General features: G+C 38.4%; 5 protein-coding genes and 1 long non-coding RNA gene across 7 annotated transcripts; 3 read left to right on the top strand and 3 right to left on the bottom strand.

Moving 5' to 3' along the window:
- The first annotated feature begins 8,801 nt into the window (after window positions 1-8,801).
- Window positions 8,802-14,148, top strand: LOC120438923 (protein starmaker-like). 2 transcript variants are annotated; one of them, XM_039609527.1, is made up of 7 exons: window positions 8,802-9,074; window positions 9,800-9,875; window positions 11,035-11,351; window positions 11,571-11,665; window positions 11,754-11,888; window positions 12,072-12,963; window positions 13,772-14,148. In XM_039609527.1, exons 3-7 carry the CDS (start codon window positions 11,060-11,062, stop codon window positions 13,837-13,839), a joined length of 1,482 nt encoding a protein of 493 aa, XP_039465461.1. In that variant the 5' UTR covers window positions 8,802-9,074; window positions 9,800-9,875; window positions 11,035-11,059; the 3' UTR covers window positions 13,840-14,148. The 2 variants fall into 2 exon arrangements, with proteins under 2 accessions (XP_039465461.1, XP_039465460.1); XM_039609526.1 differs by lacking the exon at window positions 8,802-9,074 and having other exon boundaries at window positions 9,713-9,875.
- A 1,744-nt stretch (window positions 14,149-15,892) lies between these two features.
- fgb (fibrinogen beta chain) lies at window positions 15,893-22,054 on the top strand. Its single transcript, XM_031747943.1, has 12 exons — window positions 15,893-16,049; window positions 17,213-17,331; window positions 17,610-17,712; window positions 18,774-18,842; window positions 19,059-19,173; window positions 19,525-19,631; window positions 19,793-19,907; window positions 20,026-20,145; window positions 20,235-20,357; window positions 20,462-20,556; window positions 20,910-21,100; window positions 21,492-22,054. The coding sequence occupies exons 1-12, from the start codon at window positions 15,900-15,902 to the stop codon at window positions 21,721-21,723; spliced, it is 1,539 nt and encodes a 512-aa protein (XP_031603803.1). The 5' UTR covers window positions 15,893-15,899; the 3' UTR covers window positions 21,724-22,054.
- Window positions 21,885-25,931, bottom strand: LOC116326606 (fibrinogen alpha chain). Its single transcript, XM_031747955.2, has 4 exons — window positions 25,384-25,931; window positions 24,069-24,252; window positions 23,820-23,965; window positions 21,885-23,524 (listed from the first exon to the last, which is right to left on the bottom strand). The coding sequence occupies exons 1-4, from the start codon at window positions 25,444-25,446 to the stop codon at window positions 23,174-23,176; spliced, it is 744 nt and encodes a 247-aa protein (XP_031603815.1). The 5' UTR covers window positions 25,447-25,931; the 3' UTR covers window positions 21,885-23,173.
- Window positions 25,932-27,615: 1,684 nt separating this feature from the next.
- fga (fibrinogen alpha chain) lies at window positions 27,616-36,225 on the bottom strand. Its single transcript, XM_031747933.2, has 8 exons — window positions 36,071-36,225; window positions 34,303-34,404; window positions 33,603-33,786; window positions 33,070-33,215; window positions 32,199-32,297; window positions 30,012-30,173; window positions 28,991-29,627; window positions 27,616-28,542 (listed from the first exon to the last, which is right to left on the bottom strand). Exons 1-8 carry the CDS (start codon window positions 36,119-36,121, stop codon window positions 27,842-27,844), a joined length of 2,082 nt encoding a protein of 693 aa, XP_031603793.1. The 5' UTR covers window positions 36,122-36,225; the 3' UTR covers window positions 27,616-27,841.
- A 4,584-nt stretch (window positions 36,226-40,809) lies between these two features.
- LOC120435505 lies at window positions 40,810-50,234 on the top strand. Its single transcript, XR_005609780.1, has 3 exons — window positions 40,810-40,859; window positions 42,141-42,200; window positions 50,130-50,234. It is a non-coding gene; the product is annotated as an uncharacterized LOC120435505 (long non-coding RNA).
- On the bottom strand, window positions 42,079-51,883 carry LOC116326581 (zinc finger protein 883-like). The gene is made up of 4 exons (XM_031747921.2): window positions 51,602-51,883; window positions 50,124-50,244; window positions 48,025-48,555; window positions 42,079-46,595 (listed from the first exon to the last, which is right to left on the bottom strand). Exons 2-4 carry the CDS (start codon window positions 50,224-50,226, stop codon window positions 45,268-45,270), a joined length of 1,962 nt encoding a protein of 653 aa, XP_031603781.1. The 5' UTR covers window positions 50,227-50,244; window positions 51,602-51,883; the 3' UTR covers window positions 42,079-45,267.
- Between the last annotated feature and the right edge of the window lie 19,346 nt (window positions 51,884-71,229).

Genomic DNA, 71,229 nt, shown 5'->3' on the forward strand with positions numbered 1-71,229 from the left:
TCCCTCTGCTGTTACTGCAACTTACTGCAGCTTCTGTATACATGTCCATCAGGGTGGTTTAACAGATTGAATAAATTCAAAAATGCCACCAGGCAAACTGAGTTAACCAGTGTCCAGGCCTGAAATTGGAAATTTATACTCATTCCAGCAGGTTAGCAGATAATAATAGGCAGTGTGACACTGATAAAATACCTCAGGAAATAACTATTTTTAGTACAGAGCCCCGCAAGGGACATGGGAGAAAAAAAAATGAAAATAAACTTTTGTGAGATCTGTGACAAAATGGATTCTGCATTTCATCATTTCGAGCTGATTGGAGACCAAAACAGCCAATCAGATTTTTTGCATCCAAGCCTGTGATTGGCTGGTAATATTAAAACTAAGTAGCTGCCGCCATTGTTGGAAACTGGTATTGGCTGGGCCGCGCTATGAATTCTGGCATAGGTTGGGCCACGAAGGAAGCATTTGGAGCAGCCTTGGAATTGGGACAGCCTTCGTCGCCTGGCTCATCACCTATCCTATCCCCAGCCAATTCCAGTTTCCATCAATGGCAGGAGCTACTTAGTTTTAATATTACTCTTATTACTCTTTCTGGGTCACAAAATAAACTTTTAAGATATTTTCAGGGGAGAATGTAACTGTGTAAACTTCAAATATCTGCTCAGTTTATCAAGACATCACATATTTGCAAAAGTGCTCCGACGTTTTTGGAGACGTCTTACACACCAGTTCAAAGTTCATCTTCATTTTTTTTCTCCCATGACCCTTGCGGGGCTCTGTACTTCAGATACTTCATGTCATTCCTGCTCAAAGGGATTTTACAAGCTATTTAATCTTAGAGTGCAACTAGTTTTTTCACCTCTTCATTTGGCTTTGCCTTTGTTAACAAAATAATGATATGGTGTAATGTGTCTTGTGTTGTTGTCCATCTGAGGTTATATTTACCTAATTTTCAAACCCAGTCCTGATATATAAAACCTTAGAATTGAAATATGAATGTACTTCTTTGTTTTCACCTATTTCTGTAGCCCTTGTGTGTGGAGTTATTCTTTCTCACATTGTTGTAATCATGATGAGCTTTAGGTTACATCGATTTGACGTCACTTTCATTGCATTGTCCACTCTGGCTCTTTGTGTTTCAGGCAGTTCTGTCTGTACCTACTAGTTTTCAGGTTACTCCATAAAATGACTGGCCAAAGTGTTACTTTAATTTAGGACTCATGGAAAACTGTTATTTTGGCTTGGGTGGCTTGAGGTTTAAACGAAAAGAGCAAGAGGATGGATTAAATTCAGTCACCAACACGTGGCCTTAATTATGCGAGCAGGAGTTCATTAACACCAGCACATACCTTTAAACGCAACTGTCTTCCATTTATACTCTCTGACTCGCCCAATGTGAGTAGCTGGAATGACCCAAGTCTCATGGCAAAGAAACCAAATAAAAAGCTAAATATCCACATAAACTCAGAACGTTTATTTTATTCACCTGGATGAAGCATTTTAGTGGAAGAATACATTTATGTATTTCAACAGTACATAGTCTCAACTGACTGCAGGTTTCTCCCAGCCCTATGCAATGTCCTTGATGATTTAACATGCGTCAAGGCATCAAATATAATGCAAAGAAGAATTTTTTTATATATACAAATTCATATACACATATGCTTGGATCACTTATATATGTTGAAAACACCTTAAGTTAAACCGCCCTAACCAGTTTTGCCCTTAGCACTTTGGTTTGTCCCTGGGGCTTACAAACAAGTCATTTAGCTCCTTTAGCTATTTTGTTCTCTTTTAGGAGCGAACAAGGTGAGTACTGGGAAAGCAAGGATCTGTGAGACACTGTGATTTTTAAAGTGTAGGGCATTTGTGCCCGAATTGTATTGATGCTTCAAAACAAACTGAAACCCATGTCCACTGTGCCACCTTCTGGTTAATTTGGCTATTGCCACATCTTGATAGCTATTTCATAAAAAATAACAGATGTTTTGGGGAAATCCCAGAAAAGAAAAAATCAATCAATCAAACAATCAACAAAAGAAAAATATTGAGACTGTTAAAGACCACAAAGCTTTGGCTGTCATGAAACGTGCTTCAGCGAAATGCACCCCTCTGTTAACTTTCATGAGGTCCTTTGAGGCAACTCTTTAGTTGCTTAGTAACTCAGTGCAACACACAATAAACCAGTTTTGCAAAATACAATCTATTGAAAACAGATTGCTATCTTTATTGTGATAACCACACAAGTTCTCAGCTGTTTTTGAGCACAACCAGCTTTTTGTTTGCCTGTCTTGGGGGGAAAAAGCCCTCAAAGTTCGAATGTGTTTTGTACATGGCAAGCTTCCTGGGAGTTCATGTCATCATGTTTATTCTACAAGCAAAACAAGAAGCTGGAGTAACATAAGGTTTATTTTCATATAATTCAACAATAAATACATAAAATTAAAAAAGACTGAATCTGTTTCCCTTCTTTAAAAAAAGGGTTATATTTATGACATTTTCACTGGCTCATTCTGACCAATAACATTTTCACACATCAGCACCTTTTTAATTTATTACTAAATTTTTATTAATAAAAAATAATTAAAAAAAAATATCATGGATTTTATTTTATTTATTTATTTTTACAGTATGAAAACTCCTTCTGGCTGTGGCTTATGCAGCATTGGCATTAATGGTCTTGGGGGTCCAGGCTTCCCTTGCAAAGTCAGCATGCCCTGTCAGCTGAATTATACTGATACACTTCAATTACAAGTTGCACAAATTCATATACTTTGGTAATAAAAAAAACTTAAACACCCAAATCACTGATAAGTTATTGGAGAATGAGCTCAGGTTCCCAGTAGTTTAACTTGCTTCTGCACTGTTAATGCCCTGCACTGACCTGATGGACCAGTGCAGGGCCATTGTTTCTTCAAAGGTCTGTGTGTGTCTTTGAAACTAAAAAGAGGTCATTTCAGTGTGTCTGTGCAGTTACTTTTTAGCATGATGCTAATAGAAATTGCAAAACAAATGGAAACAAGTGTTGAGGATTTGTACTTCAAATCAGTCACCCTGGGAGTGGTGAGTTCAGTGATTCATTTCTGCATTGAGAGTAAATGTGTGTCCTGCTTTGACTCTGCTAATCTAATAACAGAAAAATGGCTTCAACTCTCATCAGAATGCAATGCTAAACATTTTTATTTTAAGTAAGTAGTTTAATTATGATGCAATATTGATTCAGACATAAAGTCGCAAAGTGTTGTATAATCCAAATAATAAAAATGAAGAATAATCAAATTGAAATGAAATAGAAAATTAAAATAGAGTTAAAAACAATATAAGAATCAGTTCAAATACAGCATTAAAATATGAATAAAGAAAAACAAAATTTAAAACACTTACTAATAAGAATCTTAACGGAAAGCCTTATTAAACAAGAAAAGGTTTTAACTGAATGCTCAACCAATCAGAAATACCAAACAATGGTGTGGCTTCATTAGGGAAAAAACTAATTATATGGATTAAGTTTTTAGTTAACAGTAATGACTCTCAGCTGCCTAGCTTAACATTAAGCTAATGATATCAGTTAAGCTAACACCATTTAACACTGCTACCTTTTGGGAGCTGTGGTGGTTTCAAAGATGAAAGAAGTGTCACCAGTTTATCGTGTTAATGGTAGTTTCTATGAGTAATCTAATCAAATGACCAACAAAAGAACGCGCTCGCTGTTTAACATAATGAACCAACTACCCATGCAGGTTCATTCACCCTGACTGGCCACTGCAGCAATTGTTCAGTTGTAAGGCTAATCTCAAAAGTGGAGAGGGTTTCTGTGAACTGGTGGCTGCTTCCACACTAAATCAAGGAATATGATGTCTGGGCACAAAATTGGAAATGCCAACCAATTCAAACAGGACAGCAGATAATAATAGGCTGTGTGTGAAGTAACGTGATGGGGCAATCGTGGCTCAAGAGTTGGGAGTTCACCTTGTAATCGGAAGGTTGCCGGTTTGAGCCCTGGCTTGGACAGTCTCGGTCGTTGTGTCCTTGGGCAAGACACTTCACCCCTTGCCTACTGGTCAGAGGGCCCAGTGGCGCCAGTGTCCGGCAGCCTCGCCTCTGTCAGTGTGTGCCCCAGGGTGGCTGTGGCTACAATGTAGCTTGCCATCACCAGTGTGTGAATGGGTGGATGACTGGTTGTGTAAAGCGCTTTGGGGTCCTTAGAGACTAGTAAAGCGCTATACAAATACAGGCCATTTACCATAACGTGGGAGACTATCTGAAGCAACTTCAAGTTATTGCTGCTAAAGGGGATTTTACAAGCTATTGAATCATGGCCTGAACTTTTTTTTCACAAACTGCATTTTGGCTTAGCCTTTGTTAACAAAATAATGATATGGTGTTATATGTCATTCATTGTTGTTCATCTGAGGTTATATTTACCTCAGTTTAAGACTCAGTCCTGATACATAAAACCTCAGATATTAAAAAAAGGTGTACTTCTTTGATTTTACCTGCGTCTTTAGGCCTTGTATGCCCAGTTTTTCTTTCTCACACTGTTGTAATCATGATGAGTTTTAGGTTACATCATTTTGACATCACCTTCATTGCATTGTTTGCTGACACTCTTTGTGTTTCAGCTTCACAGCCAGTTCTGTCTGGACCTTCTAGTTTTCAGGTTACCCATAAAACTTCAAAAGCAATGTTTTAAAAAAAAAACAAAAAAAAAAACAAACTTTGTTAAGGCTCTTATTGTACAAATCTGGGTTGAAGATTTGTTGCAGGGGTGGACAGGTGTGCACTATATCATGTTATCCTGCACAGTGTGGAATATTTTGTGCTTTATCAAAATATCACACATAAAACTGAATCCCTCACCTGTTTTCCATACAGCATTTTTGCATTGTTGTTGTATGTTAGGGTTCAAATATTGAGAGAGGAATCCATAAATAACCACAGATCCAGGCGTGTGCAATTAGACGGCATTTTAATAAACACATGTGTGAGTTCAACAACCCAATCCGTGTTGAACTGTCTTTCTCATATTCAGACAACTGTTTTATGGGGTTAAGAATTGTACAGCCCCCTTTTCTGTTACTAGGCAGATTTACGTCACACCAAAACCACAATGACTTTTAACATAGAACATCATCTTCGTGTCGACGGCTGATGCTTCCTGTCTCCATTCTCGCTGTCGCTTATCTCCCCGGAACATCAGTTGCACTTCCTCTAAGTACTTCGGCACACTTCTGCATTTCTGCCCTACCAAAATAGATCTGTTATGGTGTGTGTGTGAGTGCGTACACGTGCAAGGGCGCGTGCATGTTGTGTGCTGCGTACGTGTCATGACCTCTCACCATTTGTCTGTCTGTGCGTGCAGAGTTTGCATCTGCTTTTCTGATCCTTAGTTGACCTTAAACTGAACTTTCCCCTATCAGTGATTCCTCTAACTAAGTGTGTGTTAATCAACGATACATGCATAACACCCTGCTCTTTGGCTTGCAGTCGCTCTGCTTTCGGTTTCACTTCTGCAAAACATGCTCTGCAGACGCGTTTTGTTTCCTGTCTCATTTTGGCACAGAGAGTATTTTCCTGTCTCTGCCCTCTACACAGAGATCATAAAAGCATTAATAACATTTAAATTATAGATTCAACAGAACCATTTAAACTGGTTCTTCTTTGGACCTGTAATAAAGGCTATAACCATATATTTGAACATCTGAATGCATCTAAATGCAACCTCACTATTAATACTGAAATGTTAATGATGATTATAAAAATAGCAGCAACTAATAGCAGGACAATATTTCTATTCCTGACATGTATTATTATGTATTAATTACATCAGTATTGTTGCTAGTGAGCAACTGAGTCCACTCAGTTACAATTTTAAGTAAAAACACAAATCAGGTTACGCTGAAATAAGAGTGATATAACAAAACTTTTTTTGTCATGGTGTTTAATAGCATTTATTGTGAAAAGATGTATTATACTGTGAAAAAACAGATTTGTTAGAATTAAATCTTTTTTCTCCTCAAATTTCAAGCCAGTTCTACCTTGAACCAAATACTGCAGAATATTTTCAGGTACCAATAACAGATACATGGATTGTGAAAACCTGATTGTGTGTTATTGATAGACTGCCATGTGTTTCCCGGCACATATTTTAATGACAAAACAAAAGTAACTTATGCATTACAACTACTTCTCAGAAGTGCAAAAGCTTGTTTTCATAAATTTTATCTGCCTGATCACACACCTTGGACACACATTTGGCAGGGGTAATTGTACTTTCATGTACAAAAAAAGTCTGTGCACCTGTTTTGGTAGGTGACATTCTAGGTGTCACGCCCGGTGTGGCAGGCGTGTGGAGATTATAGAGAGGACCCAAAAGGCGGCAGCTCTGGTGCAGGTGAGTCTTTATTTACACGCGTGGGTACAAACAACAAAGGCAGGTGAACAAGAACTGAAAAACCTAAACTGGGAAGAGCTAAGAAACAAACCTGAAACCTTGGGTCGAGAAACGGAGATGCAGGGAGAAAACACGAGAACACGGAGGGGAGCAACACAGACGAACCAGCAACTAACAGAGGCAGACACGAGGTTTAAATACACAGAAGGATAACGAGGGAATGAGACACAAAAGGAGGGCACAGCTGGGAGTAATCAGACCTGACGAGACAGGGGAAAAGTAAACTGAACACACTAAGATAAGACAGAGACTTTTAAAGTAAAACAGGAAACACATACACGTAATGACACAGACTAAACACAGGGATACACGGGTAGAAAAGAATGAACACTAACCGAGGAAGAACAGAACCAAAATTACAATAATAGAAAACACAAAACGCTGGGTCAAAAGGACCCAGGATCATGACACTAGGATGTGTATGTTACTGCAATATTGAACTGGTGTGTGTTGTCACGACTGTGTCTGTCTTTCATACGCAGTGTGGTCAATCCTTAAAGGCTCCATCTGAAAAACGTCTAGCTTTAAGGGGAGAAATGGAATTTGTTTAAAAAAATGTGTGCTTACTTTTAGTAAATTCAATTTGTAGCAATAATTTAATGTGTTAGAACTTTATTAACAAGTGTCTGTTTCAATGCAGTTCACAGAATGTCCAAAAATAACAAAATGATGGCCCAAAATAGTAGTTCTGTTTCTTGAAAATCTAACAATTCCATTTCTATAAAACTTATTCTGCCCTTTCATCTGACTAGGCCAGGGGTCGGCAACCCGCGGCTCCGGAGCCGCATGCGGCTCTTTAGTCCTTATTTTGCGGCTCCGGGTGGTTTGGGAAAATAGAAGAAGTATTTAGCTTAAGTGCATTTTATTTGTGTTTAGTTCTTTTTTTTTTTTTTTACTTGTAGTTCTAAATTGGAAGATTATTGTGATTTGGAAATATAAAAATAAAGTGATATCTTATTATTTTTTTCATCGCTCAAAATAAGCGTCACACTCGCGGAAGCCGGTGTACCTGCCGAAACGCCGTGCATTTATCGAGACTTTCAACCCCAGATAGGCCAATTATGGATCTTCGGATCCACATTATGTCGGCAGCTGTTCTCCACCATGAACTATGTTAAAAACAAACACCGCTCACGCCTCACAGATGACAGCTTACAGTCCTGCGTAAAGATGAAAGCCCCGATTTGCGGACTCTGTGCGCCGAGGTTTGGGACCAGAAGTCTCATATCACGGTGGACCCGACGATGTTTGCATGAACACGCTTTTCAGCATCTCTTTATTGAGCACTTTTCACACACGGTTGCTGTACGCATACAGCCGGCTGTAGCTTTTCAGCTCACAGCCCGACATACACCACCAACAACACAACAGCACAGATAGCGCAGGCGTAAAGGCGCGCGTGACTGCGGGTGTCGCTCAGGTGCGTCCGCCTCCCCTGCAGCGGCACTGCAGACCACGCCCCGCCGCACGCATTAACCAGGTAAAATACATATTTAGGCAGAATTTTGCAAATATCTATTTTTTTTTTTTTTTTAGCAGCATAGTGCTTTTTTCCCAATTACTTTTCAAAAGTCAGGTCAAGACTCCAAAAGCCCAAAGGCGATATAAGGGTGGCGGCTCACAACAGTTTTTGTTTGCTACATGGATCATTTTAGTTCAGCGGTGTCTTTCCTTTTGTTATATTTCTTTAAGAGTTCAAAATGTGTTAATTACATAAATAAAATGTAATTTTCTCTGTAGCACTTCATGGATTTCATAAGCAACACACCTTAGTTGCTCTGTAGATTCTTTTAAAAAGCAGTTAAAAACCTTTCTGTTCAAACAAGCCTTTTGTTGATCTACGTATTTTATATTCTTTACATTATTTACATTTCGTCTTTTACATTGTGTATAATGTCTATTGATTGTATTGTTTATTTTAATATTTGTGTACAGCGCTTTGTGACTGCCTGTCTGTGAAAAGCGCTTAATAAATAAACTTTACTTACTTACTTTAGATGTCTGCACAAAGCACAAAAAACAATATATACAGTGTTATCTTCATTTTAGATTTCAAAAAGTATTTGCGGCTCCCAGTGTTTTCTCTTGCATGGAAACTGGGTCCAAGTGGCTCTTTGGGTGTTAAAGGTTGCAGACCCCTGGACTAGGCAGACAGATAACCATCATCCCATGTAGAAAAACCACACCGTTGTTCCTTTTTTGCAGATTTATTCGATTGGATGCATAGCATGGCTTTGATGAAATAAATGAATGGATGAATGAATGGTCAAACTGTAAATAAAACACAAAATAAAGCGTGAGAGCTGACATAAGCAAACATTCTTACAATTAGAAGACACTATGACCTGTTACTATGCTAAGAGAAGCAGAACTAAACAAGCTAACATTAGCTGTTAGGTAGCGCTAATTAGCGTCTAGGCTAATATCGAATGAAGCACATCATTAGGAGAATTCACTTGCTCAAACTATCACAAGCAACTCACAGCAGTCAATGCCAAACACACAATGGTAAAACACAACATTACTGCCAACTTACAGACTGTGTTGGCTTAAGAGGCAGCGTAGGCAGGCACGGGAGTAGCTAACTGCCCTTCTCTCCTTAGACACAAAGCAGCGTCAGGTAGGATGTCAAAATAAAATGAACAGTGCCCAAGAAACAAATGAAGACTGCATGAACTTGTATAACACCACATAATATGTGGGATGACTCTTAAGGAGCCAGAACAAAACTCATATAAGTAAATTCTTCTTAAATAATAAATAATTTGAAGAACAATTCCTCATAAAGAGTCAGACAGAGTAGCAGGTAGCATTCAACTATTTTTTCCCCATTTTCACATAACTTTTTCAATGACAAGAAACCAGGCATGTGTCTGTTACTGCAATATATAAAAAAAACCATAATAATACAACAAGATTATATTAAACTGCAGTATGATCAGCAGGTTGCTTCATTAGATTGAAGTGGGATAATAAAAATGTATGATGCATTTCTTAGGTGTTTTATATTTACCTGCAAAAGCTGTCTGTAACCCAGATTAACACAATACAAGGTTGTAACTAAAGTTACCTGTGACCTAAACAGACTGTATGGGAACTCAAGACTCAATGAGTCTCTGTGAATACCAAGAAAAGAAGAGACATGGAAGTGATGTAACACAAAACTCATCATGACTTAACATTCTTAGAAAAGAATAAATACACTCACAATGGCTCATTTTCTAATACACAATGAGTAAAAAAAAAAGAGTAAGATGAAGTGCTGCATGATGAAAAGGGCAATTAATGCAACATGTGAAATCGTGATCCAGTGCTTCTGTGGGAAATCATATCATGACAAAGCAGAATCTGCAGAATAAAGGGAGGAGACGCAGCAGATGCTTTCAGACCTGAATCAGCACTCCAGCTGACACTGAGCAGAGTGAGTACACCTTGGATTTTTTTTCTTTTATGAAAATTAACATTAAAATTAGAATGCAAAAGCTTATTGCATAAAAAAATCAACAAGTCAGATTTTTAAGTATCTGAAGACATTTGTAGTAATTCAAACAATAATTTTAGCAAACAAAAACTGAAATATAAATTATAAAAATCTCTCACAATTATGACAGTTTTTTGAGAAAGAAGCATCTCTTTTCTTAATTTATTATAATTTTTTTGGAAACCGTATAGGGAAAAAAGTAACAAAACCAAATGTGAAAATTAGATTATTTGTAAATTTTAATTTATTGTATATTTAACTCCATTTTTCTTAACTGGGTTATCCTTTCCCAAAGCCACTGTTTTAAATAAGAATGTTTTCTACAATGCTCTTACTTCTACTTGTTTTACCTTATACATTTTACTCTTTCTGTCCCTTTTTAAATTTCCTTCTTCTCTTTTTCCTAAATCTAACTCTAAACTCTCTACTTGTTCTTCAATCCTTGTTCCTTACATCCTTTTCCTCTGTTTTGATGCAAACATTGTCTTTCCTTATTTTTTTCTTTTACTTTATTGTCTTCTGCTCTCATTCCCTAAACCTTATCAAAACTCTCCCTCTGCCTTTGTTCCTTTCCCTTCATTTCACACTCCACCTCTACCCATCCCTTTTCTCAATCTTGGCTAATTTATTTTATTTTATTTTATTTTATTTGTAAAACCATCTTTTGCATGGCAAAGAGGAGTTTAGAGGTTCTATTCATTTGACATATTTTAGATTATTCCAGCATAGACCAAGTTAAAATATATTTTAGAACCTATTAATGAATATAGGATACTATATTTACATCTAAATAATTGAAATACAAGTACAAATAAAAACATTATGGAAAAGTTACAAGTGATCTTTGGATAAAATATGGTATTAGTTATTCTAAAAAGAAGAAGAATATTAAAAAAAAGTGCTATTAGAGTTAGGGTTTGCTTATCATCTGTTCCTTTTTAGAGATTTTTGTAAGCCTGGAAACTTACAAAGTAAAATCTCTTAATAGAAAAAAAAGTCAAAATAGGCTCCACTTAAAATTCAGCATATTCCAATATTCAGCGCATGGTTAAAACAAAATCCCCCTCAAGACTTTAACATTTTAATGTGTTGTCTGAAGGTCAACTTCCTCCATCATCATCTTCATGATCACCGTGAAGATGCTTGCTGTGTCACTTACACTCTGCACTGTCCTGGCGATAAGCCAAGCCGCTCCGATCAACTCCACCGTGTCCTGGGATAAAGGCCACTGTTACTATGAAAGAATGAATTGCTCAAACCGCATTGGATCATTCTGCCCTATGTGTGATGGCGATGGAAACTTCCTTCCAAGGCAGTGCTGGGGGTCTACCGGGTACTGTTGGTGCGTTGACATCATGAGTGGAAAGAAGATACCGAATACAACAACACCACCTGGTACCCCACCTGTTAACTGCAGTGAGTGGCTTTAGCAATGTGTACCCACATCACACTAAGTCATTCAAAAGCAGAAACCTGTACAAGACAAGCAAAAGCATGTGCAATATAATGAACAGATCTAGCACACAAAATGTTCAAACATAAATATAACTGTACTTCTTTAGTTTTGTTGATTTGGACTTTGTTTTTGTTTTTTGTTTTTTTGTTTTGTTTTTTAAAATTTGTTTGTTTTTTAAGTGATGGGGGACTCAGACTGCCCCGACGGCTGGTCTCGATTTGGTGACCGGTGTTTCAACTATATCAGCACCCCAAAGACATGGACTGAAGCTCAGGTGAGCTCTCATAGAGATGATGAATACAACATACTATTCATTCAGTTATTCATATGTATTGTAATAAATACAAAATGGCTCCCACCAGATTTTTTGTCAGTTCGATGGCGGCAACCTGGCATCCATTCACAGTTATGAGGAAAACCACTTTGTCCAGTCTTTGACCAGAGGGGACACCGACAACTTCCCAGAAACCTGGGCTGGAGCCACTAGCGCCGTCCATGTATGGATATATTTTTTTTAAATCAGTGTTATAATCCATGCCTGTACACTTAGTCAGGATTGAAATCTGACAACTTCAGTGGAAATTAAATAGTTGCAAACTTAAACACTACCAAAATCCCACCTAAGATATAACTATGCAAGTTAACTATCTGTATTTATGTATGTTTGTGTCTGTCCATAGCCTGGTTTTTGGATGTGGATTGATGGCTCCAAGTTTTACTATGAAGACTGGTGCGATGATGACGATCATGATGATACGAGTGAAGAAGACAGCCATGACAATACAACTGAAGAAGACAGTCATGGCAAAATTAGTAAGAAAGACAGCCATGATGATACAAGTGAAGAAGACAGCCATGGTAAATCCAGGAAGAAGCGCAGCCATGATGATACAAGTGAGCAGGACAGCCATGACGATACAAGTGAAGAAGACAGCCATGATGATACAAGTGAGGAAGACAGCCATGGTAAATCCAGGAAGAAGCACAGCCATGGCAAATCCAGTAAGAAGGACAGTCATGACGATACAAGTGAGGAAGACAGCCATGATGATACAAGTGAGGAAGACAGCCATGGTAAATCCAGGAAGAAGCACAGCCATGGCAAATCCAGTAAGAAGGACAGTCATGACGATACAAGTGAGGAAGACAGCCATGATGATACAAGTGAGGAAGACAGCCATGATGATACAAGTGAAGAAGACAGACATGGTAAATCCAGGAAGAAGCACAGCCACGGCAAATCCAGTAAGAAGGACAGTCATGACGATACAAGTGAGGAAGACAGCCATGATGATACAAGTGAGGAAGACAGCCATGATGATACAAGTGAAGAAGACAGACATGGTAAATCCAGGAAGAAGCACAGCCATGGCAAATCCAGTAAGAAGGACAGTCATGACGATACAAGTGAGGAAGACAGCCATGGTAAATCCAGTAAGAAGGACAGCCATGACGATACAAGTGAGGAAGACAGTCATGACGATACAAGTGAGCAGGACAGTGAAGATGACGATGATGACGACCATGACACCAAGAAGACAGCTAGCATCTGCTTGAAGATAAATTGCCATTGTAATGCTATACATACACATAAATACACACACATGTACACATACCAACACACTGATACGAATGCAGATAAAGTTAGCCTGCTGTTATTCTTACTTATGTTCTGAGTGGAGATAAAAATGTCGAGGTGGGTTTTTTACATTACTTTACAAATTACATTTTACAAAAGAGTGTAACTAGATAAAGGTGTTCATTTAGTACACCTATATTGGGGGAAAACTAGCCAGTAAGTACACATGCATTGCTGGGAAAGTTAGCACACATATATTATAAGTACACTAGTCAAAAAGCACATCTGTATTATAGTGACACGAGTTAGCACATCTGGTCAGTTAATATATCTACATCTCTAATGCACTGATCACTTAGAACATCCACACAGCAAGGACAATATATGGATTGGGTTTGCCATTAAGGTATTTTATTTACACACTTTTTGTACTTTAATATCCTACAGGAAAATCAAAGCCATTCACATCCTTTGAGTAGGTCTAAGGTTGAAAAATACTCTGCATTAGCTGATTACTTATGTTTGCTAGGTGCCTGACAGTGAGCTAGAATCTTAAGCCTGCTCCATCTGAGACCTTCATGTTTTCCCCACACCTCATCCAAAGCAAAGTTTTTAGCAACATTTAGAAAATAGCTCGGTCAGATTCACCTTTGCCAATGTATTGACATAAGAGCAGCCACATATTCAGTCACAAAGAATCTACAAAATGACCCTGACCAATAGTAGGATCAACTAAAACACACAATTTATAATTCCAGTTTGAAATTCTTAAATTCACATTTGTTTTTTTTGTTTTTGCAGATAATATGAAGTGGTGCAGTGCAACCTGCAATGACGCCTTCCCCTTTGTTTGTTCGAAAAGGATCTGAACTCGGACCAGGTGATGAAAAAACCAAGAGTCTTGACTATACGCACTACACGCGACAGCCCCACAAAATTTGTTTCTTACTGTCTTTGGTTTTGTTTTAAGTTTTTAAATGCAATCAATAGGTATTAAACACATCTTTTAGGGGTAATTTTTGTTGTTCAACTAGTTGTTTACTGAATTTGGTTCAGTTCTAGATATAAATCCAAATCATTTGTGCATGTGAACTTGGATCGTATTCTTCATAATCTATTTTTGTATAATCAAGCATGCTTCAATTAATGTAATTATATTAAAAAAATAAAATAAAAACAAAGCAACACAAGTGAATTGTGTTTTTTGTCACACAAAAGAAATCTGGTCCAACTAAACCTAATGTCTTTGAAAACCTACATTGTAGGGACATACATTGATCAGAAAATCTACACTCTGAGGACACTATTTGATTGACATACCTACATCATAGATACACTGATTACACCTATATTGTGTCAGAAAAAATCTTTTCATACAGTGATATGTTACCATATTTGTCGATTTGGTTAAGACACAAATATTTAAACGAAACTTAAAAATTTTTACATCTTTATTGTGGGGACCTGAATTTGTTCAAACAGCTACTTTGTATAGTCTCTTTTTGGGGACACCAACTGGGTAACACACCTAAAATATGGGGACATTAACATAGACATATTAAAAAGTTAAGAGTTCAGTTTTTACAACTACACTGTAGGGAGACTGATAGATTATCAAATGTACATCGTGGCAACATAGTCTTACCCTGTGTGAACATTATGTGAACACACACAGATCAGTTACATTGCATAATTTCTTTTTGAGATTTTATACTGATCAATAAACATGTTCACAAACTCACTTTGTACAGTCTCTTTCTGGGGACGCAATTTGATTAACAAACCTACATTATGGGGACATTAACCTGTAAAAACTGATCAGTTTGAAAGCATCTAGGAAAACCATTCAGTTACCACACTAACATCATGGAGATATCAATTAATTCCCAAGCATACTCTGTGGGGATGCTGATCAGTCTCCCCCAACAGCTACTACAAAACCACCTGTTTACAATAATAATAACTTTAAAATAACTTAGATTTCTATAGCACCTTTCAAGAAACCCAACGATTCTTTACACAAGAGTATCTAGTGGTTAAAAAGGCTCGAGGTTAAGTTTTGTTTTGTTGAAGAGGTGAGTTTTGAGAAGTTTCTTGAACGACTCCAGTGAGTCTTCCAAGAAAGGTATTGTGACTCTTATATGGGAGAGAGTTCCAGTTGGTGGGGGCTGCCACACTTTAGTACAAAGTAACAATGTACTAAAAACTAGGTTAAAGAAAAAAGGTTTTTAATACATACTTACTTTGTCTAACAGCACACATTTGTGCACGCGTGACTCTGTGTTGATTTTAGTGATTTCATAACATTGTACAATGTACCCTTTTGGACTTAAACAAATATCAGTTGTTTCAACATCCTAACTTCCAATCACTGCATGACTCACTGCAACTTCTTCGGGAAAACCGTAAAACTGTTCTCACTGTACATTTTCTGCATTTTTCTTTCTGACTAATGAAAACAACAAAAGTAAACAGGAACCAAGGAGAGCTGGGGACAGTTCCCAACATTGAACACTCTTCACACTTCAAAGAATACATTATATAATTTCTCCTCTTTAATATAATGTTTTTGATATTAAAGGACAGTTGAGTTAAGGCCACTGCGTTTCTAACCAATCTGCCACTCCTGAAACTAAGAATTGCAAATGTTATTTTAAAGCAATGATGCTTTTGCTGCTATCATAACATTGTTCTGAAAATGTTTCACTAGATAGAAACAGCTTTTTAAAAACACACGTTACCACATCTTGTGGCATTCTGCCTTTCGGCCCCTTTGCCCTTTTGTTCATTGACATTCCCCAGACTTACCTGGTGTGGCAGTGACTAAGATTGGGTAAACTGTCCCAACAGTTACGGAACAGATCAATACAAGTGGGGGAGGACGCCTACGCATGTGCAGAGATGGAGGATAAATATGTGGTAAAATCAAATGTCTGGGAGAGAAAAGGCAGTTTGGACAGAGTGTGACAAGACTAACTTCATAAAGTACACCATGAAGATACTGCTGTTGGTTTATCTGTGTGTGTATGTCGCCTGGGCACAGGACCTTGAGTTTGATAACGAAGAGGATGATGACTTGGTGAGTATGTGTCTAAAGTGGAAACGTTTTTATATCACAAATCTTTTTGATTAATTCCTTTGATGAAAGGACATAGTCAATAAAATATATTAAACTTACTTTCATAGTGTATCAGTTAGTTTTTAAAAGAGTGTACACTGTGTAAAGATCTATGTTTAAAATTTCAGCTATGTTATTACCAAAATAGCTACCTGTCTATCTGTTGTGTTATAAAATACATTTCTTCACAAATTGGGTCTATTTTTACTGAGAAATGCTAGACTTGATAAAAATGCATTGCTTGTTTTGTTTTATTTTTATTTATGTATTTATTTTGGTTGGGTTTATCTTTTATTCGCTTTGCACATATTAGAACTTCTCAACTCTAATTCTCAATGGACAAATGATGCTAAAACATAGATTACACATAATTTAAAAAAAATAAGATCTACGTTAGGAGCTAAATTTGTTTGGGAGAAATTGAAACATGTTTTTGAAATTATTTTTACTTTTTCAAAAGTTAAATACAGTTCTTACCAAATTTGTCTGACCACCACCAAATGTTTTGAGGTTTTATACCAGTTCTGCCCTAAATTAAGAGTAGTAGTACTGGTAATTACCAGAATCATTTTTTATGCTTATCATATGATTAATCCACCAGTATGCGTAAAATCTCTAATCAAAATTGCGTTGTTAATGCTAAGATATATTTTTTGGAAAACAACATTGTTGATAGTAATATTGATATCCATGAGTTTTGCAATTTACTGCTTTAGAAAACAAAATATAAGGCACACTATTATTTTATGATCAAGATGACAAGTTACATTTATATACTTACAGTACTGAAAAGAGAGCACTCTATTTGCCATAAAAAGAATGGCATAAACAAGTTTTTGATGTATTTATAAAATATTTGTTCTTCCTCATTTTTGTGACGTGGTCTAATAAATGCAGCCTTTTTTAAAAATGATTTAATTAACCCAGATCTGTAACAATTTGAAATAAATAATCATATATGTTTATGGCATACATTGTTTCTTTAATTTTAATATTTTGGTTGTCCAGCATGGTTTTATAGTATTCTCACTGCCACAATTTGATTTGAAATGTGTCTTTAAAACAACATTTATGAAATGAGAGGAAATTTGTTACTCACAGCAGTTTCTTAAAATCTTCCACAGGCAACACCGGACTCAAATGGAACAGCTGTAGATGCTCGTGGTCACCGCCCACTACAAAGGGGCAGGGAGACCTTCACTGGAAACAGATATGCCCCTCCTCGTGTCAGCGGTGGTAGCAGGTAGAGCTTTTTTTTTTAATAAATGAAATAAAAACAATGAAAAGAAACAAAATCTAATGCAGCCATCTTTATGATATAGATGAAATGTAATTAAATCTTACAGTATAAAATTGGCAATAAAATTTCATTAATAATAAAATTTTGTGAAATACAGCAAAGTGGTGTGATGTGGTCTGCGGTGCCACTGTAGGGGGGGCGGACGAATAAATACAAATAACAAATAATCGCTGGTATATTTGTGTGTGTTTTGTGTTTTTTAAATTATTTTTTTCATTAAGGTATCGTGGGCGCCCTACTTCTGCTCCAATTGGTGGCCGACAGATCCAGGAGAAAGTTGAGCAGCCCGAGGCAGGAGGATGTACACATGCTTCAGAGGAGATGGTAAAAAAAAAAAAAGATAATAGTAACACACATACAATTAAATACAGGCCATTGGTCTTAGATGATGTCAGGACCAGAATACTTTCCAAGAGGAAATTATGTGGTCACAGTTGCTCCAGTACAGTAAGAAAAGTTGCTAACTAAACACAATTGATACACAATATATTGCGTAGTTACAAAATGTAACAAAATAGGTTTAATGGATACAAATAGCTCTAATATAAATATCCCAGTATATTGCACAACTATATAGACATTAAGGTGCCCTTATTATTTTACTGTCATACTGTACTTTGATATTTTCTCTGTAGGTGGTAAATGGCCTGCATTTGTATAGCGCTTTACTCAGTCCCTAAGGACCTCAAAGCGCTTTACACTACATTCAGTCATTCACACACTGGTGAAGCTACATTGTAGCCACAGCTGTCCTGGGGCGCACTGACAGAGGCGAGGCTGCCGGACACTGGCGCCACCGGGCCCTCTGACCACCACCAGTAGGCAAACATGCCCAAGGATATTTGGCATGCAGCAAGGAGGCAGCCTGGGATCGAAACACCGACCTTCTGATTAGTGGCTGACCTGCTCTGCCACCTGAACTACAGTAGATAGCAACTATTTGGTCCAACTAGTTACTATAATGAAAAGTGAAATGAAAAGTAAAAAGTGCAAATTTTAGTGTTCAGTTTATTATGAATGTACAAATAAAATGCAAAGTCTGCCACAATTAGTTGATCAATGTTTGCAGTTCGTCTTCCATGCAAACTATGGGATAACCACAGAAAGAAAGCACCATATGCCTATTTGTGACCAGGTTCACCTAGCTGAAAACTAGCAGTTTTCATCAAAACTCTACCAACTGTCCAAAGAATGCACAATTGGTCTGTGTGACTGGGGTGTTCTTGGGAAACTTTTAATTGCTGATGTTAACTGTAGATTTTTTATTGCCTTTAAGTTACATCAATAAGCTACTTTGAAGTCAGAAAATTAGAACAAAGTCAAAGAACATGTATTTTAGTGACTCAAGATAAGTTAGCTTAACTTGTTTTGCTTTTGTCCATCAGGGTGTTTTGTGTCCCACTGGCTGCGATCTAAAGACCACGTTGCTGAAGCAAGAGAGAAATGTCAAGAGGGTAAATCAAACTTATGCAATCATTTAAAGGGCGGTAGTTGTCATCTTTGAGATCTTTCCAAGCAAACATTAGCAAAAATGTTTGCTGCTATGATTAGCAGAATAAGGTTTGGTTTGGATATGAGTTTAAACAAACTATTGGAAATCATTTACTTTGTGAAAAGACTAAGTTCAACCTCCTGTATTTTTTTTAATTTTTTGCAACTGTTTTACACAGAGCATTAATGAACTCAAGCCTCAGGTGAATGATTTGTCCCGGTCCTCCAACACTGTCTTCAACTACGTCAATGGCATTTCCAACTCGCTGAGGGAGAGGCAAAGAGTATCTAACGGTGCGAAAGAAATTTGCAATATAACACTGAAAATGTAAAAAAAACCCAAAGATTATTTATAACTATGACCTAATTAAATTAATTTGTACTTACATTACAATATATTAATTATAACTAATTGCCAGTAATTCTGCGAGTGTACAAGTTAATAAATAAAAAAATACAATGAAATACAGTGAATCAAATCTAATTAAATACAAAATTTTTAGAAAGGAAGCAAAAAAAGTTTCTATGGTAACAATTAAACACTATTGGTTTATAATAGTTGTTTCATTAAAAACGCCTGCCTTAAAATAATATCTGAAAATGTGAAATGCTGAACATGTTTTTTCTGTTTCCTTGTGCTCTTAGACAACAGTAGGGTAGTTAGTCAGTACACCGACCGAGTGGAGGAACAGCACGCCTACATCAAAGAGATAGTGGATACTGTGTTCCCTTCCAATATCAGAGTATTGCAGGTAAATACAAAGTGGCATAGTAGTATACATATAATAGTATAATTATAATGATACAGTGTGTCTTTCAAGTTTAGGAACCATGTAGACTTTATATGATAGAAAATGTGAACAAAAACAGTACAATCAGCCTTGTTCTAATTTATAACATGTCATGACTCCAGGGGGTCCTGGACAAGATCAAGCTGAAGATACAGAAGCTGGAGAAGGCCATCCAGGCCCAGAGGGATGAGTGCAAGACACCGTGCAAGACTAAATGTCCCATACCAGTAGTTTCTGGTAAGAAATGACAAAAAAAGTTAGCGACAGGCTACTTGCTGTAAACTTAAACGCTTAAGACTATCATGACCTGAATGACTTCCACAGATGTTAAAGCTTTTTCTTTTGTTTGTTTTAGGTAAAGAGTGTGAGGACATCTTCCGTCGGGGAGGAGTAGATTCCCAGATGTATATGATCCAGCCTGATGCGTTTTACCCTCCATACAAGGTTTTCTGTGATCAGGCTTCCCAGAATGGAGGTGAGACTTTTCATTGATCCTTACTATGATATAATGGTTTTCAGTTAAGGTTTGTCTTTTTTACATTTCCTTTTTAAATTTGTTCCCAGGATGGCTTCTTATCCAGAATAGGCTTGACGGCAGTGTTGACTTTGGTCGACGCTGGGACGAATATCGCCGTGGATTTGGAAATATTGCCTTTGATTCTGGCAAGGGTCACTGTGCAACTCCTGGTAAGAGAGTTAAAACACAAGACAAAAATGTACTGTAACCTTTTCTTAATGGTTACACTTATTTCTGGTCAGCTACTGTAATATACCTTCTTACATGCCTACAGGTGAATACTGGCTGGGTAATGACCGTATCAGTCAGCTGACTAAGATGGGCCCAACTGAGGTTCTCATCGAGATGGAGGACTGGACAGGAGCCAAGGTGAGTTTTTAAAGGGATTGGCAGGTGCAAGAAATTATCATAGGATTAGTGAAAAAGTTTAAGCATGATAATTGTAGACTCCTGTGAATTTTAAATGTAGAAATTTGTTTATTTGATAATAAAGCAAATTGTGTACAGTATTGAATTGTTGATTTTAAAAAAGAAGCAATTTCAAAAAAATATTTTGGAATTTAGGAAATTGGAATTTGCATTAATGGTTAGGGTCTAATAGTTAATTATCAGGAAGACATGAATGCAATATTACATAAATATTTACAAGTGTTTTCACCTACTCCTTCTAATGACTATGTCAGTTAGGAATTAAATTAAAACTGGTTTCTCCTTTTAATCAGGTCCATGCCCAGTACAACCAGTTCACTGTCCAATCAGAGACATCCAACTACGTGCTTGCTGTTGGTGGTTATTCTGGTAATGCTGGCAACTGTTTCCTGGAAGGATCTCTTGAGCTCTTTGGTGAAAACCGTACTATGACCATTCACAATGGCATGATGTTCAGTACCTACGACAGAGACAACGACAACTGGTAGGTATCCTAAAAAGAAAAAATTAATAATAAATTATTACTTAAAATATAAATACTAGAATACTAGCTGTAATAGCTAATTATCCTCTTAATAAAATGTAAAGAAATCAAGTCCATCATAGCATTTTGGGTGACCCACAAATTTACACAACTCAGTCTGTTAAATATGTTCAAAAGGATTTTGATTGCTTTAACACCCCTCTATACACTAAATGTCGCAGTAGTTAATACATCTACCAGCATCTAAATGTAATGTAATTAATAATAACAATAATAACAATAATAATGATAAATAATAAATATGTAATAGTATGTAATAAACGTAAATGGTAATAACTCAGATTTATAATTTTTCAGAAATTTTAACTTTACTCTTCTCCGTACCAATCAGGACCCCTGGTAATCCCACCAAACAGTGCTCCAAGGAGGATGGAGGTGGCTGGTGGTACAATCGCTGCCACTCAGCCAATCCCAATGGGCGGTACTACATTGGAGGAGCCTACACACGACAGATGGCCAAGCATGGCACAGATGATGGTGTGGTGTGGATGAACTGGAAGGGCAGCTGGTACTCGCTCAAGGCTATTAGCATGAAGATCAGGCCTTACTTTGCCTCCAGATAATCCAAGAATGTCGATGCACATAACATATAAAAGAAGGTGCCAAAATGAATGGTATATGACATGCAGATTTACAAATAACTAACACTAAGTGTCAACAAACTGTAACAAGAACTAAAAAACAAGGCTATAATAATGCAGGAGCAATGCAAGTATTAAAAATATGTTGGGGATGTCAGATAAACTTGTTACCAACAAAACTAAGAGAAAAAAAAAACTAATGCGTTGTGAGTAAATATGCTGCGATCTGTCCTTTTTTGTTATGTGTGACAACTATAAGGATGAGTTGATGCAAACTGTCCTCCACTACTCAATAAACACATTGAGGAACATATTTTATTGTTTGTGTTGATTTTCTTCACTTTAGAAACAAAAATGTCTTTGCTGTTTAAATGTTCTTTTGCTTAAACACTATGAGCTCTTCTGTGACATAAATAAGACAAACCTGGCACAATTGGATTTGTCTGTTCCTTTTGCTGCATACCAAGAAAGCTATTAAAGGATTTATGTGACAATGAATAAAATGTAAAAACACTGATTATTTAAATTTTGCAAGTTTTGGAGTTTATAGTTTTTATTATAATTGACAGGGATGATATCGATATCCAGTCATCCAGTAAACTCAAGTAAACATAAATACAAAAAATATTGGTTATCAGACACGATTTAATAAAACAGAATAAGGATAGCAACTTGTAACCATTCAAACATCATTTTCACTTACACAAATAAAATTTTGTAAGTTACAGACAGCTATGACTACACAGCGAGGGTAAAGTAATAGTTTTATTGCCTAATCATGGAGTTTGTGAGTAACAGAGCACCAAACAGGAGTGCATTGTCTGGATAATGAATGGAGGTAACAGGAGAATTTCTCAGGTTTAAAAGATGCATTGATAAGGCACAAAATTAGTAATGCTGTCTACTCCCATCATCCTTTGAAAAAAAGAACAGTCCACCTCTTCATGTAAAAACACAAGCTAGCTGTTGCTTGTGGGGTGCACTGTCTTGCCTGACAAGGCGGATGCTGTAAAGCATTTCCACTGCCAAATGTGGGAGTGTGCTGAGGGTGTGTTTAGGGCGTTAACAGGTTAATGTCACAATAACATCCACATTAATACCTTGACTCAAAGTTTCCCAGCAGAACACAGATTGCATTATTGACGTCAGTAGTTTAACTATATTTAAATTCACAGAAAAACTTTTTTTTCCCATTGCCCCTGGATTTAACTGTAAAACAGCCTGTTATAAATCAGAGTTATTCTTCATGTTATCTCATCTGTTCAAATGACATGCCACTGAAAAATATGGATAAGACTAGCACACAAACTACTCAACTTGCTGATCCAACTATAAACTGAAACTATAGCTAAACTTTGCAGATGAAACAAAATAATGGTTATTTAAATAACAAGGTTACAATGTGCTTCCATATTCTCTGTCAGCCCCATATTCAATTAAACCTTTCTACTTGATTGTGATCATTTACATCCTCTGACCCCTCCAGTAGCTCCTCCAAAATTATCTGATTCTGTTCAATGTCCTCAAATTGGGTCAGTAGTTTTTTCTGGACTGTCGGGATAGTCTTGTATCCTTCAGCTGGTTCTGGGACTATGTCTATAGGCTGGAGCTTAATATGTGGGATGCCTGTAGGAGGTAAAGGTCCTTTGGGTCTTCTGTTTAGAGTCTTGTCCATGTCTTCCATGTGAGTTCGAAGGATGTGATAGTCAGGATGATCAATGCCAAATGGCAGGACAGACTGGCAAGACCCGCGACAGGCTCTTAGCTTCATGTCAATGTCCACCTGGCAACAAAAACAAGTTGAATAAGCAGTTATTCAAGCAACAAACAGCATAAAGAACAAAAAACAAAGTAAGAAAAAGTATTACAAAGAATATAAATGTATCAGGTTGAACATAACTTGTCTGAAATGTGTTTCTTTGCAATAGAGGACAATAATGAATTTATGAAATGTATGAAATGACATTTCATAAATACTAACTACACTGAGTTGTTCAGTGTGTCAAATATAAAATGAAATGTTTTAGGGCACAAATTTAAAACATTGCAGCAATCGATAGTATTTGATCATGTCTTACCTCTGTTCGATATAGCTCCTCTATCTGTTTCTGCAGTTTGCTAATCAGTTTTTTTAGCTGTTGGGACACACTGGTTGATCGTTTCTGTAGTGACGTGAAATTTCTGGCCAATTCTTCTGCTTGTTCCACAAATTTCAGCTTTGACACTAGAGATTAAATTCTGCATTAGTAACTCAGCATTACTTTAGTAAGTATTTACTAATTATATTATCCACAACCACAAATCCAACATCCCCAAAGAGTCTTAACTGTATCTGTTGACGATGACTCGCCGGTTAAAGTTGTATATGTGAGTCATTGTAGTCATGGAGTTCTCTGTTGCATCTTCATACATCTGAGCTGTTTTACACACCTCCCGCAGTTTTCTTTCCACTTTGTTTTCCATCTGTGAGATCAAACCTTGGAGTCTGCAGCCAGATGGGCATTTAGAAAACTTTGGAAAAGGACAAGAGAACAGGTCAGGTTGGGAGTACATCATAGTAACAGGTCATTCTGAGTTATCATGAAGTGAACAACAACAAAAAAAAGCATTTTATTTACACTTTGCCTTTTAGATTTTTTAGGGTAATGCTAGGAAAGTGTTAGCACAGTGCTGGGGTGAAATAATTCAAATAATTAGACAACTGTTAATTAAGCCATGTTGTAGGACTGTCCTTCATAACAATCAATTGTTATGAGTGATGCCAGAGTATTCATGAATAATTCAAACGTTAAAGAAATCTATCCAAATTCTTCACCAACTTTGAAAGTTAGTCTACATCTTGCCAGCTGTTGGATGTGTGTCAGTGCATGGGTTGCAGATAAAACAAACTGGAATTGATTGAAACAATTTCATTATTGCCATTTTTCTCAAATTACTTGGCTTAATGCTGTCTGTGGTTATTCCTTTTTTGGAAGAAGAGGGGGTGTTTTGTTTTTATTGTAGGATGTTTAACTGTAGTAATAACCCCACTGATCTCAAACAGGGAAGGATATCAGAACAGATGTAGTTACTGCTTAAACAGCTTAAACCTTTTGACTGATGTATTTTAGATTGTGATCCCTGACAACAAAAGTAAGATAAAAAGTACTTTAGGTGTGCTAGTTTAAGTGTTCGAGCAATTGTGTAATAATACCCAAGTGGACTGAACCTCTTTAAATTCTACCAGTAATCAAGAGCAAATGCTTCAGATGTCATCTGTGCCCTTTGCACTTCAGCTAAAGGTGGTTGCTTGTGGAAGGTGATTTTCTGCTTATTGGCTTATGAGACTGACAATGAGACAAGCCAATAACTGCTGGTTTTCTAACATAGTTACCTCTTTTAGTATGGCTGGTCACCTTTGGCTAAAGCTGGCATGTGGTGGTCAAGAGTACTGGACACCAAAACCCAAGTGCCCTCTTTCTCCCAAACAGGGCACTTAGGTTGGTTTCTCTCATGTTTTCTATGAATTTTTTTGTTTTTATGTAAGCTTAAGCAACTCAAATTATTTTCACATCCTGATGTTATAATGTTATAAACTAACAAATAATTTTATTTATAGTACTCATCAATAGAGTTGTATTTATGTGCTTGCATGCTTCTTACCCAGTCATCATCTAAACACAGCGGGGTCCCTAGTTTTGCTTGACATTGCTGCTTCCTGTACATCTGGGTTGCACTGGGGGACGGTCGGCCATCTTCATTCTGCTGGTTGAACCTGATACACACTGCAGAGAGGGAAAAAAAGTCCACCTTCAACTGTGCTCTAATTCAAATAGGACAGTGCAAACAAAAATGTGATTTGCGTGCACTTGTGTTTATTTTGTGTCACTGATGGAACTTGTGGACTGTACAAAGATCAGTAACTTCAGGGTTGTTATTTAACATTTCCACATGAAAAACAATCACAAAATCAACAATAGTTATGAAACTGTGAGGTGGAAATGGATAACCTTTGGCTCTATGGATAAAAAACACATAAAAGATGACTTTCCAATGTCCTTATCACCAGGCCAGAGATAAAAAAAAATTACCATTAAAACCAATTACATAAAAAAACACGAATGTTACAGTTAAAATGTAATCTTTATGTAGATCCTGTTGTTATGATGCATACTAGTCTGCGCTAAACCACATTGGTGCTTTTATTTTTAATGCCCTCTATGGGTTATATACAGCAGCGGTCCCCAACGGCCTTTAAGGTGTCGCGGATAAATACAACAAAATAAAACCAGTACCGGTACCAAAAAAAAGAAGATTTATTCATAACACACGTGAAAAGACCCAGGAAAACCGAGTTAACGATAAAAACGATAACAAAATAACGCTGAAAACCGATAAAAACCCTGAAAACCACACATTTCACACATGAGCCTCAACTCTCGCTGCCCGGTACCAAACGACTCACGGACTGGTACCGGTCCAAGGCCCGGGGGTTGGGGACCGCTGATATACAGTATCACAGGTGTTGCTAGTCACAGTTGGTATTTAAACAGTTGGTTGATTCTTATATAGAGCTTTTCTACTCTCTCGGAGCACTCAAAGCACCTTTTTATTTAAATCAGTTCAAATAAATTGTTTACTAAGACAGAGTGCCTTGGTTCCTTTCACAGTTGTATGTCTCATTTAATTGTTATTTATAGGCAAATAAACTGAATGTGCCATTTTTATACTTTGAGCTGTCACACTGAACAAAAAATAATTAATTGACATTCAAGAATCATTTTTTTTTGTTCATGTTCATGTATGCAAGTAAAATAACTGCTATCTGGCAATTTAATCATAATATAAAGATGCGCTTTATTATATGGTAAAAAATACATTTTAATAAATAATAAAATAAATTTTAAAATACATGGATAATGATTATATTTTAGCATTAGAAATATAATATTGATTAGAGTTTGCTGAGGGATTAACCATTAAAGATTCTCGTTATTATAAATACTTTTAATTTAGGACAGCTTTGCCTTACAATGTGAAATGCCTTGAGGCAACTGCTGTGTTATTTGGTGTTATATAAATAAAACTGAAATGAATTGAATTAAACAAAAAGAAAAAGACATTGGACGACAGTCTAATAAAGGTATTAAGCCATTTATATGTGAGATTTTTCTTATTACTTTTAAATGAAAACACTGACTTTGTTCCTTTAGAAATCTGAAGACTCTTAACTCAGTATGTTGAAGCACAGATCGAAGAATGTGATACTGTTTGAAATTTCAGGGTTTAAAACAAAGGGATACTCAGATTACCTTTATAAAATAACTTGTGCATAACATTTTATAATGCCTTCTGAATACCTTTTCTTATTTTCTGTAATATTACTTTATCACTATCTTGTTTTCATGTTTTTCACATTCATGGTTTTTAATCTTGTAATCTTTATGTAGTTTTGATGGCTAAATTCAGCAATGTACATTGCCATATAAATGTTTTTAATTATTATTATCATTAGTAGTTGTAGTAGTAGTATTTCTTGCACTATATCATATTGTGTAAGAACTTTTTCGCCACACTACAAACTAGACATACCCATTCAGAATATTTTTAACATATATTTTGTATTACTCACATCATGAAATAATATATCCTTATATTGCTCTTCATTTAAAAAATATTAATAGTAAAGTGAGTGCCAGTTATACATACAGTCTATAAGAGCATATAAATACTAATACCCGTTATTTTACATGTGGTTTATTACTCTGCAACCAAGTGGTTTAATATTTTGATAGATTTTGTACATATTTTCTATCTTTAAGTTTCAATTCAATTCAATAAGATTAAACTCAAGTTATTTATTTAGGGGGAAATGAGAACACAAACCACAGTAAGTAAAGTGAACACTGAGTCTTTATTGATTGAGCAGAGTTCAGTGGTTGAGAAACACAAAAAACATTGGGCCACTGCAAGAACATTGGACTGGTAGTGCTAACAAAAGAATCAATACTGTTTACACAGCATGCTCACAAACAGAAAGTACTTATTGCACAGATTGATTGGTTTTTTTTTCCTTTGGTTTTTGTCCTCTGGTTTTTATCTATTCACCTGTTTTTTCAAGTTAAAAAGCAGTTGGTCGGATAAACATCCGAACAGTTTTCAGGCTGTAATTTGCTGGTTTGTATGTCACCCACACAACTCCATTTTCAGTTCCATGTGGGATGTTTGTTTTGGGGTCATATGTACCTTTATAATAAATACCGTTTAAATTAGCTGACTGGCAGTTATTGTACCACCACCCACCTCCATAAATCTCTGCACAATTATGCTCCGATCTATCGTTATCTTTGTCGAAGGTGCCGAATTTCATCCCATTGTGGGATAAATCAGATGCTTTTGGCATTAATAGAGCATCCCCAGCATCCCCGCTGTATGTGGAGACATGCAGTGGGTACCCCTCCTCCTCTGATCCTACCCGTATAGTGTACTCTGCACTGGCTACAGCACCTTCCCAGTCCTCCAGTTCAACTTTCAGCATTGTCTCACTTTCATTAGTTAGCAAGTGGAGGTTCTGGTTGCCTAACCAAAACTCGCCTTTTCCCTGACTGTCCACTGATCCAAACCCATTGCGGTATTCAACCCAGCTGCGGTTGAAGCTGAGTGCACCACTCTCTCGCTGCTGGACTAACAACCACCCTCCCATAATACCCTCCTGCTGGCAGTAAACATCCACTACTGCCTCAGAGTCGGTGCCGCCAGGTTTGATCTTAAATAGGCCATTTGTTTCCCCATTCAGATGGTTCTGGTAGATTTCGACACAATCTGTAAACAGAGAGGGGCACACCGCAAACCGCGAGTTAGCGTGGACTGGCTAAAACGGACACTTCACCAACAAAAGCTAAACTTGCTGGCAGTCGATTCCTCATCTCCTGATCTCTATGCAAAACACTCTTTTGTGGCAAATAAGCCTGTAGCTAGCAGTATGGATGAGGGTGGTGATATTTTCAGGATTTTTGGTGAGTTTGGTTAATCGCTAAACAGGAATTTGTTAACTGGCAAACTATCGATGAGAAATATGTTTTTATCAAATGTATTATATGGGAAATCTGAAAATCTTTAAACTCCAGAAACAAACAACAAAAAATGCTGTATTCACTTATCATTTTGGTACATAGGGCTAGCTAGCAAGCTAGCTGATGCTAATGCATGCTATCTAGCTAATCATTTTCTTCTTGGCTTTGTATATTTTACCCCAGGTCAGTTTCAGTACCTTTTCCTACATAATCCGCCTGGCGTTCGACTCGTAATGCGGCCTTCACACTCCTGGCGTGAAAATCAGGAACATCATCTTCTGTATTGTCAGTCAGAAACGCGCCAAGGTCGATCCCGACATCAGAATCGAATGGATCGCTAAACCCAGTTTTGGTATTTCCAGAGACGCTGCCCTTAGTGCTGCTGAGATGTACGGTCTTGGTGGAGCCAGTAGAAGAGGATGAGGATGTATGGCTGAGAGAGGGGAACAAGGAGCTTATCCCACCCTTGGTGAAGTCTCCTGTCACCTGGCATCCGGGTCCTCCTTCTATTACCTCCTCCATCCTTTCCACTGGCCCATCGCTTGTATGAACCACAGTTGTTCGGGTTCTCTTGGTGCAGGTGATGGTTTTGGTGGACACATGACTTGTACTGGGTTGGCCGAGGCTTTGCGACCCTCCACCGAAACCAAACGTGTCCGCGTCACCACGTCCTCTAATCTCAGTGATAGATTTAGATGATGTGGAAGAAGCGGATGATGAAGATGAGGAGGATGAGGATGTAGACGAAGAGAAGGAAGTACCTGGGACCTTGGAAACAGTTGCTGGGGATGAGCTAGAGCCTTCCTCTTCCAGGACCAAATGGACAGTCCTCACCTAGAAAAAGGAAAAGAAAAAAAACTCTTAAGGAATATTCGTTCAGTGAAAGTTATTTTTTATGTAAATAAATCAAACACTAGCTCACTGGTGCAAGATGTAAACAATGGGAAGCATATACTTAAGATTTTCATCAATCACTGCATCACCACTTAGAGTTAGGATTAACATTTTAGCCACATGGTAAAGATGCATAGTTTTAGAAACGAGGCGCCCTTAGCTTTCAGAGAATGTCAACTGAAGGCAATTTTGGCCTTATTTCCATTTGAAGTACATGAAAACGCCATATTAATAGTTATTTTTGAATATACCTCTAAACCTGAAAAGTTACCAGCAATGTAATGCTTGTTAAGAGATGAAATCTAAATGTGACAGCTCTCTTACATCAGGGAACATGTCTGCAGTCTGCTGTCCTGCTGCTCCTTCAGCGTCCCTGGATTTGAAGACACTATCCACAACCATGTCCCTTAGCGGCCTGCTCTTCATCACATGCAGCGTCCCCACAGTCTCGACATTCTGGGGTGCCTGGGAGTCTAACTGCTGGACCTGGAAAGACAGACAGAAAGAGAAGTTCACAACCTAATGTTGGGAAAAATTCAATTGTCGGAAGAATGACAAACACAAATCTTATACAAAAATATCTTTTTATGATGTTTTGGCTAGGTGGGATGAGCAGGTGACCATATCCTGTATGATTAGAGTGGCCAAACCGGGTTTGAGTACGACCCGCAACCCTTTAAACTTTACATCTGTTAAAAGTGGTTTAAAGTAATAAGTTTATTTTGGTGACAAAAGTAATGACAAACTGCAAATGGGCGAAAACTGTGAAGACTCATTGCCAGTTATAGCAAATTACTTAAGTTCTTCATGTCAAGGGTGGTGCAAGTTATTAAGTTTTGGGGGCAATTACAGTTCTGCATAGAGCCATGTAGGTTTGGGTAGCTTTTTTCTGTAAATAAATGAGATCATCATTTAAAAATAGGAAAAAGAAGTATTTTCTGAGGTTATCGCTATTGGTCAATAAAATGCAGAGATGGGCGTTACTGTAATCCAATTACTTTTTTCAAGTAACGAGTAAAGTAAGGGATTACTATTGCAAAAACAGTAATCAGATTACCGTTACTTTCACGTAGGAACGCTGCGTTGCTGCGTTATTAAAACCGTGATTTTTTTGCAAGAATGGTTCATGACTGGTGGTGGCTGTAGATCAGGAGGTAGAGCAGGTCACCTACTGATCGGAAGGTTGGTGGTTCGATCCCTGGCTCCTCCAGTCTGCATGTCAAGTATCCTTGGGCAAGATACTAACCCCAACTTGCTCTCCGATGCATCCATCGGAGTATGAATGTGTGTGAATGTACTTAGAAAGCACTGAGTATAGATAAAGTGCTTGTATGAGTGGGTGTGATTGGGTGAATGTGGCATGTTGTATAGAGCGCTTTGAGTACTCCGTGAGAGTAGAAAAGCGCTATATAAGAATCAGTCCATTTACCATTTACTGTGACGTAAGCGAGTGCGACGTTTGAGACAACAGCTGTCTGCAGATCAACAATGGATAATATATCGAGTGCGGGAGAGAGTATGAGCGTGCAGCGTTTAAAGCGTGGAAGTACTGACCTTATTTTGAGTTTGATTCCATAAAAACTGACAAAAACATTAGTGTCCGTTGTGCGTGGGAAGAAAACTTCTTTTTACAGCGAAAAAAACCCCTAAACTTCCAAGCAAGCACCGAGTGCGCTACCACGTATTTCCGTACCACGGAAATTCACAGAGAAACTCGCGAATTCTTCCACTGACCTCTGCGGCACACCTGCACCAGGGTAAACCTCCGCCTACCCCACTCCTGCTTTACAGGTGAAAATAGAGCAACAGGACCGCTAGTCTTTGATTTTATTTATTTTCTGCTGTGTTTTACTTGCATCTATTTGAAAGAGTGAGTGTAAACACAAAAAAATATTTTATTTTATGAGCTGGAATGTGCAGAAAATAGGTTTAAATGTTAAACAAATTTCTTCCAGTCAGAGAATGTTGCATATAATTAAATTTTTGCTTGATGCATAAAGTTAAAAGATTAAAACTAATAAAACAAGTTTTAAAAAGAGAGTTTTCCATTTGATTACATTTTGTATGATGGATTATGCAGAAAAAGTAGAATTGGGCTGAAAGATCTATCACTTTATCACCTATTCAGGTTGTAAATCATGTTTTTAAAAAGTAACTAAGTAACTAAGTAATTAATTACTTTTGAAAATAAGTAATCAGTAAAGTAACGGGATTACTTTTTTGGGGAAGTAATCAGTAATTAGTTACTGATTACTTTTTTCAAGTAACTTGACTAACACTGATAAAATGTGACAGATATGCAAAAACCTAAGAAATTGTGAGAGGGGAAATTACTTGGACTTAAAATGTATTTAAAACAGCAGATTACTCGAGATAGCTGGTGTTTCACTGTATGCAAACCCCACAATTACTTATTTATTGACTCACTCTGTTGATTGGCACTTTAATGAACTTGTTTTTAATTTATTCACCCTTAACTGGGTCCATAGATGTGGTCGCTTGAATTCTCACCTGTTTACTCAAGGTGACGTAGCTTTCCTTGTCCACCTGGTACTCAGAATAGCCTGCACAGGATCCTTTGCAGGAACGAAGCCTAATATCAATATCCACCTGAAAGAGGAGATAAAGTTTTTTTTTTGAAAATGTGAAACCCAAGAGTAAAAAAAAAATTGTAAAACTAGCTTGTAAAAAAGTGGTAGTTTTAAATATATCTGAACAAATTCATTCTGCCATTGTAACATATCTTTACAATAAAAAACAATATTTTACTGCTACTCACTGTTACAAAAGTGCCATAAAAAGATTTTACTTTAGTTAATCTGACCTTTTGATTAATTAATATTCAGAGTTTTGTCAGAAGTTGAGCTACATTCACAGTACAAATCTGAATATATCCATGTGTAGATATTTATTATACTGATTTATGTTGATTTATTGTGTCCTGTCTTCTTTCCCTTACCCCCAACTGGTCACAGCAGATGGATGTCCCTCCCTGAACTTGGTTCTGCTGTTTCTTCCTGTTAAAAGGGGTTTTTTCCTTCCTACTGTCACCAAGGGCTTGCTTAAAGGGTTGTTGGAGTTTTCTCTGTATTATTCTAAGGTCTTAACCTTACAGCATAAAGCAACTAGAGGTGACTGTTGTTGTGATTTGGCACTAGCTAAGTGCTTTTTAAAATGTTCTTATTTTCTTTCTTCTAGACTACTGAAACCTGCGGCTTCACTACTTGGTTACAGCCATTTCAATATTTTTGCATAGTCAACTATCCTCAGTACTTTAAATTTTTTCTTCTTTAGTGCTTTTGTAAATACTTTCATTTTTAAGGATGTTCTTGTCATGTTTTTTATGCAAACATGTATTTTTGACTGTGCTGGCTTGGTATACCTCCAGTCTCTGCATCTCTGTGACCTGGTCTTTGACCCGATCCCTCAGGGCTGCCAGGACAGTCACCTGTCTGTCGATTTTAATCTTCATGTCTGTGATCCTCTGACGAAGAGTCTGGGCCAAGTCAAAGTAGTTGTTGTCGCTGCCTAGTAGAAGAAAACAGGAAACATTTAGTTTAATAAATGGATGGACTGATTCTTACTTTTGTTTAAACACATTTTTTCAGCTGTCCAGAGATGGGAGGGTTCTGCTGGATATAAATAATTGAGATAATACTGGGAATAAAACAACATGATGGCTTCCACAAACTGGTGCGCACTCCCATGTCCCATTTCTTTCTATTAAATATCTTTTAAATATGACTGGATACACCTTTAAAGCTGCTTGTTAGGGTTGCACTTTTGATCAGTTTATGCAGATATTTATTTAACTGTGAAACAACTTCCAGGTATCCTATAACCACCTAGACTGGGTTCCTGTAACCATTAAACTCTTGACTGGGAAACAGAAGAAGTGCACAAAGCCACACTAACCAGCGTCAGTGGTTAGCTTTTCTTTCAAGTAGTCGTAGGTCTGTTTCGACACCGTATCAGCGGAGCGATGTTTGGCCTTGTTTTGATCCAGCAGGCTGCGGATTTTCTCAATCTTCTTCAGCATATTGTGATCGTATTTCTCCATCAGACCCTGGATCCTGCAGCCTGATGGACATTTAGGGCCCTAATGGATGACCAAAGAGAAGACATAATTATTCCTTATTTCTGTGTCACATAAAAATCAGAGTCATTTAAATACAGAACAACAGGTTATTATAATAATTGGCAGTACAACCAGAGGCACAAAAGCTCCAGTCTGGCCCGGATTGTACATTCTGTAGTGTATTTTCACAAGTTTAACAGTTTTTCCTACCCATAAAGACCTCCCTCATGGTCATTCACAATATACCAGTTATTATAGATTTCTGTCATTTTAAGCATTAATTCTTGCAATCGGCTCGTGCTGACAGATTTCCTTCACTTGTTATAGCAGCATCTCTTTACCATATATAAACACTAAGACATAATTTTGAAATCTTATCGATTAAGTACATAGTTAGACTTTTGCACTGACAGAAACTGGAATTTCCCCAGTCCAGCTTTCTTGTAAACATTGAATCTTAAAATTGCACACATTCACTGAGGTCAATAAGAACTTTGCCTAGCTTGAGCTCTGAGAGACAACAGGGAATCTGCATACCCATTCAACGTCTGTGCAGAAAGGCCATTCCTTCTCAGTGGCACATTTTTCACTTCTGGTGCCGTGCTCCACCGGACGACCTCCCCTGGGATCAATCTGGGCCTAGACGAAGACAAGAAAGTCAACATTGTTTTAGTTAGGGCAGAAAACATAGCTATTGTCTCTGGGTTGTTCATGGTGTACAATGTATTTTTGAGGGGTGACTATGCACATATAGTTGCAAACAAAGAGTCTTTGTGACAGAGCCGCTATTTTAGTCCATTTGGTCTACAACAATGACTTTTACAATGAAACCCTACTTAAACAAAACCCTGGTTAAAGGCTTGGTGATACATACTGAACTTCTTTGATAAATCTAACTAAAAATCTTAAAAACAGATGCTGCACATCAAACATGTACATTATAACACGTATAACCAACTTCAACTGAACTGCTCAAATTAGGAGGTGTTTCTTTGGAATAATACTAGTGACTAAAAATACTTAAATTGTTTGCTTCTTACCCACAAATAAAGATTTTATTAATAATATTTATAAAGTAAAATACACAATTACAATAATTATATAAGCAGAAATACTTTTCAAATTTATTTATTGCAAATTTATTTTGAAATGTACTCAATTTTATACTGTTATTAGTACATAATTATTTTTCTTATCATCCTCTTAGGACCCTGGGGTGGCTGTGGCTCAGGTGGTAGAGCAGATAAACTACTGATTGGAAGGTTGGTGGTTTGATTCCTGGCTGCCTCAGTCTGCATGCCAAATATCCTTGGGCAAGATACTAACCCCAAGATGCGTTCATCGGAGTGTGAATGTGTGTGAATGCTTATTAGTTGCACTTGTGTTTAGAAGTGCTTGTATGAATGGGTGAATGAGGCATGTTGTATAGAGCGCTTTGAGTACTCCGGGAGAGTAGAAAAGCGTTATTTAAGAATCAGTCCATTTACCTGGCGTCCACATATGTGGACATCACATTTTGGGTTATTTAGACCAAAATACTCAATTTTGCTCTACAAGGGCCTGATATTCACTTACGAGGACATTATGCTGCTACTGTTCTATCGAAATTTTAAATGAATATCCTCATATGTGGCTCTCATTTTTCATTTTGGTAATTCTTTGTTTTTACATTCATCGGGCCCCAATATGCTCAAATATCAAAGAGAAATTAAAAATGCATGCTGTGGAAAAGTTCGGGTCTTAGGAGGTTAAATATTACATACAAAAATTTTTAGGTCAGTAGTAGTTAATCAGTCTGCAGTATTTAACTAACTGGCTTTAAATAATATATATATAAAAACTGTAAGTATAAATGAAGCTCTGTTTTGTTAGGTCTGCTAAGTTACACATCCTTTATTTGAATTGTTAAAACAGCTAAAGATAGTGACTGTTTCTTTGATTGATCAGTATTCAGCATTCTACTCAAGCCAACGTCCACAACTTCTAAATCTTTTGTTACTATATTCATATAAATCAACAATAATAATAATAATTACCAGAAATATATCTAATAAACTTAGGTAGTAAAATAAAAGAGTAAATAATGAATAAGACAGTGCGCTCGACATCTTTATAAATAGAACAGCCAAATGCTATGTTCATGTATTCATATCAGTAAATAATAAACATATGAGTGATCAGTAAATACATAATTATTCTTGTTATTTATTAAACAACACAGTACATACACTAAAATGACAAAAAAAAAAAAAAATTTCAGCGCCACATCTTTGTAAAATTATTTAAAAACATCAGAGAAACTCACCAGTGTTGAGGACACACATATCAGACACAAAAGGAAACAGAGTCGCTCCATCGTTGCCGTTTCTGTCACTCGCTCTCTGTGTGAAGAGTTGTTGCTGAATGATTTTCTAACGCTGCTCTCTGATCATTTGAAGCCTCCAGGTTCAATTTCACAAACCGGTGAGTCATCAGCAAACACTGGTCAGGTCAGATCAGAGTTGAGCAACAGTTTCTAATCGATGTGTTTGTTGTACTGTGTGTATCTTTACTCAAAAATAATGCATTCAAACACACACACTGAAGTCAAACATGCTGCCTACTCAGTTCAGTTGCAGCAGGATTTCTTGTCAGTTCCTGTACATTTTACACCAACCAAATAGTGACAAACACCAACGACACTAACATTGACTCAACTGAACTCAATCAGAAAAGGGCAACAAAAACATTAGAGGATTTTAAAATGATGGAACAGAGTTTCTATTTACTCCCATTTTACAGCATTACCGTGGGTTTTGTTAAAATATAAATGAATCTCTCTGTATTATTATTACATGCGTCAGTAAAATGTCATTTATTTACCTTTCAATACAAAGATAACAAAATGCTTCACAAAAAAACACCAGAGAATAAAAAAGTTAACTACATACAGGTAAAAAAACAATGCAATGATAAAATGTATAACAATTTTTAAATAACAATAATGATTTAGCTTCTCAAGTTAAGGTGTACGTGTATAAGCCGCTTAGCTAAAGCTTCATATTTTTATTCTCTTTCTAAGGTAAACCATTAGGTAAATGTATATAAAATCAATCTAATCATAAATACTTTGTCACCAAAGACTTTATATTAAAAATGGTTGGTGTCTCCAGATCTTAAAAGTCCATTCTTTTAAATGTGTATATGCTGCTCCTTTGTTGGCATTCACACTATGAAACTTGAGTGGATGTAGCCACCATTGCTTTTACACGTCAACATGAGGCTTCTGGCTGCACCCATGTTGGATTTTAAGACCCAGACGTTATGTTTTCTGGATAAAAGTGTGGAGTGCTAAGTTAGCAGCTTGCTACTTATGAACTGAACAGGTCAAATGCAGAGATGCATATCAGCTAATTAGTGCTTAGCATCACAAAATAAAACTTTGGGAATTTCAATCACCAGAACTGAAGCACAAATCTATTTGTACCATAGGATACTACTTTAGTTATAAAGCGCTTTTTTTTTGTAATTAAAGTCTTTATTTGTTTTTAACCTTTAACCACATACAAACAAAAACAAAACAACAAACCAAACAACAACAGAAAAAAAAAAAAAAAGACAGCTTCCAATCCCATGGTTGGGATCAGTACACACACAAAAAAAGGACAATACAATCAAATTCTTAAGTTATTCCGTTACTGAGTGCCTACACAAACATACAACATAGCAAGCATAAAATTTAACTAAAGATAATTGTCCTGACCAAATAAATTTCAACCATCTCAGCCAAAAACACGTCCCCATGATTTGTCAAAACCCTCCCTATCATCATTAATCCTAGCCAAGAATTTTTCATACGACACCATTTTCAGCATATTTTCTTTCCACCTATTATATTCTGGAGGAGATGGCTCCTTCCATACACTGAGAATAACTTGGGCCGCTGCAATTACCCCCACCTTTATAACCACAAAGTCATATTTTGAAACCCCAGGCAACGCCGACCGATCCCCTAATAAGCACAGTCTTGGTGACAAGGGTATTATTAAACCAATCCACCTTCCTATTTTGTCCAATACTTTTTGCCAGAAGGGATAAACTTTCCCACATTCCCAAATAGCATGCATAAATGTCCCTGGATCTGAACTACATTTCCAGCATATATTACTGGGACTGATTCCCATTCTATAAAGTTTGGACGGAGTGAAGTACCATCTGTGTATTAATTTGTACTGAGTAAATTTACCCCTGGCCTCTCTTATATATTTATCAGAGAATGACAAAATTCTACACCAATCTTCTTTAGAAATTGCACAACTCAAATCTCTCTGCCATATAATCCTCAAGTTTTCACATATCTCTTTTTTTAGATTGTTAAACAGTTTGTAGAAAACAGCTGCTCTATGTGCTGTACTGGACAATTCTAAAAACTCCACCACCATATTTGTGCTTTGAGTAAATTTTCCTTTGGTAATACAATCCCTTATTTGTAAATATTTCCAAAAATTATTTTCTCCTATCAAACCATATTTTTGGGTTATTTCAGCGAATGACATAAACACTCCCCCTGAGTAAAGATCACTTATCCTGTGTATGCCTTTGACAAACCATTCCTTCCAGAACACCATTTTTCTCCCAATCTGTACAGCAGTGTTGTTCCATAGCGAGGTATAAGGTTGTCTTAAATAAGAGGCTCCACACATCTTGTGCACCTCTACCCAGACAGCTTTAGAATACCCGAGCACTGGGTTATTATGAAAGTCTTGTCCATTAATTGCTGAGCCCTGTGAGAGAACATCCAAGGGTGTAAAAGGGCTCACTAGTTCCTGTTCAATCTTCATCCAGCTCAGCTCAGAGTCCGAACCTGTCCAGTGCTTGGCCAGTCTTGACATTTCAAAAGCTAAATTATACAACTTCACATTTGGGAGGGCCATTCCCCCAATGTCTTTAGCGGCCCACATTTTTTTTTATATTCACTCTTGGCTTAGTTATAAAGCGCTTTTAAAAACAACAACCAGCCTGACCAAAGCGCTGCACATTAACACCAAATATAAGGAACATCAATATTTATCAAATCAAAAACAAAGCGATACAGTAATGTTGTGGGGATGGAGCTGGATTCCCTTAAGGTGGTGTCGGAGAGGCGGATGTTGTCCAAGATAAAGACAATGTTGGATAATTCCTCCCACCCACTCCATGACATGACATGCTGGTCAGTCACAGGAGCACGTTCAGTGAGAGACTTGGCTGCGTTCACACCGAACGCGATAGAGGCGAGCGAAAACGCCCTAAACGCCCCTAATTTGACGCGTGCACATTCGCACCTCAACGCGTGTCCAAGAAAAACCCATCGCGCCTCAAAATTGCATCTTTCCGCATGCGGGACCGGAAATGTGGGAGGAAGTTGTGCCAGATGTGTTGTGCTGCAGATGTCCTCTGAATAAACACATTATCTTGTTAGCGGAAAGGTATTTGTACATCAGTGGGAAAATAGCGGGACAGTAGGCGGGCTTGCTAGCTTTTGCGCGGCTTTATCGGGTCAGTCTGAAAATTAAAAGGAGAATGAATGAACTTACCAGGTTGCCCGATCTCCTCACTTCTGTGCCTCCAAGCTCGGTCCTTTTATTCCTGTCTCGGTAGAAGTAGCAGCTGGCATCATACAGCTCTGGGTGATTAGCCACAGCACTGATGAGTTTTTCCTCCATACGGAATGAAGAATGAAGGGCTTTGGTTTGATCTGCCCCTGTGACCTGGTTACAGCCACGTCACCGCCTCCTGATTGGTTGTCGGGCGCGATTTGACGCCGGAGTTCATATTTTCCAACTCCAGCGGTTGGCGCGATGTACGGCGTGTGCACAAATGCAGCACACAATCTGACACGCGTGGTTTTCTTCGCGAGTCAAACGCGCCCCACGCGGTACACTGACGCGCGTTTCACGGGTTTTGGCGTTTTCGCGACGCAAATCTGCTTCCGCATGTTCGCCGGATGCGCAATCGCGTGTCATCGCGCTCTTTCCATTGACTTTACATATACACCTGACGCTCTGGCCGCCTCTATCGCGTTCGGTGTGTGCGCACCGTAAGCACCACTGAACGACACAGGAAATCATTCCTGCCTGTGGCCATCTCCCTGTACAACTCCTCCAACTAATACACTGTAAACACTGCAATAGCTACGTCCTTTTTACACACGCTCTTTTCTACTCAGTAATGTTGCTGACAATATTCTTGATATTTATTTGTAATTAGGGATGGGTACCGGTGTCCGGTTCTGACATAAACGGTAGTAACCAGACCGAAAAGCAGCGCACATTTCGGTGCTTTTTTTTTCCTGAGCCAATTCTAGCCAATCATTTTACGTTTCTGAGGATAGTAGGCGGGGCCAGGTACGTACGTTCTTTTAGAGCAGAGCTACAGATTAAAAATGCCCAAGGCGAAACGGTCAAAAGTCTGGCTGTACTTCACAGCAAAAGATGCAAACTCGCCAGCCTGCAACAAGTGCTTTAAGCCAGCGGTCCCCAACCTTTTTTGCGCCACGGACCGGTTTATGCCCGACAATATTTTCACGGACCGGCAATAAGGTGTCGCGGATAAATACAACAAAATAAAACTAGTGCCGGTACCAAAAAAAAGAAGATTTATTCATAACACACGTGAAAAGACCCAGGAAAACCGAGTTAACGATAAAAACGATAACAAAATAACACTGAAAACCAATAAAAACCCTGAAAACCATACATTTCACACCTGAGCCTCAACTCTAGCGGCCCGGTACCAAACGACTCACGGACCGGTACCGGTCCGAGGCCCGGGGGTTGGGGACCGCTGCTTTAAGCTGATACTGTGATACTGTCAAAGGAGGTAACATCTCAAATTCGATGAAACACCTGGCAACGCATAGCGTTTTTTTTTAAAGCCGAGAAATGCGCCGTGTTTGATAGCTTGCTGCCAGACCTCACCCCGAGCACATCTACTGCGGGTGTGGTGCCTGTTAGCGGACCCGGAGTTAGCAACATCCCCCAAAAACCCGAAGAGGAGAGTCCTGGCCCCTAGCCCTGCCAGTGTAGCAGAAATGATGACGGATGATGATGGCAGCAGCAGCCGTTCTCCTCTGCGTGAGTAGCTTAATGTTGTTCGTGTGTAATTAACGTTGAGTAGGCTAACCACATTATTACATTAATGCATGTAAGGTGAACTAGCAAACACCGTCGTAGCTACATGCTGCTGTCTTCTTGTTTGATGGCAGATACTCCCTTCACCCTGGCCAAAAAGGCTAAAATGACCAAAGAAAAAGTGGAAAACAGTTAAACATGAGAGGTTTTTGGACAAAGTTTGTGTTTTTTCCATTGTTTAAGCACTGCTTCCTGCCAAGAGTGATACCATATATGCCCTATAGCTGCAGAAAAGGCTAATATTGTTATCTTTTTACAAAAAAAACAACTAAACATGAGAAGTTTTTGGACCAATTTTGTGTTCTCCATTCTTTAAGCACCGGTTTGAGCACCGTTTAAGCACCGGCACCGTTTCAAAAGTACCAGTTTGGCACCGGTATCGGATAAAACCTAAACGATACTCATCCCTATTTGTAATTATATCTGTCAACCCTGGATATTTATTATTTGGTGATTTGTATATATTTTGCTATTCCTTATATCTTAACATATTGTATTGTTAAATAGTCTAGTCTGTTTTTGTTAATGTTACTGTACTGGAGCAACTATAACCCACATAATTTCCCTGGGGATTAATAAAGTATTCTGATTCTGATAAATGTAAAGACAGACTAAATTACTACAGGAAATATCTTTTCTTTCTCGTCTACAAGTGAGGAGAATAATGAAGCAACACCGCCATCTACTGGAATAAACAATCAATCACTCATGAGTTTAAGGCCACTTAAAGAGCAGCAGAGACCAAACAAAATGGCACGGCTGATTAATAGTAACATATGAAGTGCATTGATATCAGCAGCAGCAACAAGTCTCAGCCAGTCTTTCTGATCTGGGTCTGTAGATTAAAGCTTATACTTAAACATAGAAACAAACAATACGCATGCTTTTATTTTCAGCAAACTTTCCATTATCTCCTCACTATAGAGCCAATTCCTTTTGGAAAAGTAAAAGTGGATTGACAAATTAGTGGTAGGAAACATTTTAGGATTGAATGTCTCACAAAGACACATAAAACTCTTTAAATCAGTGCAGACAAAGATACAGATTTTAACCATAAAATAACCTTATTAGCAGAATGTAAGTTCTTCACTAAGTGCAGAGCTACATCATCATCTTCATCTCAACTTTTTACCACACAGACAAGAAACTGTTTTACACGCTGTGTTGTTCCACTTCTCATTTATTATCAGTTAAATAACATCGACTTCTTTTGTAAAACCATAGGTAAATCCTGCAAAAACATCAAACTGGAGAGCCAGAGCCAGCGTGATACATCGAAGTGTGGTAGGTCGCTACTTTTCCCGCTTTATTTCCACCCTCCAATATGTTTTCAATGCCTTGCTTTGTGACATAATTACAGATCAAGTGGTTACCTGGATGATTGAACACGCATCAAGACGTTTCAGGGTTGAGCTCCAGAACTGCATATTCTAGCTCAGTGTCAAAGTCGATGAATGTATTCTCTGCTCTAAAGTAGTAGAAATTTGTTTCTGGCTCAGACTTAGTCAAATATAGCAAACACTTCTGGATCCTGCTGCAGCTCCTTTCCTTTAAAGGAACTGCAGATAAATTTGCCTTCATTACTGCAACTGCTAATTTCACTGCTATCATGTGCACTGGGTGAAGAGCTTGTGTGACTAGAACTCGTCCCATCAGAACATTGAACAAAGACCAACACTTATTGCTGAGAGTATCTGGTCACACACACGTCTGTGTCTCTTAGACCCACTGGTCTGTATTTGTACATAAGTGTATGCACAACCCACACACAACCCTTATTTACCAAGCTACTGATTAAAAAGCATGTTTATTATCAGGGCAACATTAGCAGAGCACAAAGTTACATATTGTTATTATTTTGTGTTTTACTTTTATGGATTTATATAGAAACAACAGAGTTTCTGTAGCTATTTTCTTTCAAAACTGTTTTTGGTTGTGTTTGTGTTAAACTTAAAACTAGCTGAAGGCTGCTATCTTGAACTGGGGGAAGAAAAAAAAACGTTTTACCCCAATTGTAGAAGCCATGCAGTCCGAGCAGATTTCAGCAAAGTCTCTGCCCGTGACGCCGTAGTAAAGTCCATAAAACAGCATAATCACATCGGCATCCATCGAGTCCTCTGCCTTGATCCTGTACAAAGAGAAAAAGGAATAACTTGGTTATTTAGCTGTGCTCATGCCAGTACAGCTAATTTAACTGTGCTCAATGGAACTGAGAGGTGTTTAAATGGAGTTATGTAACTACCACTTAGTATCTAAAAAGCCACTAAAGAGGCATTACACTGCATCTGAAGGTATTCTGTCCTGTAAAAGGTGAAAGATCTACTGTTTGATAGCTCACTCAGCCAAAATCATATTTAAGATGTTAAGACCACAGTTTAATCAAATAAACTATAACATAAACTCCTGACCCCTCAGAGACACCTGATTAATTTTTTTCTGTACATCTATCTTAAACTCTTGCAGTCAGCTTAACTGGAGACATGCTGATGCAGCAGGTGCAGCCTGACTGCATGGCCCACCACCAATTTATTAGTGGAGTAGGCCAGGCCAGACAGCTCCCCTGGCCTAAGCCGGGCAATGGCGGTATGTGGTTTTTGGCTCATCTGTAGGGGAGCGGTGGAGCAGTGGGTTCAGGGTGTGGTGTCAAATGCCTCCCCTATTTGAGTAGGATGCCAGGACGTGGTGAGAGAGCTGTGTGCGCTGCAAAGATGGTGAGGGCAGCTTGAAAGCTGTGCCAACTGAAAAGTGCAACCAATGTTGTAAATAAAAAGATCACTCAACTTCCAGCACTGTGCGCTCCGGGTCCTTTTGTCACAGTGTGCAGTACAGCACCAGTCAAAGGGGTTACTCAACACTTTGGTATAGTACAGCATCACATCCAAATGATAGCCGTCATAATGTCGTGTTGCAGATACCTCAGAACTCAGGAGTGACAACATTACAGAATTAGCACATTATTACTAGAAATTAAGCATAATACTTTGATAGATAGAGTCTGATCAGCACTCAGCGTATGGCTTAAAAATTCACAACATTGGCAGTGCAGATTAAAGGTTTACACTTTTACAAGATTCTTGGATTGTAAACTCATGTATACTGGTCTGCTCTGACATGCCGAGTAGTATGTGCGGAGGGTGCGAATCCCTGTAGAGAGACTGCCGAAAATATCCAAATAGATGAGAGGGAATAGGTGAATAAGTCGAACCCATTGAGGCACAAATATGTTGACCACAACGAAGAGCGAGAATTCAAGAGGGTAAAAAAAAGTCCCTTCATTTAGTTACATCGTCACTGGCACTTCATTAAAAATTGAAATTACATAAAGGCTCACAATCAGAAGGTAAACAGACAAAACACCCAGCACAAGTTTGAATGCTGGTAACAGTGTTGGCCAATTGCGTAGGTTGACACGTAGGCTGTACAAAGATTTACAAAGTCTAAATCAGACGTTAAAATGTGAAGTTTATATCACGTTAAAAACGTGCACATTGCAAGAAATCCAGTGGCAGCACAGTTTGGGTTACAGCAGATATCACACTGGAGTAAAGGTAGGAAAGCATTGTCTTTGCAACTAGAGGAAGAATAAATTTATAAGGATAGGTGTCCAATAGTTGCATTGAATTAAATCGCAAGGCTAACCATCTGCAAGTAGTTGTGGCAACTCTCAGACAGATTGCAATCTGCAGTTATTTGGAAACCTCTGCCAATCAATCGGAGTCAGTCTGTGTCAATGAGCGCAATGAGTTTCCTTAATTAGAGATACATGACTTAAAACAGGGCAAAAAGTTGATGCCCATTTTGACCAACAGCAATTTTTTTCTTTTTCATTTTCTCTATTATCTATATTGTTAATTACTCTGACAACTACAGTGAGGTAGACGTAGTGAGAGTCTAGTATGGTGCAATTAGGAATGTAACTCACTACTTGATGATCAATATCCAATCTGTAGCTTACCAATGAAACCTATGACATCCAGACAAAAGATAGTGTCTTAGTGCTTTGGTTTTAATATTGACTTTTATTTCGTCCTATAATAGTTTCTCTTTTTTTTGCATTTCATTTTTTTCATCCTTTTAATTTTGGGACAAATTCCCAATTTAATATATTAATCTGTAAAAAAAAAATACAAAACTCCCCCAAACTATAATTCAAAAAGCATTTTATCCTTTAAAGATCAAGGCAGACAGTTTCTCTCTAACATTCTTCCGTCTCATAAGGAACAACTAAAACAGCTACAGTTAAAGCTTAAAATGGAGTGAAGCTGAGTCAACGTAATCTCATCTCAGCAGAGTCATCCCTGTTTGTCCTCCTAATCTGCGGCTGCTTCCACTAAAACATCAGATTCAGTCTCTACTTTTTCTTGTTGTGAGTTAATCTGTGATTTGTGAGGTGCTGCAGGAGCCTGAAGCGCTTCTTGCAGAGTTCACATTCAAATGGCCTTTCATCGGTGTGGGTGCGCATGTGCTTTGTGAGATTCCCACTGTGGTTGAACAGCTTCCCACACTCCTTGCACGCAAAGGGTTTTTCCCCTGAGTGGATCATCTGGTGTTTCTTCATATTAATGATCTGGGAAAAGCACTTTCCACACTGAGAACAGCGATGCGGTTTTTCTGTTGACTCAGCGCACCGGTGATTGGCTAACTCCTCCTGATCTCTAAATTCCTGCCCACACAGGGAGCAACGTGGTGGTTTCTCCTCATGAGCGGACAGGTGTGTTTTCAACGTAGACGGGTGACAATAACCTTTCCCGCATTTTTCACACTTGTATGGTTTCTCCCCTGTGTGGCCCCGCTCATGGAATATCAGGTGCTGCTGCAGCCGGAAACTTTTGTCGCAGTGTGAGCAGTGAAAGCGCTTCTCCCCGGTGTGTATCATTTGGTGCTTCTTCAAGTTGCTCCTGATACTGAAGGCCTTGGGGCAGAGGCTGCACTTGAAGGGCTGCTCTCCAGTGTGCGTGTGGATGTGTGACGCCAGCGATTCCTGTAGTCTAAACTTCTTTGCGCAAAGCTGACATTGGTACGGTTTCTCACCCGTGTGGATTCGCTCGTGCTTCCTCAGTTTGAAAAGCTGTTTGAAGCTTTTGCCGCATTGGCTGCAGTTGTGAGGTCTCTCCTCAGAGTGGCTCAACATGTGTATTCGTAGGTCCCCGCGCCTAGCACAGGTCTTGCCGCACTGGTCACATTTATAAGGTTTCTCCCCTGTGTGGATCAACATGTGCTCCTTCAGAGTTCCTTCCCTGCCAAACTGCTTCCCACACACCTCACAGTGGTAAGACTTCTCCCCAGTGTGCGTGAGGAGATGCTGCCGCAGCGTGTACAACACGTAGAAGCTCTTATTGCACTGTGTGCAGGTGTGAGGCCTCTCTCGTTGAACCTCATTACTTTCTTTGCCCTCGTGACTTTCACTGTTTTCTTTGTGACAGAGCTCATGCAGCTTCAGCCCGCGTTTAGTGTCAAATGTTAGAATGCACCTGCTGCATGAGAACGTCTCCTGCTCCAGCTGGTCTGAATCTTCTGTGGATTTTGTTCTGCTGCAATTGTGCCGCTGGTGTCGGAGGACATTGCTCTTCCTTGCAAAGGACTTCCCGCAGTGCTCACAGCGGTGGTGTCGGGGTTCAGACGCAGCTTCCTGTTGGTTCTCTGTTTGGTTTTCATTGGTTGAAGACACGCAAGAAGGAGCTGCAAGGAAGAGGAAAGAAGGAAGTGATTAAAATTCACAATGCTTAAAATTATTCCATTAGCGTGTTGAAAAAGATGTTTAGAAGAGAAGCTTTAAGGATGTAAAAAAAATTGATGTTTTTATTACAATCAGTCTGCTTTTATAACAAGACTGATGTCTGACCTTTTGACCTATGGCCTTGAAGCATTACATACTAAAATGGCATGTTTACCCATTAGATGAAATCTTTGGGTTCTATAAGCTGTAAAAACTAGAAATTTGTAGGTATTTTCATGCTGTTTGTAATTTGCGAACCTTTATGCCATCATTGTGACATCGTAAGGCATTGTGTTGAAAAAGTGTTTTGTACAGTGCTCTCCATGGCCTTTTATAATATATATACTCAATATGGTTTCTTTAAATCTTTTTTCAAGGTCAACTTGGGGGCACTTGAAGTTTGTGGACGATCCAGAAAAAATATATATGAAATATATGAATATGATATATGAAAATTGTAAAACAAAAAATGTGATTATCTCAAATTACAGAAAGAAAAGTCTAGATAGTGACTATAAAAACGACTGACCAAGAGCATTCACAGGTGTCACGGCTGGTTTATTTAACATTTTCTTTGCTGTGTGAGGAGATGTTGACATGTGTCAATGGCTTAATATTGTCATGGCAATTTATACTCGAAGGTCACGATAAAGTCATTTTAACCATCATACGTGGATAAACTTGTGATACCTCAAGTATATTTTTGATATATCGCCCACCCCTAATAATAAGGCCTTTTTCTAGAAGCTAAACATGCTCTGAAATTCATCAGGAGAATTGGTGAAGATTTACTTTCACATCAGTTGAATGTCAACAGTTGGGCTTAATAAAAATAAACCCAACTGATGGTTTTTTTTTTTTTTTTTTTTTACATGCATATGTGAGATTTGGTATGCACATGTAACATCACAAGATGCACAAAAAACCCCTACAAAAACCAAACCTTTTGTAGCCATGCTGTAAAGCCAACAATTTAGGAGGGAATTGTGGAAATAATGTCATTTAGAAATAATGTAATTTCTAGGTTTTACTTTAAAGATTTGATCTGATCAGGTTCATATTTACTAAGTCTAATGCAAAGACCTCACTGATGGTAAATTGGAAAACTTTTGAGTTTTTATTGAAGAGCGTGTCTCTTGCTCCATGGGGAAATTTGTAACTCACATATGTCGTCCAGTATGGCCCAAACTTCTGATGTTTGATGAAGACCTGAACATCTACACAGCAGTATCTAATAGTCACAGTGCCACCAAGAGGCAACAGTGCAGTAACGCACAGCTAAAATATTGGCAGCAAAGCCTTAAAAAGCTTTCTGGTGAAAATTTAAAAAGTTTTAATCGAGTAATAAAAAAATTACTAAAACACTCAGTTTCAGTTTAATTAAACATTCACCTCCAGACTTGGGGGTTTCTGCATCTTCAGCTTCCTCTGCTTCAGTGTCCTGCTGTGCCGTCTCCATTCTGTCTGATAAAGCGTCTTCTTCCTGACTTTGCTGTAACGTTGCATCCATTTCCTCCTCTGAACTGGGGCCCAGCGCGGCTGTTTCGACGGACTCTGATAGTTCGGAACACTGTATAAGCCACGCCATCCCTTTGGTGCCGCCGGCGTTCTCCTGAAACACCAACGTTGTGCCATCACTGCGAGCAACTTCTTCAGGTTTGGTTTCCACCGAGATGTTGTTTTTATTTTCTTCTTCTTCTTTATACAAATGAATCTCTGGTCCGACTCCACTGTCCTGCCAGACCGGGTGCAGCTCCAGCTTTGAGCCCTCGTACTCTCTCCCCAACTGCTCGTCCTCCTCTTTCAGCTTGAGCTCCAAGCTGCTGTGATTATCGTCACTGTTCAGCACTGGAGTTTTCATGCAATCCACCAAAGAGATGGACAGCTCCCTCAGAGTGAGGACCGGAAGGTCACTAGATGGGGCTGAGGGGACAATAAGAAGAGGAAGACACAGAAAACTGATGGATTATTTGCTGACCTCTTCAGGCTTTAGTGTTTGAACTCTACTCTAAAAGGAGGCTGCAATAATTTGTTCACATACAGATATGAGCAGTGAGCAAAAACCTTGAAACGTTTTAAAATTCAGCCATTCGCCTGCTCACAGTGCTTTTAAATAGACCGGTGGCCCCTTAAAGCCACCTAAAAGTCCAACAACCTCTACGTTAAATAAGACTTTTCTTAACTGGGCCGGACCAGATCAGTGAAACTACGTGATCAAATTACAGAGTGCACTGCACTGAGTGTCTTGTAAATAGAACAGAAAATTTCTGTTAATTCACTAAGTGTAAAAAAAATTCTCAAGTAGATAAAAAATTAAATGACATAAAAAGTTATCTCTTACTTCATAACAGAATGGGCCTATATGACTAGGAAATGTTTAAAATCTTTTTATTAAAAAAAAGGTAAAAACCTATGCATTCCTTCACATTTTTCCAAAGCCATCTAGTGGGCCGGACTGGAGTCTTCACTGGACCAGTTCTAGCACCTGGGCCATATCCTTGATAACCCTGCTGGCTAGCAGAATGGGTTCACATGTTTAAAAAAATGCTAGTTTTTATAATGTACATTACTGCCGGACGTCCCTTCAGACTCTATTTCTCAGAAACAGCAGTTTAAAGACAAGGCAACATTTGTTACATGTGTAACCAGAGTAGACCTCTAAAGAATCATCAGCTATGACAGCATATCCACCAAGAGGCTCATGTGACTTCACTCTCTCTCTGAGTGGTCACTGTATATGTAAATCTAGACAAAAAAGGTTTAATTCATGTGAATGAGGATTTTAGCAGATGACTATGTTGCCATAAAAGAAAGAAAAGGCTGGTTTACATTAGTCTTTGTGGGCAGCGTCACTGTTTTATGCCCAAGAAGTAATCTGACCAAACAGTAAAATCCTGGTTTGCCTGTAACTGTGGAATATCACTATAGAGATTGAAAATGTGACGTCATTCAGGGGTAAAACCGCAAAGGATTCTGGGAACTCGTGGCAAGCGGTACTAGCGCACGCAAGCTTTCAATTGAAATCATTTACACAGCGATAAAAAGAAACCCAAAAAATGGCAAGAAGCTGTTGTATTATTAACTGCAATAGCCACAGGCTGTATTTGAGAAATGAAATGCTTGCATTTGATGCGGTACTTGGATTGTTTTGCCACGAGTTCCCGGCATGCAATGCGCGAAAGTCACGTGGTCTGTCAATCTCTATAGGAAATTAAGAACATCAGAGCAGGTCCTCAGGCGTGCTGGTACTGATTTGTGGAGCTTGACAGCATGATAAAAATATACTACTGATAAAAGCAATGAGCCCAGACACTAGAAAAGCTGCGTTAGAGTTACCTGCCGAGAGGAGGCCGGTAGCTGTGTTGTTGACCCCCTCATTCCCTTGCCCTTGTTTGTATACATGATGAGGGTATCTAAACTTGTGACCAGCACGGTGAACGTAAGTTGCAGGAAGTAACAATCCTGATATTGTGTTTCTGAATGCTGCTCACCTTCAGGCTCTGGCCTCAGGACCCCCGGAGTCTTCATACAGTCCACCAGGCAGATAGAGAGGTGCTTGCAGCCCAGCACCGATGGACTGCTGACCGACTCCATGATTGCCCGTCAAGAGACCTGAAAGACAGTCAGGTTCAGCATGTTTTGAGTTCTTCTTGCATATAAACATTTCTTTGGTGCAGGCCAAAGTTAATTTTGTCAGTGCCAAAAGAAAACCCACCAAAACCCAAATAAAAACATTTTAGCTAGTATGTGGGGATTTGTTTACGCAAGTTTAAGTACGTGTTTGTTTATCAAATGGCCCCCAAAAAATTACCACTCACGTGGAAATCTCTAACAAAGATTCTTTACCTTTATTGAAACTGGACTAATTGTGCTTATGTGTGCAGTCAACCACGAAAAGCCCAAGACAGCAGTAACTTAAACAACCACTTGTTACATGTAAGCCTCTTTGCCACTGGTAGCTACTTGACCGGGGTTCCAAGCGAGCTGAGTCGAGCCAAAAAATGTGATGTAACCAGGCTCCATGCCACTGATCGGATGAGTCATGAGAGTGACACCTTCGCAATTCGTCATTTTTGAAGCCAGGGAAATGGCTGCACACAAACCAACACCGTGGTCCAATGATGAGGTGCAGAGGTTTATCATCAGCTTAGCAGCAGGTATACCATCGCCTCGCTGTCCTCAACATAACAATGTGTTGTGTTGCTTTGCATTGGTGTCCTATACAAATGACATCACAGGACTTTTGGGATGAATGCTATAACGAACCCCCCCACACGGTAACAACCGAAACCAAGCAGATTTCCTGCTGAAGCATAATTCAGGCATAAGGTGATGTCTATTCATCCACTGTATTCAACATGGCAGCTTCCATAAACCACCAGCCACTGATACGCATTTCAAGTTTATAAGAATGCATCAGGAAGACGTAATTACACACTAATTAATGCATGTTTATGACTACAAAACTCTTTTTTCCTATAAAAACCAAAAAATAAAAAAATCCCTGACAATGTTATTTTTTTCCCGTCAGAAGGATGTATTAATTATCAGTACAATAGGCACAAAAACCTGCAAATATTTAACATCTTCGACAATAAGAAACTTAAAACATTAACCATCCATCAATAGATAATAATAATAATGATAATAATAATGATGATGACGGTGTTTCTGTGTCACAGTTTACAGTGTTTTATCTGTTTTAGCTCGAGGCACTGCTCTGCTTTAAAGCTTCCTGAGTATCTTGGTAATGTTTACTTTATAATTGACCCAGCTTTAGTTTCCACATCAGTGCTGAACGTGGCTTTGCGTACTGATTTTCTCCCCTTTGGTTAGCAATTTGAGGCTAACTGTAGCCCAGCTCCTGTTTTAGCCGTTTTACACCACAGACACAAACTTCATTTCTGATATCCTGCTCTCCTTACACCGAGCACAAGAGTAAATCCTCGCGAACACAGGGTGAACTTACCAGAACAAGTTCAGTCTGCTTGATCCCCGGCTTAACTCCCGAGCTCAACCGCTCGTGCCGCCCAATTTACGCTTCGTGTAAACATGAATAAACCTCCACCTGGTCAATTTCTACTTTTGACATGCAGAGCTGCACTCTCCTCTGTTTATAAGCTCATCAGGAAAAGAAACTGTGAACAGGGACACACGGAAACGTTAGAACGAAGTCCACAGCGTGTGTTTGGTGAGTTTTTCCAGATTTACGTGAAGAACGGGATGTGCGACCAATGAGCTTTGAGGAAGGAAGGAGAAGGCGGGCTCTTGTGTGGAACTGTAACCAATCACAGCGTGGATGGAGTTCAAACGGATGGGTCGCGGCTCAGGACAAAATTTATGTGAACGCCTTTCTTTACCCTGGTCTGTGTCAGTGATTTGTCTGATAATTCAATTATTTCATGCGCTGTCCCTCTTAATTTTAAAATTTCACATACTTTTCCATCAGTGTTTCAGTCCAATTACCACAATAAATACTTTTATTTACATTATTTGGGCTTTTTTTTTCTTTTTGCATATTTGTCACAATTCATGCCTCAAGTTTTCTATTAAACAAAGATAACCCAAGTAAATACAAAATGCAGATATTAAATTATTTAATTTATTAATGGGGAAAAAATATCCAAACCTGATCTTATATGAAAAAGTAACTGACCCCCCAAAAGTTAATAACTGGTTGTGCCACACTTGGCAGCAAGAACTGCAATCAAGTGTTTTTGATAACAAGCAAAGTGTCTTTCACATCACTGTGAAAGAACCACCCTCTTGAGATGCCAAACCATCTCCATCCATCCATATATTATCTTTTGCTTACCCTCACCAGGGCGAGAGGCACGGTTCACCCTGGACAGGTCGCCAGTCTGCCGCAGGGCTAACACAGAGAGACAGACAACCATCCACACTCACCACTTAACCTGACCCCACTAACTGCATGTCTTTGGACTGTGTGAGGAAGCAGAAGTACCCGGAGGTTTTTGTTTTTTGTTTTTTACGTTGAAGCCACTGTAAAAACATTTTTATACATTTCAATAGTAGAAAAAACAGGAACTTTCTGTCATTTAACACTTTAATTTATTTACTTTGGTGTAGAGCGAATGGTCATGGAGGAGGTCTTTATCAGTTGGAAAAGCTGTTAAACTTTTGAAAATACAGTTAAAACCATCCAGTGGGCTAGATTGGAGTCTTTAGGAGGTTGATTTTATCCACTGGGCCTTATGTTTGACACCCCCGCTTTACAAAATGAGGTGTGGGTTTATGTTACCCAGCTTAGATTATGTGATTAAATTAACTGCAGATGTTAAACAAAGTGTGAAAAGTGCCATCATTACTCTGAATTTGATTGACAGTATACACTAATACTGTAACACTCTGCGTTAAGGATGGGCCTCTGGGTCCACGCACCCACTCAGTGAAGTCACTGTGTTGAACTCTTCTGATACACTTAAGCTACAAGTTACACTAATTCACACAGATTAATAATAAAAACATTAAATACTCAGAGCACAGCTATTGGACTGTAAACTCAATTGAATTATTCTGTGCTGGTAAGCAGCATGACTGAAGAGGACACTGAGCGATGACCCCGTGCAGAGCAGTCGTGTCTTTTTGTGTGTCTGTTTGTGTCTTTGAAACTAAAAAGAGTCAATTTCAGCTTCTACAGCCAGTTATAAAATGCAACCCTTCTGGAAAATTACAAAACAAAGAGCAATGAGGATAATGTGCACGGTCCTACTGTGTGATGAGTTCACTGACCTACTTCTGAACCAGAGAAAATATCTCTCCTGTTTCCTGCTCCGCTAACAAAGATATGTTTACACTTTTATAACTGTTGCTACATTTTTCTGAGTGCATTATGTGTGTTTGATAAGAATTATACATAACGTGTGTGAGTTTTTATTTTTTTTAATAGCAAAATATTATTTTCTAAAATAAATAAATAAATACTACAATGAAGACGGGACGTACGTGTCCTCTGAGCACCACTAGATGGAGACAAATGATAAGTTTACTCTAAAACTGCTTTAGAGTAACAGCTTGTAATCACATCAGTAGAAACAAGCGGAGGCTTTACGGATTAAAAAATAAATTGTAGAAAACATGAGAAAAATCAGAGCGGAGGAGGTCTGTTTGCAGAACTAAAGCATGTGTCTCACTGTGACTCGAGTGTTTCTGCATGAAGACTAAATGAGAAAAAAAGGCTGAACTAGCTTCTGAGCTAGACACCCTGCTGCTCCTCAGGCAGGCAGCTGAAAAAGCCTTCAACAATCATTCTAAGAGTAACAAAAAACACACACATGCCCACAAGCTGTGTCCTTCTGTTACGCACAGTGCTGACATCCCTTTGAAGTTTAAAGTGTTGTTGCTTTGTAAGTTTCAATTAAGTGACTCAGTTATTGGAATTTCATTTCTCATGAATGACTGATTAATATCTGATGTGGTGATCCTGGTTCAGGCATCACTGCGTTCACTTCCTTCAGAGCAGAAAGTACAAAGCACAAATGAAATGCAGAAAATGAGAAATATTTGAGGATATGATAAACACCTGTTCATATTTTTATGATGTCCAAACATCATTTCAGTCCAAATTGAGTTTTACAATCAGAAGAAATAGAGGTCAGAATCACTGATTTACAATGAATTACTATAAACTGTGAATAAATAATGGAAATAACAAGATGTGAAGTCCTATATTTAAAACCTGAAGCTGAACGTGGACATTAAGGATGAAGATCAGACAGAATCTGGGCTATACTTGTCAATCAAAAGGTAAGAAAACCCTCTTTATCTTACATTGTGACACTAATGGGACCATTCGAACATCTCATTGTATCCAGTAACACTTGAACTAAGAACTGAGGCCATAAGAAAATGCTTACTGAGCTCATATCGACAGGCCTAATCATAGAAGTGTCATTGCGATGCCAAGGAAGCCATTATCAAAGTTCAGATGGCCAGTTTGAAACTTCTAAGTCTTCTGCAGCCCACCCAAACCTTTAATGACACACCTCATCAGACGAGTTGAAGAAGCATTTCCTCCTTTGTGTTTTCATTGATTCATGCCATCAAATTGTTCAGGTTGATTCTCCATATAGAGCTTTAATCCTAGCATCTTATATGCACTGTCTGCTATCAGCAGATAGTACAGGGTCAGAATCAAAAGTAGGTCAGAAAATTAAGACATGCATGTATATTTTAAATACCAAGACTTTTAAAATAAATAACAAAATTTACAGCTCACTAGCAGTATATTCACTGTCCAACAGGAGGTCGTGGTCCTTACTTTAGAATCCACTCGGGTCCAAAGTGAAGTGCTAGCATTGGATTTACCCAGTTAAAGAAAAAGCTCCTGCAGCTCAACACTTTTTCACTTTTTGTGAATAATAATAAAAAGTAATTGCATGCAAGAGCAAAGTGAACTGGAGTCAAATCCTTCCTTTGTGTGCACAAACTCAGCCAAATAAAGAATCTCATTCTGATTCTGATTCAGAATGCAATAAATGGACTTATTTTTGTAGCCAGATCAGTCGTCACCTGTTGTCAATTAGAAAAAAAGCCATTTTAATCTTGTCATGTATATTTTGCATATATATATATATATTTTTGTTTTTTTAATAACTACATCGTCTGGGTTAAGGTACTGCGTCACCTCCGCTGAAACTGCTGAACTGGACCTCTCCACTGTTTTTGCTGCCTTTGGGGCTTTTTAATTAAATGATCTAACAGTTAACATTGTGTGCTGAGTGGTACAGTCTGTGCAACTGTCCAAGTAGTTTGTGTGTCGGTTTTGGGCAATGAAATTTTAGTTTTGTAATTGTGTTATTTAGCATGAATTAGCAGGCACCTGTGTATAGTTATGCTAATCAAGCTCATTAGCATCACCTCATAACTTAGTGCTGCACCTTGTCATCAAAATGTGGTCACCTCCGGCTCCAAAACACAAATCAGCAACAGCCAAAAAGCTGAAGATGAGCACTCAAAATCCCCAAACCAGTGAGAATGGAGCTCACAACTCTGCTGGTGAGGGTGCGGGGGTTAAATATACTATGCAGCAACAACTGCAATTACAGCAGCTTAGTAATTATAAGTAGGATGTGGATGAGAGGAGTATTACAGAAACTAGTGATTATGGTAACTAGGGAAAGAAAGTGGCACAATAACAAATACACAACACAATAGTCACGAGAACAAAATGTGGAGCTGAGATATGAATGTTTATGGATGAGGTAACAAAGGACATTATAAAAGAAATCTGTTTTATCAGTAAATTGCAGAAACCTGCTGAGCACTGTGCTGAGTACAGTGTGACAAACAACCTCCATTTATATTAAATTGCCCCAATCAATCACAGTAATCACAGTGCCAATATTTGGTTTCCACTGGATTCATTTCATTGACGGGTAGCAAAACTAAATCCATGCATCAATACAGAGCAAAAGTCATTCTGTAAACTCTGGGAAATTTGCTCACTTAAAGGAAAATTCAAACACTCCGAAAAACAATTTATCCTCAAAACTTGCAAACAAGCTGATCAGATTTCATCTCTTGCTCAAAATTTCATTGGATTCAGCCGCCGCTGAGAACCTAAAAGTTGACGAAACTGGTGACTTATACAGCATTTTTGTGAACATCTGTCACAAAGGACACTGGCAAACTTTCTGTAAGAGAGCATCTGGATGCTACAGAGCTTCACTTCCTTGCGTTTACTCAACTAGGAAGTGAAAATCTTGAGATGAAGAATCTCTTTTGCGAGAGAGTCCTAAGACGAGACTGTATTTCACTCTGAAATGTTGGCTTTACCACTTCCTGTGTGGATTAGAGCTCCCGCTGGTGCGAATCCCACACACCTAAATCAAATTTCAAAATCAAACAGACCAAATCTCATGAGTCTCAATTAGACTGGATAAGTTTTGGTTTTAACTCTAGTTTGGGAGTTCACTTTTACAGAAAACTTCCTGATTTTGAAGCAGAAGGAAGCTCCTGTTCGCCTCCCCCTCAGCCAGTTGAATGTTTTAGGGGACATCTCTCAGTAACATGATAAAAATCAGTGAGCTCTACTCCCTAAAGATGGGTATAAGTAATTCAGCAACACTTTTAGCCAACTCTTCTTGAACTTGAAGTAGATCAGTGCTGACTTTGTGCTTCATATACGAAGAGTTCAACTTCATAAAAACCAGCTGTAGCCAATCTGGCCTGACCCTCATGTGGCTATGAGCGCTGTTTGGTTTTGTTTGACTTTAAGGATGAGTCAGCTGCTCTTTGCCTGGTGATGTGAGTTCTTCTTCTCCCAGGAAATGTTTGAAATAAAAATAATTCAGCACAGCAACTTCTTATGAAATGCACACCTTCAAAGGAGAGAAAATACCTGCTTTAAGGCAGCCTACCTTAAGAGCAGCAAATTTGAATTATGCAAACATGTACTGCAAAATCTAAGAGTCTTAAAAGTAGGGCTCAGGATCCATTACAATTCACATTACTGCAATGTAAGAAATTTACCCAAAGTGCAGCATAAACTGAAGAGACGTAAAACCCATAACGAAGTCAGTGAGGCTCATTGATCATCAAGTACAAAATGTAAACATTGCTGCCAAAGTGTAGTGGTTAACAGAGGTTGCTGGTTTGATGACAAAAAGTCCCTTTTGGGTTGGATCTTGTGTAAAATGCTGCCAAATCAAAACATGTGGAGCAACACACTGTGATAATGAATGGAGCAATAGCACGTCCCTGATCACAATCACCCCTACTTAACTATGCCATACAAAGGGTTATTTCAAGTACTAATATCAATTGGTAATTCACCATCATTGTTTTTTGTTATAATTTTGTGCAAAAGATATCCACATTGTGGAACTTATGATGTAATCGACTTTGCTAAATGATTTAAAGTGGCACTTGTTTGATACATTAGGAGTGAGAACAAGGTGAAATTGGAAAACATGCATGAAATTTATGAAACACGCCTGTAAAACAACATGTGATCTTAGCTTGAGCACAGTCTGGGTGAAAACTCAGACATCACTGTGTGCTAGTTTCACAAAAATTTGACCAATACAAGAGTAGCGATTCTTGTGAATTGTGGGGATGAATGGATATTAAATATTAAATCCATAAAAATAACAAAAAAAAGAATGTGACCAAAAAGTTCTATTAACAGGTTGAAAAGCTTTGAAGTTTGTTGCTCATTCCAACAAAATCTTCAATCACCACCAAGACCACTTGCCAGAGTCCACTCCCTGCAATGTCTTCAATTTTTCATCAATTAAAAAAAAAAAAAGACAAATTTCCTTTTTCTTTCTTTCTTTCTTATTTCTTTTTGCATTCTGGAAGACATCCAGCACCCCTAAAAGGCACCAGTGCAACAGGAAAAAACTTGAGTAGAATCATTACGTTCTTAGGAAAAGTTAAAACATTCATGTGAATCAAAACTTTAGGAGTTTCTTGATGATATCAACACAATCTTCGCTCACCATTTGGACCAATCACCAGATCTTTCTAATGGAACGAATGAGATCTGGCACAACTCACAGAGGAAGGGGCTATAATGGGATTTGGTATGAAACAGCCCAGGAAGTGTGTGAGAAGGCGACCTTGAATATAATGATTTTAACTTTTATGGACCTTTGCTCAACACTTTTTTAATTACAACTCATAAATCAGGCTTGATTTGTAAGAAGATCATTATTTGATGTTAATAAAACCGTAATTACAGATTTAGGCTGCGTAATGGAGAAATGAGAAATACCAGGGTTCAATATTCCCCTAAGCATCTCTGTTCAGTATAACCCAGTGGTAATCACTTTGTCATTAGAGTGATGAAGGGCTATGTTACACTTTAGCTGCATGTCAAACAAGCACATTATTAGAAATTACTGTAGAACATTATACTTTCCAAATGAAGTCTTTTACATGCACTTATGCTCTACAGAACGTCTGTTACAAGCTTTTCTATACAGGAATTCCAAACAGGTGAATATTTCATATTTCACAAACAGAAGAAATAAACCCAACCCCTTAAATAAATCATTGACAAGCTTTGACTTTGAGAGTTCCCATTCAGGTTGCTAGTGAGCCACGTTTCTGTCAGAATAAAGCAGCACCTCATCTGCATTTGTGTCCTCAAACCTGAGCAAGTCTAAAATTTGTTGTCCAGAGAGCAAAATTTGGCAAGAAAAGCAAAGCCGCAGCCAAATAACATGTTTATGTTTATACTTTAGCTCTTCTCCTTCCATACACACAACTTCTTCTTGAGTTCCTGTGCCAGAGCTTGTTCTGTCATTCCTCTTCTGCCTTGTAGTTGCAGATCTCTGCTCTCAGGATTCTTGGCAGTGCACTTTTTTGCTTAGTTAAGTTACATAACACTGGGCCAGACATTTGAAGTGGGCAGGAGATGCCAATCGCCCTATCACAAGTTGGCATTGCATCAAAATGATTTTAAAATAATTATATTATATTACTGCTTTTAAATTCACTTATTAATATTCAGTCTGTGTGTGTAGTGGCTCAACATTTTGATGTCAGTTTCACATATTCCCCAGCCTACATTTAGCACACCCACACAAATATCCACACAAACAGTCAAGCTTTTCTCACCATGCAAGATCACAGAGGTTTACGTCCTCATCCTGAAACATCAAAACCCTTTTTACAAGATAATACCTCAGGTACAAAACCTGCTCCAAGACACATTAAAAGGACAGATCAGCATTTCATGATGCAAAAAAAAAAAGACAAAGAAAAAACACCCACTTTAGAATTCAGAGGTTTCCTGAGTGTATCCTTTGTTCTTCTTTCTCTCTGCACACTGAGAGTGGAGGGGAAGGTGGACGTGTGTCCAAATCAATACTTCAATACTCATTTTGTGCAGCCAGAGATTATTTGGCCAAAATAATAACCAGATCTCCTGCTCTGGAGATCAATTTTAACCTCTTAAAATCCATCAGGTCATTGGTGACCTATTTGGGGTGACGATTAAGGTCCCTTTGGCCACGTGCTAAATATTTTCACTAACTAGATGTTACCTTTAAAATGGTGTCTTATACGATAAGCTTTCCAGTTAAAAAAATATATTTTAGAAAATCGGGACTCACATTAACCACACCCATAGGTACCCATAAAATGGCCAAATCTAACCATCAACATCTGCTTGTTCATTGACGTTCCATTTAGGTTTGCTGTATTCTTAATCATTGAGACTCACAGAGGTCTAACCAGTAACTCAAACCACTTGGTTTTGGTGTCTAACCCAACGGTCTGGGGTCTCTCCCTGTCAAAGATAAAAATGTTTTAGTGGCACTCAGGAAGAGGTGTTGTATCATAGATACATCAACAATTAGATTTTTCCACAGAGATTATACCAAAACATTAACTCTACTCAGTCTCAAGGTTACAAGACGGAGAGACAGAAAGCCAATCACACATTTATAAAACATAAGGAGTTTGATCTCATTCGGCATCACTTAATTATCATTTAAGCAGAAAGAGTAAAAGTAAAAGTAGAGTCAGCAAAGCCTACACTTGACCTGAGTGCACCAGCAAACACAAAAGCTATTGTAGAAACTTGTTAAGCTTGGGTTTTCGTGCATTAACCAGAAGAAAAACACTTCTGTTGTGTTGTGTGAAGTGCCTTGTTTTCAGCACATGCAGTCAAGTAACATTGCCGATCAAATGTCATACTCTTTGGCATTACAGCTTTTCTGTTAAAAGCTTTTCCATTTCGATGTTCCAAACATGAGGAAATACTATAAAATGGGCTGGATCTAAATCCTAACCCTAGATAAGATGCCAGTGACCTGGTGGATGTTAAAAGCTTAATGGTAAATGCACTAGAATATTCTTTCTCTAATTGAGGACTTAATGTGATGCAAAATACAAGCTTCATTCACCCAGTCGCACACACATTCATATAATCACTTTTTTCCTAAGCACTTTCTCTAACAATCACAGCCTGATGGATCCATCAGGAGCAAATCGGGGTTCAGCATCTTGCCCAAAGATATGTCGATATGGAGACGCCTTCTGATTGGCAGGTAACCCACTCTCCCTCCTGAGCCACTATAGGAGGTAGATAAATAAAATCTGATACCTCAAGATTTTTCTCACTTTTCACACAGCAAACAAATGGTGACATATCAGACGCATCACAGTTTGAAGGTAATGGAAACCAGACATTCATGAAAAACAAGCTTGATGATCAGTATTGATTTTAAGGATAAATTCTGAGGAAGTCATTCTTTAAAAGCATTACAATATAATTATAATATTTTGGTGTGTCTTTGAGGTAACATTGGTGCAGCAACAGCTGATATAGCACAGAATTAATTCACTCTGCTCAGAAATTACCTGCATAGATGCTCCTTAAATTATGTTGTGTGTTGCCAGGTTGCTGTGATAGATGCCTTGAAACTGTAGCTATAGGTAGTGTGTGGATGATGCAGACTGCCTTTCACAGATGAGAGGCATCTCTGGTGATATTAGTTAAGCAACGCTTAAGGATGCATGTATCACAGTCAGTCATTATTAAGTTTTAGGGTCAAACAGATTATTTGAGTTTCTGGGAGGTAAAAAAATGAAGGTAGAAAAAGTTGAAATATCTAAGGCCAACCGTCCGAGGTGAAGGAGAGAGTGCAGGCAGGGATGGAGCAGCTGGAGAAGAGTGCCAGGAGTGATTTGTGATAGAAGGATGGCAGCAAGAGTGAAAGGTGGTAGTGAGACCTGCTATGATGTGTGGTTCAGAGATTGTACCAATTACTAAAAGACGAGGCCAAGCTGGAGGTAACAGAGTTAAAGATGTTAATATTTTCATGGTGAATGACCAGATGGACCAGAGTGGAAAAGGTTAAAAATGAAAAGAGTGGTCTGGAGAAAAAGTTAGAGAGTCAAAGATGAGATGGATGAGATGCACAGAGAAGCGATAGTTGGTATATTGGACAAACGATGTTGAATCTGAAGCTAACAGGCAGCATGAAAGTCAAAGACCACAGAGAAGATTCATGGATGTAGTGAAGGAGAACATGTCAGAGGAGGATGCTAGAGATAGGCCAAGATATAGCCACACAACCCTCACCATGCCTCATCTATGAAATTCACAATCACTTACCTCCAGAGGGAGGTTACTGAAACTATTATACCACAGGGTAATACACATAATGAATGCTGGGAATGGCCATTTGCGTAGGTTGTGTCATAGACTCTACAACAACTCACCGCAGAAGTCTGACTCCACCACAACAGCTCGAGAAAGACTAAATCTTCACAAGTTAAACTTTTTCTGATGAAAACTAAGAAAAATAAAATGACTGAATCAAAATCAGCTCAGCTTTTCCTTTATCCTTTCCTTGGAGCTTTTTTCTTTGCATATTTATAGGTTCTATTTGTATTTTTACTTTTATTTATGTTAATTCATAATTTCTCTTTGTATCCATCTCTCCTCTGTTTTCTTTCTCTCATTAGGTTTTCTCTTACGTTTTTTCCCTCTCTTCTTCTTCACTCCTTCCCCCTCCTCCTGCCTCAGACAGATGATAATTGGCTACTGATGCATTTTTAATGTTCAGCCAGACCACCGTCTTTCGATTGTGTGTCGCCGGCCTGTTTGTACTGCTCTGCAATTAGGTGTGCTGTGTGAATGTTTGTGTGTGATCTTGTGACAGGAAGTCAATTTGTACTCATCTTTTCTCGCTTCAGTCTGCACTCCCAGCGGAGGCCTTAATGGCAAAATGAAGAGAGCTGAGTAACAGGAAGTCAGGCGGCAGAGTTCCTCGTCCATCACTGCTGAAAGTTTGTAGCTAACAGCTTTTCCTCAAACTATTTCAGGGTGGCTTCGCTTCATTAAGTGAGCTTGCAGCGTCCTGTCATGCTGCCAGAAAACTGGGTCACTTGTGCTTGTTCAAGTTAGTGTGTATGTGTTTGTGTATTGTTATACCCTGGAGTCCAAATTATCCTTAAAATGGTGGCAACATCAAGATGATGCTCCAAAGTGAGGACATTTTGCCAATCTTTAAAGGAATAGTTAAAACTGTGGAAAAATAAGCATATTTGCTTTAATCCTGTTAATCAGCATGGCCTCTCAAAAAACAACAACAACAAAAAAAAGAAGTAGAAGTGACTTCACAGCAAAAGAGATTATGAAACTGAGCAGGAAGCAATAGGATGTTGCTTTAAGTTCATCCATAGAGAGGATTGTGGCATTTCAGGATTCATCTCAAGCATTTCACAGTCAACATTTGTGTCCTTCTTGTCATGATGTAGCAGTTTCGTATCATAAAATTCTCTGTGGTTCTTCTAAGAATGAATCAGAATTTAACTGCAGTAGAAATATCCTGAAACTGCTATAGGTTCACACAGAGAGGTGATTGGGGGGAATGGATGGGCCAAGAGAACGCTGGAAACCTGCTTTTCATTTCCAGCACTTTTCAGTTGGCATCTATCTACTCAATTTTGTTTCAGATCAGATCTGAGATCAAGTGAACATCAGAAATCTGCTTTTTGTCTACAAACAGTCAACATGTTTCTACTCTGTACTAATAGGGGCACAGAATAAAAAATGGTAATTCAGTTAGTGTTGACCAGAAACATGTATTTATAAGTTTGCACAGAGAAGTTGTCAGGGCAGATGGATCAGCCAACAGAGCTCTAGATATCTTTGTCAGCGTTTGTTTCTGTTCTGTTCTGATAGTATTTGCATCAACAGCATTCTAAAAATAAAAAAGGAAACATAGAATCAAGGCCTACGGCATGAACCACAAACGTGCTGTAAGATGGACCCAACACGCACAATGGTTGCACTCACAGTTTCAGCCTTTATTGCCAACTTGTACACGTATTGTCACACAGTCTCTACTCAGAGCTGGTCTCGGCAGAGCCCACACTGGTCTCTCACGTCACTATAAAGAAAAGAGACTGTCATTAGTTCAGTCGCCACCAATTGTGACCTCACTCACCCCGCCCCCCCTGAGCTCGCTAAACCACCCCTCCCTTGCAGCTGAGCCAGGGACCACACCACCGCCACACATACACTATACATTACAAGTTCCCAGAAAAGTGGTCCAGGGGGGGCACTGGAGACCAGCTTTTCAGATCATAAAATCTGGGAGACCCCATCATGTGAACTTTAAACATATAACCTATTAATCACACACTGCTTCAGTATTTTTGACCTGTTTTAGTTTTAGTTAAATAAATAATGACACATTGTAATACTTCATATCATATGTTGTTTATTTCAGGTTGTAATTATAAAATTTTATAAATAACCTAGTCAGGATGAGATGATTTTTTTAAAATTATGTTCTTACATGTGAAATCTTAGAAACAAAAGACGCTGTACTTGTATTGTAAATAGGAGTGACTGGATATTTACACAGACTGTTGGCTTGGCCTGGGCAAGTCCATGTTTAAAATAAACATACTCCCTCTATTTTTCTTTAAAAGCAGCACACAGTTTACAGTTATCCGTTCTATTTCCCGTACTGACTTGGATTGCAGTTTGTTTTGTCATTTCTGGGTCATCACCAAGTTTTGTTGCCTTCATCTGATCCTGACTGGTGTGCGTTGATTCAACGCAGAGCTCATCAAGCTCCGTACAGAGTGAAAAACAAATCACTTACCAGCGTTTTAAATCTAATTATTTGTCGACATATAAATATTTAAAATAATTTCATTATGGAGTTACTGGAGAAATTAAATCTTCCCAAACAGCTTTCACCAGTCTGGTTCTGACAGGGAGATCCCGGGGTTGACTGCATCTACTGCCACATTCATTAGTTACCATAATTACCAGTTTACTGCTGTTAAATAGTATTCAGGTCAAGTTGCAAATAACATAAAGCAAGAGATAAATAACAAGTCTGAAATGATGGTCTTGTATTGTTTTTAATTATGTCAGTGAATGTAAGTGTAAGTATACGAGAGGAACTGCAAGTCATTAATGAGGCATGCTTGAAGAAAGCTTGAAAACACGTTTGCATTCTCGGAGGACGTTAATGAAGTAATCTGAGAGCTCTGTATGTCGGAGGATGAAGGATGCAGGACGAGGTTTCATTAATTACAGTCCTTCACACATCGCTGGTTCCTGTGAGTGAAGAAGAAAGGAGACAATAGATCCTCATCAGCTTGAGCTGATGTTGCATTTTTTGCATGTTTACTGAGCTGTGTGGGTTTCTCTTGTGGGTTTGCATTTATTATTCTCGCCTGTGGGTGGGAGAGATGATGCATTTCTTTTGGGGTATGTTTTTTCCTCTCTTGACCAACTGTTTTGCTTCATAGCTGCATAGTAAAACAATCATCACAGTTTTTCGTTTCACAAACTTAACTATATGTAATGAATTGGTGTTTAGGGAACTGCACACACTACAAGCAAAGTTTGCAAAACTTTGATTAAAGCCAAGCTAAATATTTCCCCTGTGTTTCCAGACTTATGCTAAGCTAAGCTAATCAGCCATTGACTGGAGCTTCATACCTAACGTAGAGATCACAGGGGAACCACACCGTGCAAAAAAACATTGAAATTGATATAAAACTGTAACAAAAGACAGGAGATAAAGTTTCAAAATAAAAAAAAACTATTAAAGGAAAAAATTCTTATAATAAACAATTCAAAGATGTACTTTCACTGGTAATCAAATGTGTAAACAGATCTGCTCTCAGCTCAAAGAGTCACAGAATCGACTAAACCTGGAGTTGAAGGCAAATGTTCTACGTCAAAGGCTCTGAGTCCACAGGGGAACAAACAGTGGCTGGCCTGAGTGAGCAAGCTGAAGAGTGAATCTGAAGTAGCTCAGCCACATGTTAGGAGCCTGACTGTGGAGCACTCTGTGGGAGAGGCTAAGAATTTTAAACTTGATCCCGAAACCAACAGCAGAGTCAGTGAAGGGACGCTGGTGGTGAGGCTGATATGGAAAGTGTCTGTTTGACCATGGCTATCAGTGATTTGACGTTTTCTGAAAGCCATCCAGAGCACATTTATGGAATGAAGAAAAGATGAAATTCAGAAGCAGCCACGCTTTAATTTTCTGCACTCCACGGAGCCCCACAAGGGACCTGGGAGGAAAAAAAATGAAGATGAACTTCTGCGAGATCTCGCAAAATTAACTCAGGACCTCACAAAATAGGCCACATCTTTCGGAGGCTGCCAGCTCGAAGCTGATGAGCCAGGCAACGAAGGGTGTCCTAATTCGAAGGCTGCTCCAAATGCGTCCATCGTGGCCCACCCTATCCCAGAATTCATAGCGCAGCCCAGCCAATTACAGTTTCCAACAATGGCGGCAGCTACTTAGTTTTAATATTACTCTTTCTGGGTCACAAAATAAACTTTTAAGATATTTTCAGGCGAGAATGTAGCTGTGTAAACTTCAAATATCTGCTTGATTTATCAAGACGTCACATATTTGCAAAAGTGCTCCGATGTTTTCGGAGACGTCTGTTACCCACCAGTTCATTTTTTTGCGAGATCCCGAGTTACTTTTGCGAGATCTCGCAAAAGTTCATCTTCATCCCCCCCCCCCCATGTCCCTTGCGGGGCTCCGTAGTGTTCAAATGTTTGTTGCAGGGCAGATTGTTAGGACCTCAAACAGGACTTATTTTGTTTGCTTCTATCTCTGTATTTTTATTCTCTAACTCTAGGGTAGTGTACCATGAGTTGCAGTTCAAAATCATCCTTACTCGAATCAGAACACAGTTGGCTTGAAGGGGGAGGAGCTAAAATGGCTTGTTTCACATAGGGATTATTTTGAACAGTAAATCATTCAAAGATATTGTAGAAGAGTTTGCGAATTATATGGAGTCTGAAATTACAGAAAACCTTTATGATTATGAACTGAGCGGCTCCACCAAGGCTCTGTGAAAGATAAATAAAGATGATTTTGAATTGTAACTCATGCAAAGCTACTCTAGCAGAATGCAACACTAAAAAAGATGGAGATGAAAAAGAGCAAAAGAAAAGTGAAAGCATCATCAATACTACAGTAATGTAACTAGAGGGATGACATGTTCAAGGCTCAAAGGCCATTAATCGCTGAATGTTTATTACAGAAAAGCCGATGAGAGACTGTAGCGGAAGGAGGAGAGGGAGGCAGTGATGTACCTGTTACGTAAAAATAAAGGCAGTTAACAACGATACATCTTGGGACACGAAGAGACGACATGAAAAATGCATTTGTTCCTCTCACGGAGCCTCTGAATTTCTAAGCGTCCTGGCTCAGTTATATTATGTTGTTTCGGTAAGTAGAACAGCTTCCCCAAGGAGAATAGAGGTCCTCAGTTCAGCAGGAAGAACACAGCCTGTCTCTTTACATTATCCCAGCATCCAGAGGTCTTACCAGGCTCTGGCCTTAGCTCCTTGACATGTCTGCAGCGTCCCACTGTTTGCATTCTGCCCGGACGAGCTTCTGTCTGAGGACTCTGGAAACACGTCACTGACTCCACAGACAAGTGCATCTGGGTCATTCCTTTTAAAATGAGTCAGTTCTGAGAAAAGTTCCCACCTAACCCCTCACAATCAGATCACGCATCCTGGGTACCAAGGCTCATTTCTGTCCTATTTACAATATGAAAGTTATATTTTACATGGCTTCATCATATTTGCTAAACTTATTATACCATAAATAAACAATCTTCTGATCATGACCGATTCAACATCTCAAAAAATGACTGGGCCACATTATCCACCACCCAGCTTTGTTTTTGTCTGCCTGTATTAGTCCTTCTTTAACTACTATCCAACTCCTCAGAAAACTAAAGTCTCATTAACTGACGGATGACCCACTTTTTACACCAGCCAGGCTCTGTGTATTTGTTTTTCAAGATGTTGCACAGGCTCCACAGTGTAGTGGTTTACAGTCAAATCAAACATATGCAGCTGCTCCAGTGACCTTTGTGAAGCTGGGTGCAACTCAATGTACTTGCTTCTTTTCAAGCTTAATAATTTAAAATAATCCATATCTGAAACAAGATATGTGAATCCTTCTACGTCTAAGCCAACTTTCTTCTGATTCACTGGCACTGTATCAAATGACTAATCTGTTACTTTTCTACACATTTTACTTACAAATCTCACAGAAAGTGTGCTATTTATGGTGCTCTAACCTGTCACATTTACTGATACCTCTGCAAGCTGCTATGCAACCCACCATTCACTCTTTTCAGTCTGTATTAAAGCAATCTCCTATCTGATGTAAATTATGCTTTCTCTGTTCTCTAAGTGTTCAGGAGCTATTACCAGGATCCTGCCGATCCTTTTTTTCTAATTTGTATTTTTATGTTATCTGTCTGAGCACTACTGCTGTGATTAAGTAGTTATGATATTTGCTATGTCTTGCTACATTTTTATACTAATAAAGGAGATACACAAATTCAAACAATACTATCATAGAGCCAGGTGAACAGTTACACTATCACATGCATTAGTCAGAGGCCTGTCAGCTAAACACCTGTCTAAATATATGAGAAAGTTGACATAGTCTGATGGCATGACTCCATATTAAGAGTAAAGGTGATAAACTAGCTTGCCTGCTAACCAGAACTATCAACATCAAGAATGGGAGAGATTTAGCTTTCCAAGCTACACTAATTAGTTTCCTCACTTTTTGCATCCTCCATCAATCCAAGTGTTGCTAAAAGAACACTAGAGAACGCTAGTTATCACAGGAATGAGACAATTATAGTACAAATAACTGCATTTAGTGTTGACTTTTAATCAGTGTCTATCAGTCCTTCAAGGCCCATCAAAATAATGTGACCCTGTGACTTTTGTCCCACTCATTTACAGATTTATTTCTTGCGTTATATCCTCTACAGCTATTTGAGCCCATTGTTTTCAATGGTTACAATAGTTAAGTAAGATGTACTTTAGCATAAGTGCCCAAAAGCTGATGCAAACAGTATTTTTTTACAGTCTGCTGGCTGTGAAAATACTGGGACAGCAAATGTGTCTCACCGACCTCAAGCAGCTAAGTACTCACTAATCTAGGATTAAAACAACCCAACTCGTACACACATACACAGATAGACAGATACACAGCGTGTAGTCTCCCCCAATATATCAAAGCAATTTAGAGAAACAAATACTGGGAGCTGCAGGGAAATAAAAGCAGTATGAGAGGAGAATGCTAATGATCACTCTGTGGGATGTCTTACGTTGATCTGCACCTCTGAACCAATCTTCAAGGGAGTGAAAAGAAATTAAACTCATAAAAACTCATAAAACATGCTGTAACTAGACATAGTGTTCTCTTTATTGGAGAGCCCAATATGTATATAAAAGTCAGATGTAGCTTTACAGATTTGAAATGTGAAGGCAGTACTGAAATGCTGTACACTGTCATAATAAAAAGAAAGTGCACCTTCTTATAATTCAAAGAAAATAATCTTAAATTCAGGTAAATACACCTTCAGATGAACTGCCAAACATCACATATTACACTGTGTCATTATTTATTTAACCCTTTAAACCCTAACCCATCACCGGTGATGGTTAGGATTTTTAGCAAGGGTGGGCAACTCCAGGCCTCGAGAGCCGGTGTCCTGCAGGTTTTAGATCTCACCCTGGATCAACACACCTGAATCAAATGATTAGTTCCTTACCAGGCCTCTGGAGAACTTCAAGACATGTTGAGGAGGTAGTTTAGCAATTTAAATCAGCTGTGTTGGATCAAGGACACATCTAAAACCTGCAGGACACTGGCCCTTGAGGCCTGGAGTTGCCCACCCCTGGTTTAAAGGGTAAATTAGGTCAGGGTTTAAAGGGTTAACCGAAAATGAACCAAGCAGGGAGTCAAAATCTGATTGATTCATTTGTAGAGCCACCTTTAGCAGCCACCTTTAGGCGTTCACACAAGAACTTGAAGTCATTATTTCCTGTATGACCTATATATGACGGTCTTGCACATCACTGTAGAGAAATTTTTGCTCACTTTTCTTTACAGTTTTGCTTCAGTTCATTGAGTTTTACAGACATTTGTTTATGTATAGTTCTCGTAAGGTGCTCTCTTAAGCACATCAGTAGGGTTGACTTCTGGACTTTCACTGGGCCATTGCAACATCGTGATTCTTCTTCATCCATTCTGTTGTAGCGTTGGTGCTGTGCTTGGGATCATTGCCCAGTTTGGGTCAAGCTTACATTCTTGGACAGACATGTAACTCTGGAATATTTAGGTATACAGAGGAGTTCATGGTGAACTCAATAAGTGCAAGGTACCTATATTCTGTGGTTGCAAAACAAGGGCACAGCTCCATCACCAGTCTTGAGAGTTAAGCTGAATTTAGATATCTGAGTCTAACTTACATAGTAACCGGAGACTAATTTTATCCCTACACCTTCCACACTTTCAAGTCGTTGTGCATCGACCGTATCAAATGTATAATTACATTTCTCTGGAGGTGCACTTCAGGTTATATAGAGTTTAACGGCACAGGGTTAAAATGGAGCTCCAATTATGGCGTAAGTTACAATGAGAGCTGATGTAGAAGTATTTCATGTGTAATTCCCGCGTTATTATGAGGTGTTTGTGCTGATATGCTGGGTTTGACTTTCTAAGATGTAGCTTGTAGGTATTTTGCAGTTTTTCTGAGCATTGCACGAGTGAATTGGTTCTTGCAGTGAATTTGCTGGGACGTCGACTGTCGTGAATATTTTCCAGTTGAATAATCTTTCTTACTGGACAATGACGACCACTTCCAGTTGTTTGGTAATGACCTTATAACTGTTGTTAGATTCACGGGCAGTGCTGATGCCTTTCTTTCTTGTCATTGTGTATCACAAAAATGAATACTCGAGAAAAAGAAACTGCCAAAACGTCTGTTTTTATATAGGTGTTCACATTTGCTTATGATCAGTTAATAAAGTGCATTTGACTTTCGGCACGTGGCTGCTGTTAGTTGTTACTGAAGTAATAAGCAGGGACTTCATTTTTCACACACTGCTCCTGCATTTTGGCTTAATTTTTGCTAAATAAATAATGACACAGTGTAATACTTAATTTGCTGTTATTCATCTGAGGTTGCATATGCTTAATATTGATGCATATGACTAAATTATTTTTCATATTGTCCTGATATGTAAAACCTTAGAATTTTACCATGACAGTGCCAGTATTGATAATAACATTCAAATTCTGTGCAGCAATCATACTAAACAATTTAGTCCTACTATCAAGCAGAGAAAATCACTGGCAATTCTTGAGTGGCTGCAAGTTTGTTTCGCTATTGGAGACTTAAAGTGGAACACTCAAAAAAAGCCTGAAGAGCATCTCTTCATCTCCTCATGCCAAGCATGTGGTGCAAATCTAATGAAAATTGCATGGGTGCTGAGAAATAGGACAGTGATTTATCCAAACAAAAAATGAACCTTTCTGTGTTTAACAAAATACAGAACACAGTGGCTACTGATATTTTGATGCACTATCCCTAACAGCATACTTCATGAAAGGCAAAAAAATAGAAAGGCACTAGCAATCTGTCTTATCAACCCTGTAAACTCTATCTTCTTGCTGCTAAACTGTGTTTGAATAACTTATATTTATTTACAGTATGATTCTGGAAGAAAGTTTAAGATGAACAGCGGGTGTCTTTGCATTTCAGCGTTGCGCCTCTGTGGCTTGCAGGACTCAG

This window comes from Oreochromis aureus, linkage group 3 (assembly GCF_013358895.1).
Source record: "Oreochromis aureus strain Israel breed Guangdong linkage group 3, ZZ_aureus, whole genome shotgun sequence".
In the NCBI taxonomy this organism is placed as follows: domain Eukaryota; kingdom Metazoa; phylum Chordata; class Actinopteri; order Cichliformes; family Cichlidae; genus Oreochromis; species Oreochromis aureus.

Bases quoted from the DNA above. Each gene is read 5' to 3' on its own strand.
- LOC120438923 (XM_039609527.1), top strand. From the start codon at position 11,060: ATGATCACCGTGAAGATGCTTGCTGTGTCACTTACACTCTGCACTGTC. The intron at 11,889-12,071 runs GTATGGATATAT...GTCTGTCCATAG, and splicing joins GAGCCACTAGCGCCGTCCAT to CCTGGTTTTTGGATGTGGAT. The intron at 12,964-13,771 runs GTAATGCTATAC...TTGTTTTTGCAG, and splicing joins CTTGAAGATAAATTGCCATT to ATAATATGAAGTGGTGCAGT.
- fgb (XM_031747943.1), top strand. From the start codon at position 15,900: ATGTCTGGGAGAGAAAAGGCAGTTTGGACAGAGTGTGACAAGACTAAC. The intron at 17,713-18,773 runs GTAAAAAAAAAA...TTTGTCCATCAG, and splicing joins CACATGCTTCAGAGGAGATG to GGTGTTTTGTGTCCCACTGG. The intron at 20,358-20,461 runs GTAAGAGAGTTA...ACATGCCTACAG, and splicing joins GGGTCACTGTGCAACTCCTG to GTGAATACTGGCTGGGTAAT.
- LOC116326606 (XM_031747955.2), bottom strand. From the start codon at position 25,446: ATGTACAGGAAGCAGCAATGTCAAGCAAAACTAGGGACCCCGCTGTGT. The intron at 24,253-25,383 runs GTAAGAAGCATG...CCTTTTCCAAAG, and splicing joins TGTGTTTAGATGATGACTGG to TTTTCTAAATGCCCATCTGG. The intron at 23,525-23,819 runs GTAAGACATGAT...TTTTGTTGCCAG, and splicing joins AGGAGCTATATCGAACAGAG to GTGGACATTGACATGAAGCT.
- fga (XM_031747933.2), bottom strand. From the start codon at position 36,121: ATGGAGCGACTCTGTTTCCTTTTGTGTCTGATATGTGTGTCCTCAACA. The intron at 34,405-36,070 runs GTGAGTTTCTCT...GTCTTCGTCTAG, and splicing joins TATGTGTGTCCTCAACACTG to GCCCAGATTGATCCCAGGGG. The intron at 28,543-28,990 runs GTACTGAAACTG...CTCTGTTTACAG, and splicing joins GGCGGATTATGTAGGAAAAG to ATTGTGTCGAAATCTACCAG.
- LOC116326581 (XM_031747921.2), bottom strand. From the start codon at position 50,226: ATGGAGTCGGTCAGCAGTCCATCGGTGCTGGGCTGCAAGCACCTCTCT. The intron at 48,556-50,123 runs GTGAGCAGCATT...TTGTCCCCTCAG, and splicing joins CCTGAGGCCAGAGCCTGAAG to CCCCATCTAGTGACCTTCCG. The intron at 46,596-48,024 runs GTGAATGTTTAA...TCTTCCTTGCAG, and splicing joins AGAAACCCCCAAGTCTGGAG to CTCCTTCTTGCGTGTCTTCA.